At 42.9% G+C, this 72,089-nt stretch overlaps 1 protein-coding gene across 2 annotated transcripts; it reads left to right on the top strand.

Annotated features, from left to right (window-relative positions):
• The first annotated feature begins 46,678 nt into the window (after nt 1-46,678).
• SEH1L (SEH1 like nucleoporin) lies at nt 46,679-70,415 on the top strand. 2 transcript variants are annotated; one of them, XM_057699780.1, is made up of 9 exons: nt 46,679-46,928; nt 49,646-49,696; nt 52,460-52,606; nt 54,813-55,024; nt 62,686-62,784; nt 64,431-64,571; nt 65,507-65,664; nt 66,922-67,072; nt 69,754-70,415. In XM_057699780.1, exons 1-9 carry the CDS (start codon nt 46,818-46,820, stop codon nt 69,947-69,949), a joined length of 1,266 nt encoding a protein of 421 aa, XP_057555763.1. In that variant the 5' UTR covers nt 46,679-46,817; the 3' UTR covers nt 69,950-70,415. The 2 variants fall into 2 exon arrangements, with proteins under 2 accessions (XP_057555763.1, XP_057555764.1); XM_057699781.1 differs by having other exon boundaries at nt 68,169-70,415.
• Nucleotides 70,416-72,089: the final 1,674 nt, after the last annotated feature.

The raw sequence follows: 72,089 nt of genomic DNA, 5'->3' as shown, positions 1-72,089 counted from the left end.
AGAGAATCTGGATTGACCTGAAATACCGTTATGTTCCTGCAGTTAGAGTTGGGCTTATTGAAGGCAGGTGATAATTGAGTTCCAATCCAAAACACCCTGCAGCAGGTCCACGGGGTCTTTGGCCTGCCTGGTGTTATTTCCCACTTCCCATGTATATAGGTGGGATGATACAGAATAGTTGGCGGAACCCTTACAAGGATCTCCCAATATGTAGAATAATAGCCATGGGGAGAAGTCAGTGAGACTGCCCCTACCCGATCAAGGTAAAAATTAGGAGCAGTCCTAGGAGGAATTGCTGAGAGCAGCAACCAGAAGGGACGTCAGGATAGAGGGTGGTGGTCTTCATCAAAAACCAGAAGGATCATGGCAGGTAAGGGTGGACTAGTGTAAACTGAACTAAGTAGTAACCCAATCATAGGTGCCTGGCCCAACACAGTGTGGACTGAGCAATTAGTATTTTCCAGCACTTGTTACTGGCCATTCTCCTCAACATCTGTCAATAAAAGGGGTCAGAGCGAGCTTTCACTCTTTCCCAGGACCTTGACTTCCCGTCACAGTGTGGTCCTCTGGGATTGCGACCTCCTTGGCATCTGCACTAGCTCACTGTTTGAGCTGCTCCTCCCCAGTGAATCCACTTTTGATGCTCTTTGTGGACCCTCCTCATTTGCTTAGATGTCTGATTCACGATGTGAAAATCATTTGTATGTATATATTTTCTTGGGGCCCCACTTGAAATTAAGACTTCTGTATCACTTTTTAAATTGGTAATATTTTATTCTTAAAACTTAGATTGAGTAAAATATGACACAGTGTTAATATTTGTTCATCCCAGGTGGTAGCTACATGGGTATTTGTCTTATTACTGGGTTTGTGGGGGGTTTTTGTTTTGGGTTTGTTTTTTTTTTACTGTGGTAAAATACACACAACATAAAATTTACCATTTTAATGTGTATAATTCAATGACATAAAGTACATTCACAATGTCTGTCACCACTACCATTTCTAGACTTTTTCATCACCCTGGATGAAAACCTCATACCTTAAATTGTTTTTAAAAATAAACAAATTATAAAGGTTAATAAATTTTAAATTTTTATTTATTTTTGTATTTTTATTGAAGTATAGTTGGATAGCAATGTCATGTTAATTACTGCTGTACAGCAAAGTGACTTGGCTATACATATATACATTGTTTTTCATATTCTTTTCCATTATAGTTTATCACAGGATATTGAAGATAGTTCCCAGTGCTATACAGTAGGACCTTGCTGTTAAATAATTTTAAAAAATGGAAACCGGAGCAGAGGTTTTCTTGGACGATGTCAACCAGCAGCTCAGCTCAGCACAGCATGGGGTGCCGCTCACAGGCCGCAGCGTGGTACCCAGAGGCCTTCACCATCTGAGTCACAGAGACCAGGCCATGAGCTCCGTCATCCCGTCATCTGCTGCTCCCTCACCTCAGGTCTCTCGTTTCTCTGGGAAGCCGGTCCTGTGCCCTAGTGTGCCGAGAGCACCAGAGCGCTGCCACAGCACCTGCTACCATTTCCCGCTGGTCTCGCTCCAGGGCGGGGGCAGCTCCCGGGGAAGCGGCTGCAGGACTCCATCCTCCCGCAGCCACCAGCACCAGCGCAGCCCCGAAAACGCGCCTCCTCCCCACCCCACCTCCCCTACCCCTGCCCATTCCGGTGGAGCGGTTCTGCCCCGCTCTGCCTGTGCACCTCTGCTCAGGCAGCATGGACCCCCGCGGACGACCACCTACTGGACCATGACTCAGCTGCCTTGTGCTGACTCTCATGAAAAGAAAGTGAACTCCCTTCATTTAAATTTAGAAATGCAACAGCTGACCTTCAGGCTTCGGTTTCATTTTCAGAGTTCCATTGAAATGTCCCACTACAATTTATTGAATCAATCCTCTACTGTTGGGCATTTAGATTGTTTCCAGCTTTTCACTATTATAAATAACAGTAAAACAATGTGCGTTGCCACCGTTCCTTCTAGAGACACCGTCTTAATTCCCTTCCCTTGTGTGACTAAAGCCCGACACCCAGGAGCCTAGACATATGAATTGACCGTAAAAATCCAGGACCAGCAGGGCCCCCTGCGCAAATGGATACAACTTGTTTTAAAACAAGTGTATGGAGGGAGAAAGAATCAAGATGGCAGAGTAGAAGGATGTGCGCTCACTCCCTCCTGCAAGAGAACCAGAATTACAACTAACTGCTGAACAACCATCGACAGAAAGACACTGGAACTCACCAAAAAACACCCACCCCACATCCAGAGACAAAGGAAAAGCCACAATGAGACGGTAGGAGGGGCGCAACTGCGTTAAAATCAAATCCCATAAATGCTGGGTGGGTGACTCACAAGCTGGAGAACAGTTATACTGCAGAAGTCCTGAGGGTTCTGAGCCCTCAGGACTGGGGAAAACGGAGACTCCACTCTTGGAGGGCACAGAAAAAAGTGTGCTCACCAGGACCCAGAGGGAAGGAGCAGTGATCCCATAGGAGACTGAACCAGACCTACCTGCTGGTGTTGGAGGGTTGCCTGCAGAGGTGGGGGGCAGCTGAGGCTCACCGAGGAGACAGGGGCACTGGCAGCAGGGGTTCTGAGAAGTGCTCATTGGCGTGAGCCCTTCCAGAGCCCACCATTAGCTCCACCAAAGAGCCTGTAAGCTCCAGTGCTGGGTCGCCTCAGGCCAAATGACCACCAGGGTGGGAACACAGCCCCACCCATTGGCAGACAAACAGATTAAAGTGTCACTGAGCTCCATGCACCAAATTGGATTAAAGTTTTACTGAGCTCCACCCACCCAGCCCAACCCACCATCAGTCCCTCCCATCAGGAAGCACCCACCAACCTCCTAGACAGCTTCCTCCACAAGAGGGCAGACAGCAGAATCAGGCAGTATCAGCAGTATTTCATCCTGTGGAACTCAAAATCACAGCCACAGAAAGACAGAGAAAATGAAAAGGAAAAAGCCTGTACCAGATGAAGGGACAAGATAAAACACCAGAAAAACAACTAAATGAAGAGGAGATAGGCACTCTTCCAGAAAAAGAATTCAGAATAATGATGGTGAAGATGATCCAGGACTTTGAAAAAAGATTGGATGCAAAGATCGAAAAGTTGCAAGAAGCGTTTACCAAAGACCTAGAAGAATTAAAGAACAAACAGAGATATGCAACACAATAACTGAAATGAAAAATACACTAGAAGGAACCAATAGCAGATTGAGGCAGAAGGGCGAATAAGTGACCTGGAAGACAGAATAGTGATAATCACTGATGCAGAAAAGGATAAAGAAAAAAGAATGAAAAGAACTGAAGACAGCCTAAGAGACCTCTGGGACAACGTTAAATGCACCAACATTCCCATTATAGGGGTCCCAGAAGGAGAAGAGAGAGAGAAAGGACCTGAGAAAATACTGGAAGAGATTATAGTTGAAAACTTCCCTAACATGGGAAAGGAAACAGCTACCCAAGTCCAGGAAGCGCAGAGAGTCCCAGGCAGGATAAACCCAAGGAGAAACATGCCAAGACATATAGTAGTCAAATTGACAAAAATGAAAGACAGAGAAAAGTTATTAAAAGCAGCAAGGGGAAAATGACAAATAACATACAAGGGAACTCCCATCAGGTTAACAGCTGATTGCTCAGCAGAAACTCTGTGAGCCAGAAGGGAGTGGCACAATATATGTAAAGTGATGACAGGGAAGAAACTACAACCAAGAATGCTCTACCCAGCAAGGAACTCATTCAGATTCGACAGAGAAATCAAACGCTTTACAGACAAGCAACAGCTAAGAGAATTCAGCACCACCAAACTAGCCTTACAACAAATGCTAAAGGAACTTCTCTAAGTGGGAAACATAAGAGAAGAAAAGGACCTACAGAAACAAAAACAAAACAATTAAGAAAATGGTACTAGGAACATACATATCGATAATTACCTGGAATGTAAATGGACTAAATGCACCAATCAAAAGACACAGACTGGCTGAATGGACACAAAAACAAGACCCATATATATGCTGTCTACAAGAGACCCACTTCAGACCTAGGGATACATATAGACTGAAAGTAAAGGGATGGAAAAAGATATTCCATGCAAATGGAAGTCAGAAGAAAGCTGGAGTAGCAATACTCATATCAGACAAAATAGACTTTAAAGTAAAGACTATTACGAGACAAAGAAGGACACTACAGAATGATCAAGGGATCAATCCAAGAAGAAGAGATAACAATTATACATATATATGCACTCAATATAGGAACACCTCAATACATAAGGCAAATGCTAACGACTATGAAAGAGGAAATTGACAGTAACACAGTCATAATGGGGGACTTTAACACCCCACTTACACCAATGGACAGATCATCCAGACAGAAAATTAATAAGGAAACGTATGAATTTTAGAATTAGTTTGTTACTTTCTATAAAAAAAATTTTTTTAAACCCTGCTAGAATTCTGATTGGGATTTCATTGAATCTATAGAGCAATTTGGAAATAGTTGACATCCAGTAATAATAATTATTGTCTTTCAATGCATAAAGATAGTATAGCTCTCCATTTATTTACGTGTTCTTTAATTTCTTTCAGCAACGTTTTGTAGTTTTTAGTGTACATATCTTTTACCAGGTGTATTTCTAAGTATTTCATGTTTTTGATGTTATTGTAAATAATATTTTAAATTTTAATTCTAATTATTCATTGCTAACATATAGAAACACATGATTTTTTTTTTTATATTTTAAAATTCTATTTATTTTTTTATTGAAATGCAGTAGATGTACAATACCGTGTTAGTTTCAGGTGTACTACACAGTGATTTGACATTTGCATACATTGTGAAATGATCACCATAATAAGTCTAATAACAATCTGCCCCCACACAAATTTATTAAAATATTATTTACCATCGGACTTCCTAGGTGGCGCAGTGGTAAAGAATCCACCTGCCAATGCAGGGGACACGGGTTCGAGCCCTGCCCTGGGAAGATTCCACATGCCATGGAGCAACTAAGCCCGTGTGCTACAACTGTTGAGCCTGTACTCTAGAGCCCATGAGCCACAACTACTGAGCCCATGTGCCGCAACTACTGAAGGCCACACACCTAGGGCCTGTGCTCCACAACAGGAGAAGAAACACATGATTTTTGTGTATTGAACTTGCATCCTACAGCTTTGCTGAACTCATTTATTAGTTCTAGCAACTTCTTTGTAGTTTACATGGATTTTTTACATAGATATTATGTCATCAGTAAATAAAGGCAATGAGATTTTTTCTTTCTAAAAAAAGAAAAATAAAATAAAACAAGTGTATGCATAGCTTGTTTTAAGAATATATGATAGGGGACTTCCCTGGTGACCTAGTGGTTAAGAATCTGCCTTCTAATGCAGGGGACATAGGTTGGGCAACTAAGATCCCACGTGCCCCAGGACAACTAAGCTGGAGTGCCTGAACTATTGAGCATGTGGGCCACAACTAGAGAGCCTGCCTGCCACAACTACAGAGCCCACGTGCCACAACTACAGAGCCTGCATGATGCAGTGGAGGATCCCACATGCCACAAGGAAGATCCCACGTGCTGCAACTAAGACCCAATGCAGCCAAAATAAAACAAATATTTTTAAAAAGAATATATTACAAAATTCATAGGCCTGTGTGATGTATATGGATTTACCCATTAAAGATTTAGAATAGGACCAGAGAAGACCCGTGTCCACGCCTGTTCGCCCTCCATCAAGCGCCTGTGAAGGTTCTCTGGGGTGTCCCCGTGCTCATTTGAGACAAAGCAGCCACATGGTGGCCGCTAGCAGTGCGAGGTCCTGGCGCCATCTTCCTGGGGACTGCGGCATGGGGTCCTCGCGGGGGTCTGCGCCTGGGCTTCCGCGGGGTCCCTGCGCTTGACCGATGCGCCCGCTGCCGCAGTTACCCACATCATGCAGGAGGATGCCGGCGAATGTTCTTTCTTGGGGGGTGAAGGTACTGTTTGGAACCTTAAGGCACAAAGTAGGACAACCTCCCAACCAGGTATTTTCTTGCCCCCTTTAAGCTATAATCACTGCACTCTTAGAATGTGATCCCCTCCAGGGTCGACCCCACCCTGGCGTCCCCACCTACCACCAGCTGGGAGGGCTTGGGCTCAACACGGAGAGGTTCATCCTGGAGGACTTGAAACTGGCCAGGTAAAGCAAGAGGTCATCACAGTGATCGGAGGGAAGAGGCGGTCAGTGGAGGTCCTGACGGGGTTGAAGAGCAGAGGCCACACCGGCTCACGGAGGAGGTGCACTGTGGCGCGGAGCCTGCAGCGGGGCCGAGGTCACACTTTGGGTGCCAGCCCTCTGCCCTCAGGGGCTATGGCCAGACCATCATCCAACCCCAATGGGCTACGTGGAGCCTCACACATTGACCAAGGTGATGGAGAGCCACCCATACCAGCTGTTAGCACCACTGTGGACCCCAGCTCTGGAGCCTCCGGGAAAGAAGCACTGTACCAGCAAGGTGCTGTGATCCCCTCCCGCGTCCCTGGAACTACCCTTTGGACAGAGTCCTGGGTCTCTCTCTCCCTCCTCCCCTCCACGCCACAACCCCCCTCCTACCTCCCCCACCCCCCTCACACCCCTGCCAGCTGGTTGGGACAAGAGCAGAGAGTCTGAGTGTGCCAGGAAGGAGGGGGCTGGGCTGTGAGATCCTGAGGGAACTGACCTGGGACCAGGACACCACACAGATGGCCCAGTCTCAGAGGGAGGCAGATGTTGAGAAAGGCAGGGCGAATTGAACTTCTGGCCCCAGATCCCCCATCCCAAGCAGAGCCCAGACCACCAGCCACGGCAATAACTGAATGATGGCTTTTGCTGTATATTCACTGAGAGAGAGGATTATTTTTATTGCCACTTTCAGTGGTGAGTCTAATACCAGCCAAGCAAATGTGGAAAGTCTCAGGCCCTCCAGTCAGGGGCACCCCGTTCTCTGTTTAGCCAGATTGTTGGAAAATGTACAGGAATGGCTTATGAAGGAAAGGAGGCAAGTATGGGACACATAATTCTCATCAACTAAAGATAACTTCATGCTGATGTTTTTAGTAATCCTCTTTCAGCTACAAATCTGTTTCATAGGCTGTTGGACCCCTTACTCTCTTTAGCTAGGCTCCCAGCTAACTTTGTTCAAGTGTTGCTGCAAGGAAGGCTGATGTTTTCACAGAGCCTGCCAAAACAGATAGGAATGACTTTAAAAGAAAAACAGTTCCGGGAAGCAAGTAATGACCTTTTTAAAACAAAGATTCAGAATCTCGCTTTGTGGAAAATGCTGTATCAATCCTCCCTATAATATTCTGGGGATTATTTTAAAGCAAAAGTAATGGTTTAATTAACAAAAATATGTGGTTTAAAAGACTGTGGGGGTTTTGGGAATTTTTTTTTTAATTTTTAAAAACTAATTTGTATTATTTTATGGGCTGGTAAGAACTTTTCCTTATATCGTAAGAGTCAATGATAATTGTTTCTTCACTGCATAGATTTTAAACTTGGTGAAAGTTTTGGCCTTTAACCATCCTGCATTCTCCAGCTAATGAAAGCATTAGCTTTCAAATGAAAACTTTACATAAGCAGTTCTGCCTTTTTGATTCTCTTCCAGGATAGAAAGAATAGAAGAAAAGGGAGGGAGACTAGAAGGAAAGGAAAGAAGGAAGTGGGGGAAAGAGAGAGAGAAAAAAAGGAAGGGAGGGAGGAAGAAAGGGAGAAGGAGGGGTGGAGAAGATAGAAACTTCTGGGTTCACAGTTAATGGGCCATCCATCTAATGACATCCATTAGTATGTGTGTTTGAAGGTCATTACTGGTAGATGGTCCCTTCCCCCTGAATTTTCAGCAGTGTCCTCTTGCAAAGCCTGCCTGTTGTATTTGTCTCTGGTCTACATGACTAGGTTGTTTGGGGGCAGGAGTTGATGAGAATCGTTTTGGAAAACTGACTTCTCTCATTCAGACATAGCTTTTCCGGAGCAGAGTATTTTCAGAACACTTACTGGCAGCCTAACATAGATGATATCACAGAAGTAATTCCCGCACTGCTGAGCTGCTCAATTCCCCAGTTAAACACAGCTCTGATGTCACCAGCCTCCCGCCAGAAGGGCTGCCAAAGTCGTGTGCACTTAAAAAGCCTTCTCACCACCCCAGGAAAGCTGCTAGTATTAATTCCAAATAGCAAGTAATTCTTTTTTCTAATCAATACTTTATTTTAAGCATACAGATTTAGACATACTTAATTTGTTGTAGAGATTTGCAAATTTTAACCAAAATTTAAAAATTTCAAGTGATTGAGTCTGATCCTCACAGTACACCAGCAACATAGAGTCAGGGATATGAAACGATGTGAAGTTACGATTTCTGCATGTTTGCTACACCTTTGGTCCCAGGCAATACGTTCAATACGTTGCATAAAAATACTGAAAAATCAAGAATATTGGCATTGTGCAGGAATGCATATTCCCTGTTCACAGAAAGACAAAAGATGTCAAATCCTCTTATGTTCCTGGTCCCAAGTCTGGATGTACAATGGCATTGGTGTGATGACCTCTCTGTGTCCGTGTAGCTCTGTTATTCTCAGAACCCATCACCCCAACAACGCCAAGAGGAATTCCTGCTTCTGCAAAGGAGGGAGTTGAGTGGCCAGGAAAGCCCTCGCGCCCTCAACAGTCCAGCTGCTGTCTCACTGTCACCCCCACAGGGATTGGTGCGTGGCGGGGCCGCGGGGGCTCTGGGTCACCAGGTTGAAGAGGACCAGCCCCAGCTCAGTTAACCAACCCCAGCAAGCATCATAGTCACATCCTTATGAATCACAAAACAGAGGGCACCATGGCTGGAGTCCCAAAGAGGCCCTCCAGGTATGCTACAGGCCCAGGACTCGTAATAGCAGGGAGCCATGCTGCCTGAAGCTGTGTGTGTCGGGCTGACCCCAGCCCTGGCCCCAGGCCAGATCACACTGCCCACCAGGGGAGTCAGGCCACCAGTTCAGCTAAGGCAGCTGGACCTTCCTTCTCAAGAAATGGGACTTTGTGGCCAGAGACCAAGCCAGTCATACAGAGGGTGACCTTATATCTCCAAGACCCTGTGGAGCTGCAACCAGTTGAGGGCAGAAGCCCAGCACATCACAGAGGAATCTGGTCTGGAGAGAGTGATCTCAGGTGGCCTTGGCCCGTAGCAGCTTAAAGCAGAGTTTCAGCTCCTGGCCGGTGATTGAGGTCAGGTTGAGGTAGTGAGAGCACCGAATTCTAGTCACTAGACCAGTGGTCAGTGACAAGGCCCTGGCCCTATGGCTTTGCAGAAAAGAATTCTCACAAAGACAGAAAGTAGTGAAACAAGTAAAGTATTTATTAGGAAAAAAAAAAAGAGCAGACACAGGGGTGGGTTGTGACTTCGTGGCAGTTTAAATCACTTTTATGGGGCATTTCTTCTATATTTCCTTTGACCAATCATTTTGATTTGCCTGGTTCAGAGTCCATATATGGTGTATCTCAGGATTTTCCCATGTGTGCCCGTGCATCTCTTAGCCAAGATGGATTCCATCAAAAAGGCCTAATGAGTAGGTTTGGCTACTTGGGGTCACTTCCCTTGTGACCTCCAAGGATCCTTTCTGTGCATGTGTAGTCGGGGGAGGTCTCCTGACTTCAAGAATGAGGAGTATGTGGTCTCTTATCTTCTACGTAGGCAGAGCCCAGCCTTCTCTCCCAATTGTCTTGTTATTTCTGTCTCAGAGTATCATCCAAAGGCAATGAACTAGACCATTTGCCCTGGGGGCCCATCTGTCTCCTGCCTCAAGAGGAGGTTCCATCCTCAAGAGGCCATGGAAAGTGAAGACCTCATAGCCCCAGAAACACAGAGAGAGGGGGCCTCTCGGATGGCTCTGCATCCGCCATCCCAGCCCAGTGGCCCATCTGAGTTCTTTCCAGTCCTCAGTCATCAGGAACTTAGGGCACTTACGCCATCTGGTTATACTCACTTAGAGTGACCAAAAGTTTCCTGAGACACCACTAAATAGTCAGCTAGCTTGTAAAGGCTGCAACATGCTTCATCTTTTGAAGTAAACCAAGCGTCGCTTATTTATAAATCCCCCACTGTTTCTAATATTTTGCATTATAAGCATCCTAGTAGTTGAAACTCTGAATACATCCCCAACATTTTTCTAGAGCTGAATTCCAAGAAGCGGAGTTGGTGGACTGTGTGGGTATTTTAATGTGTATTGTTTACTGCCTTCAACTAACTTATATTTGGACAAGCCCCTGTTTAAATCTACCCTCCAAAAGCTTATTATTTTTTGTTATTCTTATTTTTTGTCCATGTCAATATATTAGGTTGAAAATGTCTTTCATTTAAAATTTTCATTTTATCGATTGAACTTTTCCTCAGCTATTGACGGGCATACATGCATGTGTGCACGTGCATGTGTGCAAGCACGCCCTGAGTTCATGACCTTTGCTTATTTTCCATTGCTGTGGTCAACTTTTCTTATTGATCTGTAAGAGATTTTCAAGTTAACCCATTATCTGTCACCATGGCTTAAACACTTTTCTGGTTTATTGTTTGATTTAAAAATTTTGTTTGTGTTTTTCAACACGGAGTTTTGCAATGATTTCCCTTATTCTATTTAAAATTAGGAAAATAATATCTGATAATTAGAAAAAACAAACAACAAAAATATGTAAAGTAAAAATGTGAATCTCCCCTGCTTGTTCACCTGCCAAACCCTAATCCTAGCCCTGTGGACGGGGGGCCGTTTGGGGCCCTCTCTTTTCTCTGTCTACAGTTAACCCCTTAGTGATTCATTTGAATGCCTGGCTTTAGATACTATTTATACTGCTAACATGCAAATTTCTGTCTCCTACAACTGCCCTCTCCTCTGAACTCAAGCATCCAACTGCTTGGTCAACACCTCTACTCAGATACCAAAAAGGCATCTCAAACCTGACATGTCTAGGGGATTCCCTGGAGGTCCTATGGTTAGGACTCCACGTTTTCACTGCTGAGGGTCCAGCTTCAACCCCTGGTTGAGGAACTAAAAAGAAAAAAGAAAGAAAGAAAAGAAAAAAAAACACTTGTCATGTCTATATCCTAGGTGGAATGCTCCGGGCTACCTGTAATATAACTTGAACTCCAAGGTTTGTTGGGGAAGTCCTGAGGTAGGCGGTAGGTCAGCAGTAGTTCAGTGAGCAATGTGCCAGCTCTGAGCTCTGCCCTCCTGTGAGGCTGCCAGGCCCTCAAGCTGGATGGAGCTACTTGCCATGGTAGCATCCTCACTGCTATGTATTACAGTGTCCAGGGGAAGAAGGGACACTGTGTTTTGGTGGATCTTTCTTAGGGAAAAATAAACTTTGTTCTCATAAGCCCCCAGAAAACTTCTGAACCCATTCCTAAACCTTCCCTCTGGCCAATGAAATGCCCTGCACTGATTGCCTGAGGCCAGGATTCCTGATTTAGCCATTAACCGGGAGAGATGCAATGACTCATAGATCCATTAGGCCAACTCTGGAGAAGAAGGTGAAGCCAGCTTTTTCTGAATCACTGGAGTAGATGAAAACTGGTAAACCACTGGAAGAAATCAGAATGCTATCAGGCAGGGTAAAACGGGTGCTGACTAGGAAGTCAACAGTGTCCAAATGAGATGTGTTTTTACTTCCTTCCCTCCCAGTCTATTCCCCCTTACTTCTCCCAACCTTAGTAAACAGCATGGCCATAATCACAATCATAAAACAAAACTTCCTGGAGTTGCATTTGATTCTTCTGGTCACCCACCCCTCTCATCCCCTGTGCTATTGTTGACATTCATTTTATTTTCTATACATCAAATAGAGGCCTTGATATATTATTTTTTTCCTTAAGCAGTAAATTAACCTTACATAAATTAAGAAAAGAGAAATATGTATATTTTACAATGACCCATTTCTTTACCTTTTTCTAGCACTTTGGATCTTTGTTTAGATCCATGTTTTGATCTGGTATAATTTCCCTTCAGCTTTTGTTTCACTGAAAACACCTTTATTTTACCTTTTTGAAGGATATTCTCACTGTGTTATAGAATTCTAAGTTGACAGTTTTTTTTTTCTCCTGTACTTTAAAAATGTCATTTCATTGCCTTTTGGCTTAAATTGTTTCTTTTTTCTTCTTTTTTCATTTTCCTCATCGAGCATCCTGAGGGATCTTTTTCCCCGACGAGGGATTGAACTCCAGACCTCAGCAGTGGAAGTGCAAAGTCCTAACCACTGAACCACCAGCCAGTGAAGTCCTTAGCTTACATTATTTCTAATGACAAGTCAGTTATCATTCTTATTAGTGTTCTCATGTAATCTTTTTTCCTTTGGCTCTGCTTAAGCTTTTTTCTTTATCTTTGGCTTTCAGCAATTGGAGTATGATGTTTCAGGGTGTGGTTTTATGTACATTTTTCCTTCTGGGGCTTGTTGAATTTATGGTTAATGTTTCTCATCAAAATTGAGAGATATATCACCATTATTTCTCCAAAAATTTTTCTACCCAATTTTTTTTCTCTTTCTTTTTGGGACACTAATCCCACATATGCTGGGCTTGATATTATCCCAGAGGTCACTGATGCTCTTTTTGTTTGTTTCTTGTTTTGTTCTGTTTCTATTTTATTCTCTCTTGCTTCAGACTTGATAATTTCTAATGAATTCTTTTCAAGTTCACTGAATCTTTCTTTCGTGGTGTCCAACCTGATGTTAAATCTATCCATTGAATTTAAAATTTTTATGTTATATTTTTTCAGTTCTGGAAGTCCCATTTTGGTTTTTTTTTTTTTTTTTTTACAAAGTCTCTATTTCTATATATTTTTAAAAATTCTTTAACATTTTTTAAATAGTTTTTTTTTCATTCTTGATTGCTAATTCCAATAATTCTCTATGAATCTCCTTCTATTGACTGTGATTTCTCTTGATTATGGGTCTTACTTTCCTTCTTCTTCTTCCATCATAATTTTTGTAACATTCTTTACATAGTGCAAGAAAGAGTAGTGGGGACTGAAGTATAGATTTTGTGGGTGTGTTTTGTTTATCTCCCAAAAAGAGTAAGTCCTTCCCTTTGTCTGATGATTAGGGTGGGGGCTGATCATTTCTAATCCTCACAGAGCTGCACTGAGCTGGTGCTGGGCTACAACCTCAGTTAGACTGAGTCGGTGTGTGATCAGCTCACCCCAATACCCTTGCAGTAGCTACCTTTTGATCTTGCCAGAGCTTGATATGGAAGGGAGCTGGAGTACAATTTTAGGTGGTTTTTTTTTTGGTTTTTTTTTTTGTTTTGGCTGGGCCACAAGGCTTGTGGGATCCCGACCAGGCATTGAACCCGGGCCCTAGCAGTGAAAGCACTGAGTCCTAACCACTGGACTGCCAGGGAATTCCCCAATTTTAGGTATTTTTGATTCATCTTTGGATTCAATTGCATCAAGATTCCAGACTCCAAAGTCTGTGAGATGCACGGGACTACATGACTAAATCCTCTTACCAGCTCCTCCTCCACTACCCTCTGCTTCTGTGATGAGGAGGCAGGGTGGGGATTATTCAGCCAAGTGGTTTGTCCTTGAGTTTGGGGCTCCTCCAGATTCTAATTAACCCTGCTGGTGCTCACTGTCCTCTAAGGCTTAGCCAGCTTGTCACCTTCAAGACCCCTCCATGGCAGGCTTATTGCTCCTGCCTGTATGCCAACTAGGTGTCTGCCTCCAGATGTCAGAGCTGGTGCAACTCTCTCATCACCTATGAAGGTCTTCTTTCTCTCTAAATTCAGTTCATTGGGGCTCATTTCCACCACTGATTATTGGGTCCGTAGAAAATATGATTACTACTTTATTCAGATTTTTCTTGTTGATACTATGAGAGGGAAGGCTTTTCATGTCGGTCTATGTCCTAACTGGAATCAGACTTCGGAATAGCTTAGATGTCCTTGCTTATTTTCTTTCCTTTCCTTCACCCTCACACCCGATTTCTCCCCAAGTCCTGGCAGCTACAGCTACAGCAACAGTGAAAATCCTGAGTCCCTCCACTGCTGTCCATCTCCAGTGATTCTGCCTGGGCTGGGAGCATCACTCACTAGGTCACTGAGGTAGCCTCCTAACTCATCTCTGTATTCTGGTCTCTACAGAGGAGGCAGACGTCTTATTTAAATAAAAAATCAGATTCCCTCTCTTAGGATCAACAGTTGTTTCCCATTGTATCTGGACTAAGATCTAAGTTCCTCATCACAGACCACAGTGCTCTACATTATCCAGTTCTTCTGTAGTAGGAGTTATTGTACCCATTTTACAGATGAGAAAACTGAGGCACAGAGAGTAAGGATTTCTCCAAGGTCACACATTTCTATTCTGTTTTTTTTTAATGTGATGTTTCATTTATTCTTTTAAAATAAATTTATTTATTTATTGGCTGGATTGGGTCTTTGTTGATGTATGCGGGCTTTCTCTAGTTGTAGCCAGCTGGTGCTACACTTTGTTGTGGTCTGCGGCCTTCTCTTTGTGACGGCTTCTCTTGTTGCAGAGCATGGGCTCTAGGTGCATGGGCTTCCGTTGTTATGGCACATGGGCTTCAGTAGTTGTGGCACGTGGGCTCTAGAGTGCAGGCTCAGTATTTGTGGTGCATGGGCTTAGTTGCTCCATGGCATGTGGGATCTTCCTGGACCAGAGATAAAATCCATGTCCCCTGCATTGGCAGGCGGACTCTTAACCACTGTACCAGCAAGGAAGTCTCTGAAGGTGGCTTCTGTTTCCATGAGTTTATGAATGTTTTGATTCTCAAAAAACACTAATTAATTTTTCAGTGTGGTGAGAAGAATATCTCCAAAGAACATCATAAGGACCACTGCCCAGCATCATGTGGACCACTTCCCAGCCCTGAAATTATTTACCTTTACTTTTAAAGTCTTTGTTAACCTGTATGAAGGCTTTATTTCAAGCTGTCTCATAAACCTACCTTTCTCATTTTGTAAAAAAAAAATTTTGCTTGCTCAACTTGAATTAACTCACTAAAGCAATTAGCAATGCTACTATTAAGTTCTTCCATTCTCTCAAACCTGCCAGCACCCAGGCAGAAATTATGACAATGTTGTGAGGTTGTACCATTTCTGGTACATAAAGCTTCTGTGTTTCTTTCTCTCTCATCTAGTCCAATACTATTAAATATTTTATCATTTCTTTCTTGCCTGTAAGGGAATATTTAACTTCCAATTTTCATAGCATGCCAGGTGTGTAACCAGAAAAAAAAAAAGGTGCTTTTTCCCTTCTGCTTGGAAATTATGATCTTTAACAAAACTCTGTCTCACAGGATTATCTTTATGAATTACATACTTTTATGATAGCCTCAACTCAAAGTTACCCTTCAAAAGAAATAGAAATATCACTAATTGTTAGCAAAATAAACAAATCAAAACTACAATGAGATACCACCTTACACCCAATAGGATGGTTACTATCCAAAAAACAGAAAATAACAATGGTTGGTGAGGATGTGGAGAAATTTGAACCCTTTTGCACTGTTGGTGGAATGTAAAATGGTGCAGCCACTGTGGAAAACAGTGTGGAATTTCCTCAAAAATTTAAAAATAGAAGTATCACATGACCCAGGAATTCCACTTCTGGGTACATAACCAAAAGAATTGAAAGCAGGATCTTGAATAGATATTTGTACGCCCTTGTTCATGGCAGGATTTTCACAATACTAAAACATGGAAGCAACCCAAGTGTTCATTGACTGATGAATGGATAAACAAAATGTGGTATATTCACACAACTGAATACTATTCAGTCTTTTTTAAATTAATTAATTACATTATTTATTATTTATTTTATTGGCTGCCTTGGGTCTTTGTTGCTGAACGTGGGCTTTCTCTAGCTGCAGCGAGCTGGGGCCACTCTTCGTTGTGATGCACAGGCTTCTCACTGCCGTGACTTCTTGTTGTGGAGCACGGGCTCTAGGCACATGGGCTTCAGTAGTTGCGGCATGTGGGCTCAGCAGTTGTGGCACATGGGCTTAGTTGCTCTGAGGCATGTGGGATCTTCCCGGGCCAGGGATCGAACCCATGTCCCCTGTATTGGTAGGCGGACTCTCAACCACAGCGCCACCAGGGAAGTCCCATATTTAGTCTTAAAAAGGAAGGAAGTTCTGCAATATATCACAACATGGATGAACCTTGGGGACTTAAGTGAAATAAGCCAGTCACAAAAAAGACAAATACTATATGATTCCACTTTTATGAAATACTTAAGTGGTCAAAATCATAAAAAGACAGAAGGTATAACAGTGGTCGCCAGGGGCTAGGGGAAGGGGAGAATGAGGAATTAATGCTTAATAGGTATAGAGTTTTGGATTTACAGGGTGAAAAGTGTTATGGGAACAGGTGGGAGTGATTGCTACACAACAATGTGAATACCACTGAACTGCACACTTAGAAACGGTTAATAAGATGGTAAACTTTGTTATGTGCATTTTAATACAGTACAAAAATTAGAATTAAAAATTTTTAAAAAGAATGAGTCTGCCAGTCAAATAAGTTATTTTACTTCACATAGACACATCGGGAAGGTTGATCTGAGTTAAGACAGATCATTCTGTGTGGATAGAAAGCCCAGAGGTAGCCAATGGTATTTCCAGTCTACCTCTGTTGAGAATAACTTAACAGCCTTCAGCTTAGTATACGCTTGTAAAGTTTGTTAAATTTAGATGAAGGAATTTAACTCTTTGGTTTTGGAAATTCATATACACACACAGCAAATGTAGAGAAACGAGCAATGGTCTATGATAATATAAAATGTTATGGTAAAGAATCATTCTTTTGTAAATTTAATGGCTTCCAGTAAAATCTCCTGAGATCACTCAGATTCCTTCATAATGAAAGAGGTGATGTGTCTCTTGTGCCCGTTTGTGAGCTTTATGCCAAACTAAACGTTAACAAGAACCATAAAGAAAAGTTTTGCTGCCAAACCACAAACTGTGCTCTGAAAATGCAAAACAGCAAAGAAGTAAAAAGTTAAGAACAAACCAGCGTAGGGTTTGTGAGGCTACAATAAACCATGTGCCACATAAAAGCCCTTTCCCTCAATGGCCTTAGCATGGGCTTAGGCGGGGATGTCGAGGGAGGGACTCTCAGGTCTCAGTCTCAGGGGAGCCATCCCCCAACACCTCTCGTGGCACCCAGAGTCTCCCTGCTTCTGCTGTGGCCTCTGCATCATCGAGGAAGAGTGTCCAAGTAACTGATTCCTCAAGCACCTTTGCCAAATCACATTCATGAGGCACTGGATGCATACAGGTTTATTATTTCCCAGCTGGGTAGCACTGATTAGGAAAGGAGGGAAAGACTCCATTTGAACCACCAAGCAGCCCCTTCTAGAACAATCTTTAAACATTTTAACAGCAAATAGCTTGGTATTTACAAAAAAGGTCTTGTATGCTCGTGAAATTCTGCATTTTAGCTGCTTAAGAGAAAGATTCTTAACTAAGGGACACATTCATGAACCATAAATAGAGTATTTTGTTTTAATGGCTGGTTTTCATCATTCAGAGGAATGAAGTTTAGCATTAAACAGCTCAGGATCAGATTTTTTTAAATCTACACTTAAATAAATTCTACTCATGAAAAACATGATGTCAATACGCTTAGTAAAGAAGCATGCATTCAAAAAACCCTCAAGAGAGTGGGCTGTTTAGTGCACACCCCCTGCCCAGGGCAGGGAAGTAACACAGGTAACCACTGCACAGCAATGGGTCACTGCTGTGGTGTTTGCATGTGAGTGCAGTATTGTCAGCAAAAGATCGCTGAATTGCTAGCATTCTACCAAAGTGTTCCAGCTTTGGCCCTGGGAGCTCTTTCATTTGGTGCCTGTGTCCTTTGGGGATGATACTAGAAACCAAGATCTGGGTGTGGCTGCCTCCAGACCCGCTCAACTGATAGAGCATGGAAACGTGTGTTTACTAACGTCTAGAAATATTTTGAAACGTAACAGTCTGTATCTGTATTAAGCTAAAGTGCAGTTCATACTGACATTTCCAAATGTATTTATTTGGCTGCACCAGCTCTTTGTTGCGGCACACGGGATCTTTAGTTGCAGCATACAGGCTCTAAGTTGCGGCATGCATGTGGGATCTAGTTTCCAGACCAGGGATCAAACCCAGGCCCCCCGCATTGGGAGCGCAGAGTCTTAGTCACTGGACCACCAGGGAAGTGTCCCCACCCACCTTTTCTTATCTGTGACCTCCTACTTCAACATTGAGGAACCTGGTTCCCACCAAATGTCTTTCATCTACTAAATTGTTCAATATATGTGCAGGGTTTCACAATTATTGACCTGCATCCCTCAAAAGGAATTTTGAGGCAGAGTAGAACAATTAGAGAAAAAAGAGAAGGTCGGGGAGGACCAACAATCAGATAGGACTTGGGTGTAAGGGGCCCAGGAAAACGTTTCTGGTGATAGAGTTATAAGAGTTACAAGAACAAAGAAGTCTCCAGCAAATGTGGAGAGATGTACATCCTCACTTATAAAGAGAGAAATGCAGGGTTAAGCAGTAAGTCTACTGTTATCTACCACACAGGGAAAAATGAAAAAGCACCATGATACCCCAGGACTTCCAAAGGGTGTGGGGATGCTGCTGGTGAGACTGTGACTGAGGCGATATTGCAAAGGGTCACCGCCCCCCCACCATTCGATCAGTGCACCTGCTCTGCCACCAGCAGCTCCACAAGGATGTTCATTAGTGCACTGTGTGTAAAGCAACAAAATGGACCCAAATGTCCATCAGTGGGAGACTGGTCACAATGCCTGGCACATATAAACATCGCTACATGTTTATTGAATGAATGAATGCACATGTACGTGCATAAATGAAACATTTATAGCAGTTTAAATATATATACATATACACACACACACACATACCTATAAAGAGGGCCAAGATATAATGTTGAGTGAAAAAAGCAAATCACAAAATAATCTTGTTTATAACAGGATCTAATTTTTGAAAAATTGTATATGTGTAATAAATTTCTGAAAGGAAACATTAAAAAAACATAATTCTGGTAATTTCTGGAGAGTAGAAATGGAAGTCAGGAGAGAAAACACTAAAGGGATTTTTTCCTTCATTTTTTCAATTTTAAAATCATGAGCATTTATTACTCTTTTTTTAAATTTTATTTATTTATTTATTTATTTATTATTTTGGGGGGGGGTACACCAAGTTCAATCATCTGTTTTTTTTGTTTTTTTGTTTTTTTTCTTTTTAATTTTATTTATTTATTATTTTTGGGGGGGTACACCAGGTTCAATCATCTGTTTTTATACACATATCCCTGTATTCCCTCCCTCCCTTGACTCCCCCCCCACCCTCTCTCAAGTCCCCCCCACCCTCCCCGTCCCAGTCCTCTAAGGCATCTTCCATCCTCGAGTTGAACTCCCTTTGTTATACAGCAACTTCCCACTGGCTATCTATTTTACAGTTGGTAGTATATATATGTCTGTGCTACTCTCTCACTTCGTCTCAGCTTCCCCTTCATTTATTACTCTTTTATAATAAAAAGAGTAAACAATCTTATTTCACATCACTTCCTTTGTGTTTATATAGCTTTTTGTCTGTGTTGCTATTTAGAGTAAACTGTTTATATGAAGGTTAAACAAAACCAAAGGAGAAACATGTCTGGTATTCAATTTTTTAATGTAAATTTATTTATTTATTTAATTTATTTATTGGCTGTGTTGGGTCTTCGTTGCTGCACACAGGCTTTCTCTAGCTGCGGTGAGCGGGGGCTACTCTTCATCATGGTGCATATGGGCTCCTCATTGCGGTGGCTTCTCTTGTTGTGGAGCACAGGCTCTAGGTGCGTGGGCTTCAGTAGTTGCAGCACACAGGCTCAATAGTTGTGGTTCACGGGCTCTAGAGCACAGGCTCAATAGTTGTGGCACATGGGCTTAGTTGCTCTGCAGCATGTGGGATTTTCCCAGAGCAAGGCTTGACCCCATGTCCCTGCACTGGCAGGCAGATTCTTAACCACTGCACCACCTAGGAAGTCCCCTGGTATTCAATTTTAAGTGGTATTTCTGTGATGTAAATGCCCTCCATAACCCCAATGCTTCACTGAACTTTGCCACTCACTTAAATGCTTTGTGTGCATTTATTTTAGGGAACTTAATCAGTGAAGCAAAGGAACCTGGTGGCGGGGGAGGTTGAGGATTCACGGCAGCCAAACTTGGAAACAAGGCGACTGGGAGGAATGTCAGGCCCCGATGAACACCGAGACTTTTCAGGGGATGGGGGCCCCAGGGTACCTGTGTCAGCCGTCCTACAGGGATCTTGGTTTGAGCCGTATTTTGTCTACCTTTGAAAGAAAGGCTGACCCACTGAGATGTAGGTTGCAAGTTAAAGACCATGGGCTGTGAACAACGGCTTCTGGGAACACTGAGGAGCAAGTGGCTGTCATCTGTGTCCATGTAGCTGGGACACTTCACAAAGGACCCGATGCTTAGACTGCACTGTGAAGTGAGTAGGAAGGTTTGCTAGGAGGAGGGTAGGCAGAAGGGCGTTTCAGGAACAGGACAAACTGTCCTCCTGTCAGCATTGCAGTTAGCCGGTGACCAGTTCCGTCTGCTGAGGAAAAATTCATCAATAGTCAATCTAAGAAAGAAATGGAGAAATTTATTCAGCCAACCTGAGGATTACAACCTGGAAGACAGTCTTTCAGAAACTTCCTAGGACTGTTCTGCTCATTAGAGGTCAAAGCACAATTATATATGTTTTGAGACAAAGGGTTGTACAATATGTCAATGACGTATTGACAATTTACATAGTCCCACTCTGCACATTCAAAGTGAGTAGTGGGTCAACGCGATCCCTTAAAGAATTAAAAAGGAAGGTCATCTCCTGAGGAGGACTGGTCAGTGCAGATACACAGCACACACTATGGAGAGGGAGAGGCATGAAAAGGCAGAGAAAATTTTATGTTTAAATTTTTCTTGTCTTGCCATAAAATATATATTTTACTTCATCATCTGATGGGTTATGAGAGAAAATGATGTGTGTCAGTTGCATATTGAGGCAGTGAGGCATCCTTCCAGCCCTTGAGCTCTCTCTGAGCCTCACTAGTGTAGCCTCGGAGCTGCAGAAGGCAAGTGGACTGGCACCCCGAGTGCCTATGTGGACAGGAGCTCTCCTGGGGAGTGCCGGCCTGAGGACAACCAAGGAGACAAGAAATATATCCTGCTGAGCTAGGTCCCTGATATTCCAGGTCAAACTGTGCCTGCAGCATCACCAAGCCCACCCTGATCAATCGACACATACCATCTTCTTGGTGTGTAACACTCAGCCACCTTGTGTGCACTAAACCTTTCCTATGGCCTCAGTTTTCCTACAGTTTCTGTTGCCTCCAAAGCTCTGCTGGTCACACCTAGTTCCTAGGTCAGATCTTCCAGCCTCCTGTTGGTTCTGTGAGCCCCAATATCTCTCCAATAAGTATTGCCTGTGTTTAAGATGGGAACCAAGAAACTCAATGGATATACACTAAATGGGGTAAAAAACCAAATTTACCTTATACCAAATTCCATTTACAGCAAACAGTACAATATTTCAGCTCCAGCATAATTATAAAGGTACAGCTTTTGAATTAGTTTGATCATTTGCTGATATACCAAATCTCATGTCAGCCCATAAGGGATTTGGAAATAAAATGAGATCCCATCACTTGACATGGATGTCAGAATGCAGCACAGGAAATTGGAAGTCTTCTGGGAACTTTCCACATGAACAAAGGTGCACGTTGAAAACAGGTAAGATGCACAAAGCTGGGTGCAATGAGTGGGTCAGCCAAGCAGGACAGAGAGAAACTGCAGAAACACAGGGGTCAAGGTGAGTAAACAAGCACTCTTTACTGTGGGGCTCAGAAAGCCTTGGGGAGGAGGGAGATCCCCAACTGTACTGAGGGGAGAACAGGCACAGCAGGGACATGACACAGTACAAAATGCTGTCATCTAAATAACCTGTATTGACACTTCAAAGAACCCTCTGAGGCAGTATTACCCCATTTTTAAAATGGGGAAACTAAGCCTCAGTCAAGGAATGTACCCATTTTTGCTTGGAAGGTCCAGAAGGCAGAGCCTGGGGCAAGGGTCAAGTGCTCTGTTTTTCAGGGGCATAGCTGCAGGGAGCAGAGGTCAAGGCTGGGGAATCAAACGGGAAAGAAGAAGAGCTGGCTGGAGACAGTGGTTTGGAGTCAGCACTGCTGAGTGCAGCTGACTGTCCCTGGGACAGTCCTGCAAGTAGCTGAATAAGAGGATGTCAGAACAGCTGCAAGCTCCTGCATCCTGCACAGGGGAGTTAATGCCCCCGTAGTGCATGGGCCCTGATGGTGAGTCCACTCATCCCATGCCTCTGTGTCAACTGAGAGCCTGGGCAGGAGGACAGAGGGGCAGACAGAGGCCAAGTGCTGTGAGGCGGCACCTGCCTGAGGTGTCTGGCGGCTGTTGGGCTGCACCTGGAATTTGTTCCAGGCCTTCTTTTACAGCGAGTGAGTGTGCACAGGTAAGTGAGTTGGGACCTAAGTTACATCCCAGACTGTAGACAGTCCGAGACCCTAGGGGCTTATTTAGGTTATGAGAATCCCAGGAATATTTTTAGTATGATGTAGGACTTTCCATTTGTCTTATAGGCAGAAACAGTGAAAAATTTTCATGGATAAGAGTAAGATTTAAGAGAGATGGTTCAAGATGGCGAAATAGAAGGACCTGTGCTCACTCTCTCCTGCGAGAGCACCGGAATTACAACTAACTGCTGAACAATCATCAACAGGAAGACACTGGAACTCACTAAAAAAGACACCCCACATCCAGAGACAAAGGAGAAGCTGCAATAGGACAGTAGGAAGGGCACAATTGCAATAAAATCAAATTCCATAACCACTGGCTGGGAAGCTCACAAGCTGGAGAACAGTTATACCACAGAAGTCCACCCACTGGAGTGAGGGTTATGAGCCCCACATAAGGCCTCACAACCTGAGGGTCCAGCAGTGGGAGAAGGAATCTGCAGAAAATCAGACTTTGAAGGGCAGTGGGATTTGACTGCAGGATTTCCACAGGACTGGGGGAAACAGAGACTCCACTCTTAGAGGGCACACAAAAAGTAGTATGCCCACTAGGACCTAGGGGGAAGGAGCAATGACCCCATAGGTAACTGAACCAGACCTACCTGCTAGTGTTGGAGGGTCTCCTGCAGAGTCAGGGGGCAGCTGTAGTTCACCGCAAGGACAAGGACACTGGCAGCAGAAGTTCTGGGAAGTGCTCATGGCGTGAGCCCTCCTGGAGTCCACCATTAGCCCTGCCAAAGAGCCTGTAAGCTCCAGTGCTGGGTCACATCAGGCCAAACAACCAACAGAGAGGGAACTAAGCCCCACCCATCAGCAGACAAGTGGATTAACGTTTTACTGAGCTCTGCCCACGAGAGCAACACCGAGCCTTACCCACCATCAGTCCCTCCCATCAGGAAATGTGCACAAGCCTCTTAGATAGCCTCATTCACCAGAGGGCAGACAGCAGTAGCAAAAATTACTATAATCCTGCAGCCTGCAGAACAAAAGCCACAGCCACAGAAAGACAGACAAAATGAAAAGGCAGAGGAATTGGAACAAGAGGAAGGAACAAGATAAAACACCAGAAAAACAACTAAATGAAATGAAGATAGGCAACCTTCCAGGAAAAGAATTCAGAATAATGATAGTGAAGATGATCCAGGACCTTGGAAAAAGACTAGAGGCAAAGATCGAAAAGATGCAAGAAAAGTTTTAAAAAGACCTAGAGTAATTAAAGAACAAACAAAGAGAGATAAGCAATACAATAACTGAAATGAAAAATACACCAGAAGGAATGAATAGCAGAATAACTGAGGCAGAAGAACAGATAAGTGACCTGGAAGACAGGATGGTGGAAATCACTGATGCAGAAAAGAATAAAGAAAAAAGAATGAAAAGAAATGAAGACAGCCTAAGAGACCTCTTGGACAACATTAAATGAATCAACATTTGCATTATTTCCTTCTGGGGTCCCAGAAGGAAAAGAGAGAGAGAAAGGAGCCAAGAAAATATTTGAAGAGATTATACTCGAAAACCTCCCTAAAATGGGAAAGAAAATAGCCACCCAAGTCCATGAAGTGCAGAGAGTCCCAGGCAGGATAAACCCAAGGAGAAACACACCAAGTCACATAGTAATCATATTGACAAAAATTAAAGCAAAGAAAAATTATTAAAAGCAACAAGGGAAAACCAACAAATAACATACAAGGAAACTTCCATAAGGTTAACAGCTGATTTCTCAGCAGAAATTCTGCAAGCCAGAAGGGAGTGGCACAATATATGTAAAGTGATGAAAGGGAAGAACCTACAACCAAGAATACTCTACCCAGCAAGGATCTCATTCAGATTTGATGGAGAAATCAAAAGCTTTACAGATAAGCAAAAGCTAAGAGAATTCAGCACCACCAAACCAGCCCTACAACAAATGCTAAAGGATAGTCTCTAAATGGGAAACACAGGAGAAGAAAAGGACCTACAGAAACAGAAACAAAACAATTAAGAAAATGGTAATAGGAACATACATATCAATAATTACCTTGAATGTAAATGGATTAAATGCTGCAACCAAAAGACAAAGACTGGCTGAATGGATACAAAAACAAGACCCATACACACACACACAAGCTGTCTACAAGAGACCTACTTCAGACCTAGGGACACATACAGACTAAAAGGGAGGGGATGGAAAAATATTCCATGCAAATGGAAATCAAAAGAAGGCTGGAATAGCAATACTCATATCAGGTAAAATACACTTTAAAATAAAAAATGTTGCAAGAGACAAGGAAGGACACTACAGAATGATCACGGGATCAATCCAAGAAGAGGAGATAACAATTATAAGTATATATGCCCCCAATATAGGAGCACCTCAATACATAAGGCAAATGCTAACAACTATAAAAGAAGAAATCAAGAGTAACACAATACTAGTGGGGGACTTTAACACCCCACTTACACCAATGGACAGGTCATCCAGACAGAAAATTAATAAGGAAACACAAGCTTTAAATGACACAACAGACCAGATAGATTTAATTGATATTTACAGGACATTCCATCCAAAAACAGCAGATTACACTTTCTTCTCAAGTGCACATGAAACATTCCCCAGGATAGATCACATTTTGGGTCACAAATCAAGCCTTGGTAAGTCTAAGAAAACTGAAATCATATCAAGCATCTTTTCCAACTGCAACTCTACGAGATTAGAAATAAATTACAGGGAAAAAATCATAAAAACCATAAACACATGGGGGCTAAACAATATGCTGCTAAATATACAGGGAAAAAACCATAAAAAAGACAAACACATGGAGGCTAAGCAATACACTACTAAGTAACCAAGAGATCACTGAAAAAATCAAAGAGGAAATCAAAAAACACCTAGAGACAAATCACAATGAGAACATGATCCAAAACATATGGGATACAGCAAAAGTGGTTCTAATAGGCAAGTTTATAGCAATATAATCCTACCTCAAGAAACAACAATCCCAAATAAACAACCTAACCTTACACCTAAAGGAAATAGAGAAAGAAGAACAAACAAAACCCAAAGTTAGTAGAAGGAGAGAAATCATAAAGATCACAGCAGAAATAAATGAAATAGAAACAAAGAAAACAATAGCAGAGATCAATAAAACTAAAAGCTGATTCTTTGAGAAGATAAACAAAATTGATAAAGCTCTAGTGAGACTCGTCAAGTAAAAGAGGACTCAACTCAATAAAATTAGAAATTAAACAGGAGAAGCTACAACGGACACCACACAAATAGAAAGCATCATAAGAGACTACTACAAGCAACTATTTGCCAATAAAATGGACAACCTGGAAGAAATGGACAAATTCTTAGAAACGTATAACCTTCCGAGACTGAATCAGGAAGAAATCGAAAATATGAACAGGCCAATCGCAAGTAATGAAATTGAACCTGTGATTAAAACTCTTCCAACAAACAAAAGTCCAGCACCAGATGGCTTCACCAGTGAATTCTATCAAACATTTGGAGAAGAGCTAACACCCATCCTTCTCAAACTCTTCCAAAAAGTTGCAGAGGAAGGAACACTCCCAAACTCATGCTACGAGGCCACCATTACTCTGATACCAAAACCAGACAAAGATATTACAAAAAAAGAAAATTACAGACCAATATCACGATGGATTTAGATGCAAAAATTCTCAACAAAATACTAGCAAACAGAATCCAACAACACATTAAAAGGATCATACACCATAATCAAGTGGGATTTATCTCAGGGAGGAAAGCATTCTTCAATATATGCAAATCAATCAATGTGATACACCATAGTAACAAATTGAAGAATAAAAACCATGTGATCATCTCCATAGATGTGGAAAAAGCTTTTGACAAAATTCAACACCCATTTATGATAAACCCTCTCCAGAAAGTGGGCACAGAGGGAACCTACCTCAACATAATAAAGCCCATATATGACAAACCCACAACAAACATCATTCTCAATGGTGAATTACTGAAAGCATTTCCTCTAAGATCAGGAGCAAGACAAGGATATCCACTCTCGCCACTACTATTCAACATAGTTTTGAAAGTTTTAGCCACAGCAATCAGAGAAGGAAAAGAAGCAAAAGGAATCCAAATTGGAAAAGAAGTAAAACTGTCACCATTTGCAGATGACATGATACTATACATAGGAAATTCTAAAGATGCCACCAGAAAACTACTTGAGCTAATCAATGACTTTGGTAAAGTTGCAGGATACAAAATTAACGCACAGAAATCTCTTGCATTTCTATACACTAACAAGGAAAGATCAGAAAGAGAAATTAAGGAAACAATCCCATTCCCCATTGCAACAAAAAGAATAAAATACCTAGGAATAAACCTAAGGAGGTAAAAGACCTGTATTCCAAAAACTATAAGACACTAATGAAAGAAATCAAAGATGACACAAACAGATGGAGAGATATACCATGTTCTTGGATTGGAAGAATCAACATTGTGAAAATGACTATACTACCCAAAGCAATCTATAGATTCAATGCAACCCCTATCAAATTACCAATGGCCTTTTTTTACAGAACTAGAACAAGAAATCCTAAAATTTGTATAGAGATGCAAAAGAGGAACAGCCAAAGCAACCCTGAGGGAAGAAAGAGGAGCTGGAGGAATCAGACTCCCTGACTTCAGACTATATTACAAAGCTGCAGTGATCAAGACGATATGGTACTGGCACAAAAACAAATGGAACAGGAAAGAAAGCCCAGAGATAACCTATGGTCAACTAATCTATAACAAAGGAGGCAAGGATATACAATGGAGAAAAGACAGCCTCTTCAGTAAGTGGTGCTGGGAAAACTGGCCAGCTACATGTAAAAGAATGACATTAGAACACTCCCTAACATTACACACAAAAATAAAGTTAAAATGGCTTAAAGACCTAAATGTAAGGCCAGACAGTATAAAACTCCAAGAGGAAAACATAGGAAGGACACTCTTTGACATGAATCAAAGCAAGATCTTTTTTGACCCACCTCCTAGAGTAATGGAAATAAAAACAAAAATAAATAAGTGGGACCTAATGAAACTTGAAAGCTTTTCCGCAGAAAAGGAAACTATAAGCAAGATGAAAAGACAACCCTCAGAAAGGGAGAAAATATTTGCAAATGAATCAACAGACAAATGATTAATTTCCAAAATATATAAAAATTTTATGCAGCTCAATATCAAAAATAGCAAACATCCCAATCAAAAAATGGGCAGAACACAAACACATGGAGGCTAAGCAATATGCCACTAAATAACCAAGAAATCACTGAAGAAATCAAAGAGGAAATCAAAAAACACCTAGAGACAAATGACAGCAGAAATGCAACGATCCAAAACCTATGGGACACAGCAAAAGCAGTTCTAAGAGGGAAGTTTATAGCAATACAAGAAACAAGAAAAATCCCAAATAAACAATCTAACCTTACACTTAAAGAAACTAGGGAAAGAAGAACAAACAAAAAATGGGCAGAAGACCTTAATAGGCATTTCTCCAAAGAAGACATACGGATGGCCAAGAGGCACATGAAAAGCTGCTCAACATCACTAATTATTAGAGAAATGCAAATCAAAACTACAATGAGGTATCACCTCACACAGGTTAGAATAAGCATCATCAAAAAATCTACAAAGAGTAAATGCTGGAGTGGGTGTGGAGAAAGGGGAATGCTCTTGCACTGTTGGTGGTAAATTGATACAGCCACTATGGAAAACAATATAGAGGTTCCTTGAAAAATTAAAAATAGAATTCCCATATGACCCAGCAATCCCACTCCTGGGCATATACCCAGAGAAAATCATAATTCAAAAAGACACATGCACCCCAATGTTCATTGCAGCAGTATTTACAATAGCCAGGTCATGAAAGCAAACTAAATGTCCTTTGACTGACAAATGGATAAAGATATGGTACATATATACAATAGAATATTACTCATCCATAAAAAGGAACAAAATTGGGACATTTGTAGAGACATGGATGGACCTAGAGACTGTCATACAGAGTGAAGCAAGTCAGAAAGAGAAAAACAAATATCATATGTTAACGCATATATGCGGCATCTAGAAAAATGGTACAGATCAACCAGTTTGCAAGGCAGAAATAGAGAGACAGATATGGGGGGGGCAGGGGGGTTAGGTTAGTGTGGGATGAAATGGGAGATTGGGATTGCCATATATACATTAATATGTATAAAATACATTACTAATAATAAATATCAAATTGTACACTTTAAATATATGCAGTTTATTATATGTCAATTATATTTCAATAAAATTCTTTTTAAAAGAAAAAAATACAATTTAAAATTTTAACATGAGAGAATATATGAAGCTAATTTTCATTCATTTAAAATTTGCACAAATACACTTGCATCTGCCAATGTATTAATCATTTATTCCAGGTGGATGAAACTATGATCTAGGTACAGCAAGTGATGAAATACCTTGCAGTTAGTGTTTCTTGTTTCCCAGAGATGGGAAAACTGTTTCTAGGTGAGAGTTCCTTATTCCAAACTTCTCACCAGGAAGTAAACTTCAGTAGGTATAAAATCTCCCATTTCACCCCTGTCTTCCAGCTGAAGTATAAATAGTGTTCCCACATGAAAAAAACCTGTGGATGTAACGTGAGAAACAGAATTGATATGATGATGGCCGCACCACAAACATTTATGTAGCCTGAGGTTTTTTTCTGAATTGAATTTCATTGTTACTGCAGATTATTCAATGGATACTGAGTTATTATTAGCAAGTTCTATCAGTTGCCTGGAAAGCATCCATCACCAGGCGGTGCAGCCACCGATCAGCAGGAATAGATGCAGAAGAACCATGACGACGTCCTCCAGTGTCTGCAGAGAAAAATGACCATCTGCTAATTCACTGCAAAGGCCTGCACTCTACAAGGACTTTATAAATAACAATGTCAGCATATCCATTCATCACATATAGTGGCTAATACATGTTTCTCATGCAACTTTCTAAGAATTAGAATTTACTCAGAACACTGTCATTTATTCTTGTTGAAGTTCTAATTTATAATCATAAAAATCAATAATTTAATTTGAATTTACTTGCTCTTCTTACCATCATCTAAATCATTATTAAATGAAACCAAATGATAAGCTTTTCCTCTCTAAGTGGAAATGCACATTCAATTTATTTTAAAACATTTTGCAAAGCAACATCACTTTCCAGAAGCAGTAACTGCCTGGCAAATTACCCTCTGATGGCCCAGTGCTGTTCTTGTCACATTCAGGAGCTTCTTGATGCAGGAAAACCTCAGAGGACGGAACAAGCAATGTCCTCACTGTGCTAAAAATAGGCCAAAGCAAGAGGCCCAAAACCCTTACTCTCCAAACTGAGGGGTTAAATGAGCTCAGTTCCCGGCTCTCCAAGCACACATGTGGCTCAGACACAGACACAAGAGGCCAATGGCAGCAGGAGCTCACAGGCAGGTTCGGTTCTGCCTGCAAAGCCTGTGCTCAGCTCACCCTCCCTGGTCCCTCTCGCCAGCTGCTTGCACTTCTTCACCCCCAGGCCCAGAGGATGCATCAGAAATGTGGAAGGGCAGGACAGACGCCCATCCGCAGGCTGAAAGGGGGCTTCCCAGCTAATGGTCCAGCCTGCTCAAACCCCTGATCTTCTCTTGGCCCTTCAGCCACCCGACCCCTTGATGTTTCCAGGTGCAAAAGAGTAGCCAGAGCACTCCAGGACACTTGGCCTCGGGACAGAGATGTGGAGGCCATGTTCTGATCTGGACCAAACCAGGGTCAGAGTGCTATTGAACCCACACACCGTGAAGCCAGACAAACCAAACATTGGACTTTGGAGCAAAGAAACGTTCATTGCAGAGCCAAGCAGGGAGAATGCGCAGCTCGTGCACAAAAGGCCTGACCTCCCAGATGGTTTTCTGGGAGGAGTTTCTATTGGCAAAATTTGGGGGGAGGGCTGCAGTGTATGTGGCCTTCCTACAATTGGTTGGTGTGATGCTCCAGGAATCTCAATCATCAGCTTTCTGGTTCTAGCTGGTGTGGGGTCTGTGTGCTTGTGCTCAGCCTGAGGTGACCGTCCTCCACCTGGGTGGGGGCCTTAGTTCCTGTAGAAAGTCTCAGAGATCTGTTATGTGATGGTTATAAGCATTCCGTGAGGAGGAAGCAGGACACTGCCCCATCCTGCATTAGGTTCCCTGACTGCGCCACCTTTGTTTCTGCCTCCCCTCACTCCCCTAGTTAGTAACTGAAGCTGCCCCTCAGAACTCAGAGAAGATCTAGGAGGCTGAAGCTTTTTTCCCACGAGTAAGAAACAGGGGACTCAGAAAGGCTGGGAGAAACTGGGAGGCCTCACAGGGTCCTGCTCGGTTTCAGTCCCGCTTTTCTTGGCAACCCCCCAGTCTTGAGGGGAACAGGTGTTGGGATCATAAACTCAGCAGAGGAACTCAGTTTTAGGGGGACTGGGTTTCAGGCTCACAGAAAATGGCAGGAGGAGAGAGAAGGGCCAAAGAAAGGGGAATAAAAAAGGGACAGACAGACACACACACGGGCACCACCTGCTGGTGAGATGGGTATCAGAGACCCATCGGATCTGGCCTGTATCCTGCCAGGCGGCAGGGAGGGGTCTCTGCCTCCTGGGCAGCAGCGGCCAGGCAGGAAGGGAGCTGGGCTTCCAGGAAACGTCAGGAGGGTTCAGAGGGTGCACAGCCTCCTCAGCACTTCCAAAGGGTCTTCCCATGCCTAACATGTCCTCTTCTGTGAGCAAGTATTAGTGGCAGCTGCACGTCCAGGGAGGACTCAGGAGCCTGGGGACCTGCACGTCCAGCCAGGGGTACAGGGGGCGGAGGCCACATTATTTCCTCCTCTGTGTCATCTTCTTGGTGTGGAAAAGTCTCTGTGTCCTTTGCTTTTAGAGAAAACTATGCCTTTTTACTATGTTTACATCTTTTTATTAATCCCTTCCTGTTTTGACATCAACTTACGTCCTCACACATGTGCACGAAGATTCCAGAATGAGAATGGTAACCTTCATCCACTTCCAGCTACAGTTCACATCTTCTGTTCCATTTCCTGTTTCCTCCCAGACAGAGCTCCTGTGAGGAGTGAGGCCCTCTCCTGCCCCCTCTCCAGGTAAGCTCTTGGCGAAGGTTAGGGTAAGACGTTTGCGGCACAAGGAGCTTTTCATCACCTGGCTGCATCCTCCTGCTCTCTTCCCCTAGTTCATCCCAGGAAAGGAAGAGCACGGCTGAGGGAAAACTACAGTGGTTTGGTGATTAGCAAGGCTACCCCTTGGATGGTGGTCCTGGCTGTAAGCCAACCTCCACGAGACTCTGCTTAGAGGGCAGCAGTGCAGGATGACGGCTCCCAGATACAGAGACCTCCGGCCAGCTGACTCCTTGAAAGGAGGGTGATGTCATGCCTGCCACTCTAATATGGTCCAGGGGTGAGTGTTACCATCACCTGCGAGTTTATCAGAGATTAAGAACCTGGCTCCACACAGGTCCCCTTAGCCAGAATCTGCAGTTCTCAGACCTCCAGATGATGCAACTTAGAGTTTGGGAAACCCTGGTGTCGGGGGTGGGGCCCTGGGTTTGGAGCTGAGTTTTATCAACTGCATGACCTCCTATCCCAGCTCCTTGTGTGCCAGCTGCAGGCAGCATGCCATTCCCTCCATCCCTTTCACAAGAGTATCACACACTCAGTTAACCTAAAATAAAAACATCAGAGCATTCTGTAAAGTGTACACATTGACTACAGCTGCCTTGTCTGTGTGTCATCAAAGCTCACGCAGTGCAGTGTAGACACAAGAGTGAGAGTGACCTGGTTCAGTGCCACGAATGGCTGATGTGCCCAGTGCCACCTTCAGTCTTGGAGTTTTGCATTTAGAAAAAATCTGAAAAGCCAGACTGTGTGTGACTATCAGCCGCCGCTGCCTCCTTTCCTGTCCACGTCAACTGGAGAATCTGACGCACTGGCATTTGGAAACCAAATACACAATGGAGATGTAATTTTCAAGGTTTTTTTCTTATGTATCTAAAGCATTACAACCGTCCCCTCCTCCTACACCAGGCTTTCAAGCAGGGCAAATATTTGTGACCTGGAAATTTTTCCTAACATAGAAGATTCTGAATAAATATGAGAAATTCTGATCAGAAGCCCTGATACTGCCCCGATACTGCCCCAAGAGCCAGTTAGCAGGGTTCTGCATTCGGTCACCTTTAATTATGGCCACCCTCTTCCTAGTGCTATTATTAACTTCGTCGTAAGGGTGAGAAGAGGAGGTACAGAGCTATTAACTGACTGGTAAGGTAATTAAACACGGAGGCCAGCAGACCAGGTGGCTGCGATGCCTTGGCAGCCTGCATGAACAAACCCACACCAAAGTCAGGGTCAGAGCATCGAATCCCATGGGGTGAAGCATCAGGACGACCACAGACAGCTCGACTCTCCGAACAGAGCCCCTGCAGAAGCTGCAGACAAGCCAACCATTCCCTCGCGTTGCTTCTGCGTCGTCTCTGTAAAAACCTCCCCTCGCTCCCGCTGTGGAGTGCTCCTAAACATATTTCCACTCATGTGCACTCAAATAAACCTGAAATGTTTAATGTGCCTCGTTTTGTCATGTAACAGGATTTGCTGAAGTTCTCGAGGCAGACCGGGGTTGAAGCCACATCAACACCAAGCCGTCTGACTCCAAGCCCTGCCCGGTAGACCCCAATCTCGTCCTCCAGGAAACCCAGGAAACCAAGGTCTCAACTTTGGCATCACCTGGGCATCACCTAGGGAGATTTAAAAGTACTAATGTCACATAGACCAGGGAAAAACATCCCCAGTTCATTTGTCTGACAAAAGCCTTGCATTCGGAATATGTAAGGACTCCTCACAAATGAAGAACAAAAAAGACAAACAATCCTGTGTTTAAAAATAAACAAAAGACTTGAACAGATGCTTCACGAAAGTAGTAACTTGAATGGCCAATAAGCACATGAAAGGGGGCTCAACACCATCAGTAACAAAAAACTGAAAACCAAGGGATAGGGAGCATCCTTTCACACCCAATGGGGAGGGGGGAGGGGGGGTGGGGGCTAATAGCAGAGTAACAGCACCAAACATTGGCAAGAATGTGAAGCAACCTTGTGCGTCGCTGTTCGATGTGTAAGTAGCACAACTGCATTGGACAATGTTAGCAGATTCGTATGAACTCACAAACTCATCTAATCTTCAATGCAGCAATTCTGCCCTGACATACTTAATGGAGAGAAGTGACGGTTGACTAGTTTCCCCAAAAGAGACTTCTCCAAGAATGCACACAGCAGCTTTGTTCCAGTTATCCAGTGTGACTGGAAAGCCACTTCAAAGCCAGCAGCGTACAACCACCATTGCTCAGGCTTACGGATTCCGTGCTCAGGAGTTGAGAGGAACACAGCTCCCCCTGCTCGTCTCCCCACTGCTGGGGCTGGCAAGGCCACCCACACGGCTCCTTGCTCTTGCCTGGCCTTAGGGCGGGGCTGGCTGAAGTCTGGGCTCAGTCAGTGTCCATGGTAGCCTTTCGGGCAGCCGGGGCACAGCATAGCCCGATTGCTTCCACGGCAGCCCAAGGCTCAGAGGTCAATGTTCCCGGAGAACATCCCAGCTTTGCAAAGCTGCATGGCCTCGTATTTACAGCCTCAGACATAATGTAATGTCTATGACAGTCTGCTGTGGCTGTCAGAACAAAATACTGCAGGCTGGATGGCTTAAACAATAGACATTTATTTTCTCACAGTTCTGGAGGCTGAAAAGTCCCAAGATCAAAGATTGGTATTCGGCGAGGGCTCTCTTCCTGGCTTGCAGATGACCACCTTCTCACTGTGTCCTCACGAGGCCTTTCTTCTGTGCAATGAGAGAGAACTCTGGTCGCTCTCCTTCACTGTTTAAGGACACCAGCCCTCTCGGATCAGGGTCCCACCCTTACGACCTCATTTGACCTTAATCACTCCCTACAGGCTCTGTCTCCAAATACAGTCACATGGTGGGGGGGGTGCAGGCGGGGAGGGGTAGGGTTAGGGTTTCAACATATGATTTTAGGGACACAATTCAGTCTAGAACAATCTCACTTCCATTGTCTTTATTAGTTGAAGCAGCTCCAGCAGGAGGGGATGTGAAGACCATTTTGTGACCATCCTTTAAAATCACTATGTAGGGATGTCCCTGGTGGTGCAGTGGTCAAGAATCTGCCTGCCAATTCAAGGGACACAGGTTCGATCCCTAGTCCGGGAAGATCCCACATGCCACAGAGCAACTAAGCCCGTGTGCCACAACTGCTGAGCCCACGTGCAACAACTATTGAAGGCCGAGTGCCTAGAGCCCATGCTGTGCAACAAGAGAAGCCACCGCAATGAGAAGCCACCGCAATGAGAAGCCACCGCAATGAGAAGCCTGTGCACTGCAGTGAAGAGTAGCTCCCGCTCGCCATGACTAGAGAAAGCCCTCACACAGCAACGAAAACCCAACGCAGCAGAGAAATTAATTGATTAATTGATTAATTTAAAAAATCACTATGTAGCCTTGTTCATAATAACTCCAAACTGTAAATAACCCCCAAATCCATCAATATCAACATCAAAAGGGATAAACTGCAGATATTCACATAATCAAATACAATTTAGCAGTAAAAAGTAACGTACAACCACACAGATGAAACTCAAAAATATTTTTTTGAACAAAAGAAGCCATATCCACCAAAAAATACACACTGTGATTCCACCCTCATGAAGTCCAAGAACAGGCAAAACACATTATGGTGATAAAAGTCAGAAAGTGGTTGCCTTGGGGTGTGGGGGCAGGCAGAATTCACTGCAGAGGGGTGGTCTCACTTTCCATTGTGATAGGAATGTTCTGTATCTTGTCTTGGGTGGTCGTTATACGGGTGTGTACAATTGTGAAAACACTTTGAACACTTAAGATACAGATGTTTTGTTGTCATGCGAACTATTTCTCTATTTACAAAAAAAAAGTGATGCTGCTGCTGTCTAGGTACTGGTACTGCCAGAGACTGTGGCTCAGTTAATGTGGGGCTTCAAAGGTTCCTCACGTGATTCCAATGTAAAGCGAAGGTGGGGACACCTGCACCTGGCCTTGGGGGGGAAGGAGAGGCCTGTGCAATTCCCTCAGAATCCAGTGCTTGCTCTGTGTGTGAGTTTCCTGTGGCTGCGAAGCAAATTACCAGAAATCTCGTAGCTTAAAACAACCCAAACTCATTCTCTTACAATTCTGGAGGCCAGTAGTTCAAAATGAGTCTTAAGGGGCTAAAACCAAGGTGTTGAGGGGGCTCGTTCCTTCTGGAGGGTCCAGGAGAGCATCTGCTCCTGCCTCCTTCAGCTTCCAGAGGCATGCACACTCTCTGGCTCGCGGCCATTTCACACTAGTCTCTCTCTCATCATATCTCCTTTTCCTTTGATGCTAACCCTCTTGCACCCCCTTTATAAGGACGTCCTGGTCTTGATTTCATCAGACCCTCCTGGGGAATTGAGGGTAATCTCCCCATCTCAAGACTCTTAATCACATCTGCCTAGTTGCTTTACTGTGTAAGGCAACCTCTCCACAGGCCCTGGGAATCAGGATGTGGACACACCTGAGGGGCCTTTAACCGGCTGCTCAAAATGCAGTTTTTCAGGTGTCAGACTCCTAGCCCACAGTCTTGGAACACAAAGGGCTCAGGAAGTTTCCACAGCCACTCCCAGTGATTCTGAAAAGTGACCTGCAAAAGATTTCCCCATCTCCCTAGGCTCCACAGCACCATGCGTCAGTGTCCGGCGTAACCCACTGGGCTGTGATCGCATGAACAGAAAATTCCGTCTTCTTCCTCGGGTCCCAGGACAGCAAGACCCATGATGACAGGAGAACTTGAGGGCAGGAGCTGCCCTGCATCTAAGGGGAGAGGATGTGCCAGCGTTCGTGGAGAGAGTGATTGGCCTGAGGACGGCATGGAGACCAGCTGCTTCTTAGAATAGCGTGAGCCAGGATGTTGTGAGGTCCCCTCGGCTCTCTTTCCTCCTCACTCCACGCTCCCCACCTCCTACTTTGTTGCCTAAATTCCTGACAAGGAGCATCACAGAGTATCCTTCCTTCACATCACAGTTGAGGACTCTGAGGTCACCGGGTTCCACCCACACTGGCTCCATCCTCTGGCTCCATGCATCCACCTCCCACCTGGCCATGCCTGGCCATGCCTGGCCATGCCAACCTCCTCTCATGCAAACTCCCCAGACCCGTCTGTTCTGTTTGAACCCTGTCAAACAACACACATCCCTAGGGTCAGATGTGTCTGCTGGGAGGTCTGGGCCCCTGGAGCCCAGTCATGGACACCAGGTAGGAAACTACTGGACTGGGCCCTCTCTGAGGTTCTTTCCACCATGTCCTGCTAATATGTAATACAAATTAGAGTGGGAAGAACAGCTCCTGGGGGTGTGCTTTCCTTACACCCAGCAATGGCAGCCTGGTCCTGAAACACAGAGCCTACTTGGCAGTTCAGTCCAGTCCAAAGCTGCCCTCTGAACCCTGTGCAGGAAAGAGGCCGAGTCCTTCATCCCAGCCCCAAATGCTGTTGTTTCTACACCAAGAGAGAGGCTTGAATGGCAAAGATTTCCCCAGCCTGGCTGGTGTTCTGGAAACAGCTTCTGTTCTCACCACGCCTTGCCTGGGCCCTCCCGGCTCCTGCCATCTCCCTCTGCCCTGCTCAGTACGGCTGCTGCTCTCTTCTCCTTCTGCCCTGACCGAAAGGAAAGCTTGCCCTGGGCTCTCTGCACCTGGACTAGACAGGCTCCCCCTTCAGAGGGAAGAGAAGGAGAGGACGCCTGCCTGTGGGATGCTTTCTCCCTGAGGTGCTGCAGGGAGATGGAGGGAGGGGGCCATCGAGAGGAAGCTCAGGAGGGGATGCAAGGAAAGTCACACTCAGCCAGCCTCTCTCCCCAGACAGCAGTCTTTGGCCCCAGGACCGATGTCGTGCTCAGAAGCCACCTGTTGGTGCAGAGGTGCCCCTCTTTTTCCTTCACCCAGCCTCCTGCAGAAGAGGCCCTCTCTCGCCCCCACACCCCTTCTGTTGGAGCTGATTTTCTGGGTCTCACTTTTCTGTGTGTCTTGGAAGCAAGGCCCTGGCTTCCCTTTGTTCTGCTTTATCTTTTTGGGAACATTTGTAGAGCAAGCAGGCTTTCTTCAGAGAAAAAGCAGTGTGCCCACACCCTTGGAAGGTAGAGAGTAAGCAGAGTCCCTGCCTGTCATCAGATATTCAGGGTCCCCGGGCTCAGGGATCCTTCAGAATTGGGACTCCCCATGTGCCGGTGAACCCTGGCCCAGTGGTGTCAGGGCTCCAGGAGGTGGTACAGGAGAATGCAGGTGCTCTGGCTGCTGCTGTTGTTGTAATAATAGGTTCCTGCCAGCATGAGACCTGGGGCTGCAGGACCCTTCCCTATGGTGGCCCCTCCCTGGGGCTGGGCTCAGGGCAGCTGCCCCTCCCCCCCCCCCCCCCCCCCCACCACAAAGTGCTGGGCTCTTCAAGTGCATTGAGTCAACAAGTACTGAATTTAGAAATGTGAAGATTTCATTTCCAGTTTGGTGATGTGCTGTCTGCTCTGTTATAAACCTTGGACCATTTCAGAAGTCGCCCACAGCTAGGTATCTGCACGGTTGCTGTGCATTTCAAAGTTCTGCATGAGGTGTTTTAGTGCCACCTACAGGTCACTGTCTCAGGAGGCGCTGCAGACGGGCAGGTGGTGTACCCTGCAGCCCACCCGCGGTGGGCGGGGGGGGGGGGGGGGACCACGCAGAGCAGAGGCGAAACTCAGGAATGTAATGCAGAGTGAAAGAAGCTCGATTGAAAAAGTACATATAGTACAATTTGTGAAAGTACAAAACCAAGTGAAACTAATTGTATTAGTTTTGCAGAGAAACAGAACCAGTAGAATATTCTTTAAATCCCTTAAAATAAATCCCTTTTATATAAAATAATAATGTATAATAATTTACATAAAATAAGCCCCTATATATATGCAGGGAGAACGCCAATATGTATTTCTGTATGATTTATATTTAAAGGCATTTAAGGAATCTGCTCATGTGATTGTGGGTGCTGGTGGGTCTGAGGTCTGCAGGACCAGCTATCAGGCGGGAGACTCAGGCAGGATTTCTGTGCTACAGTCTTGCGGCAGAATTCCTGCTTCCCTGGGAAACCTCTGTCTTTGCTCTTGAGGTTTTCAATGCAATGGATGAGGCCCATCCACATTCTCTGGAACCTGCCTAGCATGACGCAACTCTCTTGCGTACAACCAAAACGCACTGACCCTTTCCCCAGGAGAGGATGAAAGTCCTTGAGTGATGTTCACTCTTCTGGATAACCCATAGTTAATACTGTACACCTTATGTCATATCATAAGGGAATAAAACGGGAAGAAGACAAAGATATTTACCAGATATACATATACACACATACATATATTTATTTATTTATTTACATATGAGCAAATAAGAAAAAAATATACTCATGTAGCCACTAACATCCTCATTTCTGCAGCTGATCACTGGTGGTTGTAGCACACCTCCCTCTACCCATCCTGTATTCCCTTTGCCTTTAGTAAGCATCTCAGCCGGTCGTGATTCATTACTTGATGGGGTGACCCAAACCTCCATTCCTGCCATTGGTAGTCCTGCTTGGACTGGGCTGTGGGTCTCCCCTGACTGTAATCACAGGGCATGGTAATTCTAAGAGCCACCATAAGGGCTTTCCTGTATTCCAGACACACTCTTCCTTAGCTCCACTGAGGAGGAGCAGCCCCATCTCCCCTTGGGAATCAGGGCCAGTCACCCCAGACAGCACGGTAACTCCTTCTTTGCCTCGTGATTCACAGGAATGAGGAACCCCAAGTGGATGAGAAGCAGTCTCCACTTCCAATTCAATGGACTCATTGTTGTGTCTCCTGATGAAATGAAGACCTTCAGGCTGGCTGAGCAGAGGCAGAGCGGGAACAGGAAGCAAAAAGGTCACTGTGGGTCACCAGAGGCAATGGTGAGTGGTGCCTCTCCCATTTCTACCCTTTGATTCTGGCTTTGGGACAAACAGCACCATATACTGGAGAACTCTGTCCCAGCCCTGCAAAGGATTGCCACCTAGCTGTCACTGTAACGGAGTCCTTGAAAAGGCCATTCCACCATTCTATCACGACTGCTGCTCCAGGACGGCGGGGAACAGAGTAAGGCCCGTGAATTCCACAGGCAGCAGCCCACTGCTATACTGCATTCACTCTGAAGCAAGTTCCTTGGTCAGAAGCAATGCTGTGTGGACTCTGGGATGGCAATCTGTAAGTCTATGGATGGGAGTTTTGGAAGAAGCACTGCCTGAGGGAAGGCAAGTCCATACCCAGAGTAAATGTCTCTTTCAGGAAGGACAGAATGCTGCCCCTTCTGTGATGGAAGTGGTCCAATATCATCAACCTGCTGCCAGGTCACCTGGGGAGTGGTGCCATGCTGGGACTCAGTGCTGGGCTCTGCTGCTTCAGACTGGGCGCTCAGGGGTGGCTGGAGCCAGGTTAGCCTTGGTGAGTGGACATCCACGTGTAACCTCCACCCCGCCCCTGAAGCCACATCATGGGCCCACTGGGTGATGGCAAGGGTGGCTGGGTGGTGTCCATACAACGGGTCATCCTGTCCACTGGAATATTAAAATCCTCCTCTGCTGAGGTCACTCTTTGGTGAGCATTCACATGGGACACACATATCTTCATGGTTTTTGCCCACTCAGGGAGGTCTCTCCACGTCTCTCCCCAAATTTCCTTGTCACCCACTTTCCAGTCATGTCCCTTCCAAGTCCCTGGCCATCAAGTCACAGCCCAGGGATCAGTGTACAGCTGTACTTCTGACCATTTCCCTTCCAAGGAACAACCAGGTGCCCTGCTGGAAGTTCTGTCCACTGGGAGGGCTTCCGCTCACCACTGTCCTTTGGGGGTGTCCCAGAGAGGGGCAGCAGTGCTGCAGCAGGTGCCTGCATGCCAGCAGAACTGTCTATCTGGCCTGAGTTTTCTCAGTCAGCTGATCGTGGGCAACGCCTCACGAGGCCACAGATAGGGACTGAAACCTAGAAGACAGTGTGTCAAGGGGCAAGGGCTCCACTCAAAACCAGCAGTTTTCTGGGTCACTCAGTAAATGGGACAGAGTAATACAACATATTTGGAGGAATATGTTGCCTTCAAAGTCCAAAGAGGCCACCAGACATTGTGCCTCTCTTTTGGTTGCAGTTCGGGCCTTGGAAGGGTATCTTGACATGCCCCACACCATGGGACCCCTAGAAATTTCACTGAGGCGGATGGCCCCTGAATTTTTGTCAGATTTATTTCCCACCCTCTTGACACACAAATGTCTTCCCAGTAAGTCTGGCATCATTGCTACTCCTTGCTCACAAGACCCAATCAGCATAATGTCATGAATGAAATGGGTGAGTGTGGTTTCTAGTGGAAGAGAAGGACCGGCAAGACCCCTGTGAACTAAATTATGACACAGGGCTGGAGAGTTGATACACCCCTGAGGTAGCTCAGTGAAGGTGCAGTGCTGGCCTTGCCAGATGAAAGCAAATTGCTTCTGGTGGTCTTTACTGACAGGTATGGCCAGAAGCAGCTTTTGGATCAATAGCTGCATACCACGTGCCAGGGGATGTGTAATTGCTCAAGCGATGCAGCCACATTAGTACAGCAGCTGCAGTCGGAGCCACCACCACACTGGGTGTTAGGGCTTCCATGGATGAATTTGGGGACCCAATGTGACTGTATTTGGAGACAGGGCCTGTAGGGAAGTGGTTAGGTTAAATGAGGTCAAAGGGTGGGATCTAATTTGGTAAGACTGCTGTCCGTATAAGAGGAAGAGACATCACAGATCTCTCTCCTGCACAAAGAGGAAAGGCCATGTGGGGACACAGTGAGAAGGTGGATGTCTGCCAGCCAGCAGGAGGGCTCCCACCAGAAATGAAATCTGCAGACACCTCGGTCCAGGACTTGCTTCCAGCCTCCAGGACTGTGAGAGAATACATTTCTGTTGTTTAAGCCACCCAGTCTTCGGTATTTTATTGTGACGCCCATGCAGACTGAGACAACTGTGAAAGTGCATTGCTGGCCAAGCCTGCTGAAAGCAAACTTTCTGGTGGAAATCTTAATTAGCAAGTATTGAGGAAACAGCATTTGTCACACCAACAGCTGCAAACCAGTTCCCATGGGATTTGTTAATTTGCTTGAGCAATGAAACTGCATCTGTAACAGCAACTGCAGCTGCAGTGACTGCCTGGGTAAATATTTGATACCCCACCATCATTCTCCAGGATCCACCTGCTTTCTGCAAGGGCCAAGTGGGTGAGCTGAATTGGCATGTGATGGGAATCACCACCACTGCACCCTCTGAGCCTTTGTTGGTGGTACTAATCTCTGCAGTAGTGTTTTTGGCTTACTACTTTCCTCGGCATAGGCAGTTCTAGTGGCTTCCACTTGGCATTTCCCACAAAAATAGTCCTCCTTCCACAGGTCAGGGAACCAATGTGAGGATTCTGCCAGCTGCCGAGGATGCCTACCCCAACCACATTCCAGAACTGGGGAAGTAACCACAAGGTGGGCTTGGGGACCCACTGTGAGACACCTGAGCTAAAACTCCTCTAGTCAGCTGACTTCCACAAGGCTTACTCTGACTAGTGATGTTTTGGGTCTCCTGGAATTAGGGTCAGTTCAGAGCTAGTGTTCAGTAATTCTTGAAAAGTCTAATTATTTCCTTTTCCCCAAAGCATCATCACTGTGGTAAAAGGTCCCAGGTCCCCAAGGGAAGGCCGGGAGGAAGACTGTGTCTACTTTTGGCAGCACAGCAGGGTCTTTCCTCAAGGGGACCTGGCCTCCCCCTTAAGGGTTTTTGGGTCTGTAAACTGGGTCAAGTCTGACGTCAATTGTAAGGCTGTGACTCTCTTTATGACACAAGTTTACACACTTGGCCTAGAACTCTTCCTTTGGCACACAACAAGCAAGAATTTAGTAGACTGCCCATCTCTTTTCTTCTAGGGATGTGATCAACTAGTCAGTGCCATAGGCCTCTGCCACTAAGACTATGCTAATTACTGCTTTGAATCTGCTGTCCTTTACGGTAACCAGCCTCATCTTGTCTTTGGCAATCATCCTGCTCTTCTCGGGTCCAATTGTTCACATTTAAGGATCCCAGATCGGTGGCAGCAGTTCCCACTGTAATTTCATGCCTACAGGATGGAGTGACCACAGGAGTTCTTCAAGGATGCTGGAGCTCCCTCACAAATGTTATTTCTCACAGTCATGGTGCAAGGTGTGTCCTCCGGGCCCTCCCGGAGTGGGTGAGCAGGTCCTACAGGATAAATCTACTCTCACACTCCAACCTCCCTAGGCCTTTGGGCCCCTTCCTTTACGAGAGACCAAGGCAGATCTGGCATGTCTTCATTTAGTGTGGGTCACCTTTTGGTCCATGTCTCAGCCCACCAAACAAATGGTTAGAGTCCTTTCTAACCTCTTGAGTTACAACACTGAATCCAGAATCTCTGCTTAATGGGTTCATATCAATAAACTCATCCTGATCCTACTTTACCTTCCACCATTATTCCACACGCTTTATTTGGCTGTTACTGGTCTTAGTTGCAGCACATGGGATCTTTATTATGGTATGCAAGATCTAGTTTCCTGACCAACGATGGAACTCGGGCCCCCTGAATTGGGAGCTCGAAGTCTTAACCACTGGACCACCAGGGAAGTCCCCGTCCCATAGATATTCCCCAGAATTATGTCTGGAAACATAACACTTCTGCTAGAGCATAGTACACCTCCTCATGGGTCAAACTTTGTGCCTCCCCCTTCAGGCTTACTGGGACGGTCTAGAAGTAAAGAGGAGCGCCCAGGGCCAGTCCTGAGGATAATCAGTGGTGTCTTGCAAGGCAACTGCCGCAGAAGAGGTTATTACAGGCTCCTCAAGAAAAGCAGGACCAATGTATTCAGATGGGAGTGGAAGGGTTGCTTTTACTGGTGGAGACTCACAGAATTTAGACCTCAGTGTCCCCATTCCAACTGCTTCTTTTCCCAATCTATGCCCTTCAATAGCAGAAGTTGCCTGTGAGGCTGGGGATTCAACTTGTGCTGTCATGTAACCACTTGTAGGATGCCATGAGCTCGGGCTCCTGCTGTTGCAGCAGGGGCTCCAGGAACCTCAGTCGTGCGGAGCTTGTGTCCCTTGCTCCTTTGTTGTGGCTACAGCTGGACACTGGCAGGGTCATCCAGGGTGCTGGCTCCCAGCCTCCTCCCAGTTGGTGGTGAACATTCCAGCATCACTGGCCTGAGGGTCGGTAATGGCAGCGCTGTCTTCTCCTTCACTCTTCCTGCCCTGCTAGCGGGGACTGTTTCCTGCAGTTATTAATCTCTGGGTAATGTCACACGTTCCCTTTTTGCTCTTAATTTTTGCTTCCAACATGTTTATAATCATAATTGTAATTAATTAATTAATTATAATTTCCTATGTTAAATTCCCTGTTTCAAATACCTGTAGTGGATACTGGTTTTGTGATCCAATGCTAACTAATAGAAAATATCTGTAACTCATTACTTGCAGATGGTATGATTTTTAACCCAAGAGAGTCATTGCAGAAGCTAAATGAATTGAGTTCATCTTACAAACAATATAGAGAAAGAGCCCTTTACAATAGTATAAAAAACTATTAGAAATTTTAATAAACCTAATACATGTAAAATTGTATGAAGAAAAACTTTAGAACTATAACGAAGCACATATAATAAACCCAAATGAATAAAGCATGCCTGTGGTGATCTTTACATATTAGAACATTAGCAGGAGAATGGTTAATAAACCACAATTTGTCCGTATTCAGGAATGCATAAATTAAAAAGTGAAAGAATGAAGTAGATCCATGTGGAAAGGTGTCTAAGACATATGAGATATTTTTTAAAGAGCAAAAACTAGTATAGTATTTGTAAATTTACTTGAAAAAACCCAAACAAACGTTCTGATACTAGGTACACGTGTATGTTTTGTATTCCACAAACTGGTAGAAAAACATGTGGAGGGGTACACAGTAACAATCATATTCTTTAGGTAGGGAGGTTAGATTGTGGAGTAAATGGGAACTTTAACTTTTTACTTTACATGTATCTGTATTGTAGGACATTTCTTATAGTAAACAGCTTATTAATTATATAATTTTAAGAAATGGTCAAGAGAATGAGAAGACATGTCACAGACTGGGAGAAAATATTTGCAAAAAACAACAACAAAAAACTTCTGATAAAGGACTGTTATCCAAAATATACAAAGAACTCTTAAAACACAACAGTAAGAAAATAAAACAATCTGGTTAAAAAATGTGTCAAAAACCTTAACAGATACCAAAGATATACAGATGGCAAATAAGTTTATGAAAAGATGTTCCACATCACATCATGAGGGAAATGAAAACTAAAACAACTATGATATACCACTACATGTCTTAGAATGGCCAAAATCTGGAACACCGATAACACCAAATGCTGATGAGGAACTCTCATTCATTGCTGGTGGGAATGCAAAATGATTCAGCCACTATGGAAGACAGTTTGGAGGTTTCTCACAAAACTACACGTACACTTACATGAGGAAGATATCATGGTGCTTGGTATTTACCTAAAGGAGTTGAAAATTTATGTCCATTCAAAAATCTGCACATGGATGTCTGTATCAGCTTTACTCATAATTGCCAAAACTTGGTAGCAAACAATGTGTCCTTCAGGGATTGAATGGATAAACTGTGATACATCCAGACAATGGAATATTAATCAGTGTCAAAAAGAAATAAGCTATCAAGCCATGAAAAGATGTGGAAGAACTTTAAACGCACATTACTAAGTAAAAGGAGCCAGTGTGAAAAGGCTACATACTGTATGATTCCAACTATAGGACATTCTGGAAAAGACACAACTATGGAGACAGTAAAAGATCAGTGATTGTCAGGGGTTGGAGGGATGACTAGGTGGAGCGCAGAGGATTTTTAGGGCTGTGAACCCATCCTATACACCACCACCATGGCAAGTACATGTCACTATGCACTTGTCAAAACCCACAGTATGTACAACACCAAGAGTAAACCCGGAGGCAAACTATGGACTTTGGGTGATAGTGATAAGCTATGTAACAAATGCCTGTGCTGCTAATATTGACAGTGCACAGGGTAGTTGCCTATATGAGAACTCTATGTACTTTCTGCTCAATTTTGCTATGAACTTAAAATTGCTCCAAAAAAATTGCCTCTTTTTAAAAAAATCCCTCCTATTCAACCTGCCACCGGGATAATCTCTGGCAACCACTGACATGTTTACTGTCGCTAAACTTCACTTATACAAAGTTTTTTAAGGTTTGGAACTTTTATAAATCTATCGGAGCTTCAAAGACAGAAAGTACTTTCTCTGAATATGAGTGCCTTTGACAGAGCAGTTAACAGTAGTTCTTAGCTATCACACCTGCAACTCACGGATTTGGGAGTCTGCCTCTTAAAGTACCAATAAAATCTTACCATTTTTGGTTAATGGTAAGGCGGGGGAGGAAGGCAAGTGAAGGAGCTTCCAGCAAGGCTAAGCCATTTCTGCACCTTCCGGGGTTGGGGTGGGGATGGACGCCCGGGCCCACCCGCGCCGTCTGGGAGCCCGCGCTCTGGCCTCCCGGCCGAGCCCCGGACACACTCCGGTCCGAACGGCCCACACTCCGCGCCCACTCCCGCCCAGCCCGGCCCTTCTCTCGGAGACACACGCCCAAACGCGGACGAGACTGACTTAGGGCCGAAGCCTGCAGACGACAATTTTAACCTTCGCATTCTCCCGTTTCCACATTTGGACAGTGAGTTCTTTAACTTTCCGAAGGGTACAGGCGGCGCCCCAGGAAGTGCAGTGGCCACGGCACCACGAGGATTGACGGACCCGAGTCGGGGTCTCTCGGAGTAAGACGGGGCGGGGGCGGGGCCTTGCGGAGCATGACGGGAAGAGGGCGGAGCCTCGCGGGGTATGACGGGCCGGGGGGCGGGGCGTCGCGCGGCGCAGCCGGGGGCGCGCAAGCAGCACGCGGGAAGCACCGCTGTGCGCGCCCCGGCGCCGGGTCCGGGTGGGCTGCGGTCCGCGCGCCGCCGCGCCGCCCTTTCGGAGGCGGGAGGGGCCCGGCGAAGCCATGTTTGTGGCGCGCAGCATCGCGGCGGACCACAAGGATCTCATCCACGATGTGTCTTTCGACTTCCACGGGCGGCGGATGGCCACCTGCTCCAGCGACCAGAGCGTCAAGGTGCGCGCGGGGCTGAGCCCGGAAGGGGGCGGGAGCCTGCGCGGCCCGCTTTCCGAGCGGAGGGGCGCGTGGATAGGGGTCTACTCCCGACTTGAGGCGCGCTGTCGGCACGCGGCCCGGAGCCCCGGCCGGCCAGCGGGCGTCCTCCTCCCGGGTATTGTGGGGTCACCGCCGCCCGGGCCGCCTCTGCGCGGCTGCGGGGGGCGTGCGTGCGTCACGGCGGCGTGCGCGCTCCCGCCGCGGGGGATGCCGGGCGCACGGGTTGGGCAGGCTGGGCCTGGGGCGTAGTGGCCCCGCGGCGGTAGCCGGGACCGGGGCCGCGAGGGCGCCGGCACGGTGGTCCGGGTGAGCGGCCCCCGCGCACCTCGGCCCCTCCATCCGGAGCGGGGCCCCGGGATTCGTGCTCCTCTCCGCCTCTCCTCAGGGACTGGCCGCTCTGACCGAGCCATCCTAGCAGGCGGTCGGAACGCACTTTCCCGGCTGCACGTGTTGCGAGGCCGCGTTGCCTCACGCAACTCTCCGCGCGCCGCGGATGTGGACTGTCGCGATTATCAGCGGCCGTTAACCTAGGAGGTTTCCTTATCCGCGTGGAGCACATCTCCTAGTGGGTCGTTCTTCGCGGAGCTTAGTGGATTGTCTATCGTGGTGTGGCAGTGAAAATCTTCATTAATCCGGCTTTTTATGTTTTCTGGATGATGCTTAGGCTCATTCCAGTAGATAAATTAGTGAATATTTTTAAAGCTTTTGGGAGCCTTTTTTTGCAGGTTGTACTGTTTTACAACTGCTGGTGAAGAGTATCAGTGTGATAGTTGTCTGTGTCGGGCATTATCATTGCAGCTTTTTTTCTTTAATTTTTTTTTTAATTGTGGTAAAGTACACGTAACAGAAGTTACCACCTTAACCGTTTTTGAGTGCACAGCGCAGTGGTGTTAAGCCCGTTCATATCTTTGCATCTGGTTTCGCACTGCCGGGTTACACGGAGCTCGGCGGTACCCCCAGCCCCGGCACCCACCCTTTACGTCTCTGAATTTGGCTACTCTAGCCGGCCCCATATAAGAGGGATCATACAGGATTTGTCTTTTTTGTGACTGGCTGATTTCACTTAGCATGTTTTGAAGTTCGTACGTGTAGTATATGTCATAATTTCCTTCCTGAAAAAGAAAATGTTTAAACTTTAAAACTTTTTTGAAAGGCTAAAAATATATATTGCATATAGCACGTTTTACGTATCACTCATCTGTGGGTAGAGTTAGGTTTCTTCTACATTTTAGTTGTGAATGATGCTGCTATGAATGTGGGTGAACAGATATCTCTTTGAGCTCCTGCTTTCAACTCTTTTGGGTGCAGACCCAGAAGTGGAATTGCTGGATCACACGGCAATTCTATTTTTATTTGAAGTTTTTTGAGGAGCCACCATGCTGTTTACCATTACATTTTTTTAAAACAGGTTAAAATGTCATGTTGTTTTTGTAATCTATTTTTTGTTGGTAGTAAGGTTCAGTGTTTTGTTTTCGTTTGTTATATGTACAGTTGATCTTCATTATTTGCAGGTTTTGTATTTGTGAATTTGTTTTATAAAACGTATATGTAACCCCCAAATCAATGCTGAGGTTGTTTGTTGACATGTGCCGGGTGGGACGTGCGTTCCCGGCTGAGGTTGGATGGGTGACACTGCCTTATAATTCAGGCTTTCATAGTGTGGACAAGTGTCCCTCTCATTGTCTATTTAGTGCCACATTTTCCCCATTTTTGTTCTTTCTTTTTTTTTTTTTTTTTTTGGTGATTTACACTGTCTAAAGTGGTTCCCAAGCGTAGTGCTGCAGTGTTCCCACAAGCAGGAAGGCTGTGATGTGTCCTACGGAGACTGTGTTAGGGGAGCTTCATTCAGACATGAGTTATAGTTCTGTTGGCAGTGACTTCAGTGTTATTGAAACAGTAATTATGCAAATAAGTATACAGAATAAGATGCTTTTAAATATACACCCATAAAACAAGGTTAGGTGTCAATTGGTTGGCAAATATATTGTGACCAGCGGCTCCGTGACTCACCTCCTGTGGATATTTCCCATGGGAGGAGGGGTTTGGTGTTCACCAATTCCCTGCTCACAGCCACATTCTAGGACATTACTATAAGTAACCAGACTTGACTGTATCTGTTGTTGTCTCCATTAACTATTAGAGCGAAGTTTCCTATTTACTTACTTATTGGCTGTGTTGGGTCTTCGTTGTTGCGCTTGGACTTTTTCTAGTTGTGGTGAGCGGGCTTCTCATTGTAGTGGCTTCTCTTGTTGTGGAACACGGGCTCTAGGCTCACGGGCTTCAGTAGTTGCACTGTGTGAGCTCAGTCGTTGTGGCAGGCGGCCTCTAGGGCACACAGGCTCAGTAGTCGTGGTGCATGGGCTTAGTTTCTCTGCGGCATGTGGGATTTTTCTAGACCAGGGCTCAAACCTGTGTCCCTTGCATTGGCAAGCGGATTCTTAACCACTGTGCCACCAGGGAAGTCCCAGTGAAGGTTCCATGACCCCAGTGCTTAGCACAGTGCCTGAAGTATCCAAGCTTCTCAATAAATATTTGGTTGAATGAGTTAATGTTTATTTACTGGTTGTTTTCTTTTGTGAGTTTACTTTCCCCTCCTCTGCCCTAGTACTGACTCAGTGTTAATATTTTTCATGTTAATTTGTAGGAATGCTTGGTATAAACTATCTTTGTTCTTACAGGTCTGGGATAAAAGTGAAAGTGGGGATTGGCATTGCACTGCTAGCTGGAAGGTTAGTATTTTTATGATTTAAAAGAACTGAAATGTTTACTCTTTGGTAGCATTAGTGACTTGCTGTCTAGAGAATTATAAAATTTATACCTTTGAGAGAATTATAAATTATAGCTTTGAGAGAATTATAAAATTTATACCTTTCACTTACATTTTTTTCCACTATTAAAGTAACGAATATACTTCAGAAAATTTGAGAATAAGAAAATTTGAGAATAAGAAAATTTGAAATTCCATAGCATTCTAACCTAATTATTTTTAGCATCTTAGTATTTCTTACCTCTTTCCTTTACATATTTTTTAATAGTCGTGATGTTTCAAACATAGTCTTATTTCTTGCTTTTTAGAAAAAATGGCTTTCCTCAGGTAGATTTTTACATACATTGAGAATCATCAATTTTAATTGTGCAGTTCGAGTGTTAGTAAATTTACATAGTTGTGCAGCCATAATTACAATCTAGTTTTAGAACAATTCCGTCAACCCTGAAATTTCCCTTGTGCCTTTTGGGGTCAATCCTCATTCCCCTCTTAAGCCCCAAGCAACCACTGAACTGTTTTCTGTTTGTATAGTTTTACTTTTCTAGATGTTTCACGTAAATGATATCCTACAATATGTAGTTCTTTGTTTCTACCTACTTTCCTTAGCATATTGTTGAGGTTCGTCCACGTCATGCCCAGTGGTTTGATCCTTTGTAATGCCGAGTAGTGAATATTCCATCATATAGATAAAGCCACATTTTATTTATTCATTCACTGTTTGATAGACATTTGATTGTTTTTAGTTTTTGGCAATTATGAATAATGCTGTTATGAACATGCCATACAAGTCTTTGTGTGGACAAACATTTCCCGTTCTCTTAGATACCTAGGAATAGAATTGCTGGGCTGTGTATGTTTTAACTTTCTTACAGTGCCTGCACCATTTTAAATTTCCACCAGCAATGTATGAGGGTTCTAGTCTGTCTTTTTGATTATAGCCATCTTAATGGGTGTGAAGTGGTGTCTCATTAGGTTTCGACTTGTATGCGTTAATGACTTATGTTGTTGATAGTGTTATCATGTGCGTATTTGCCATTCATTTATCTTCTTTGGTGAAGTGTCTATTCTCTCCCCTTTTTTAAAATTGAGGTGAGAGTCACACAACATAGAATTAACCATTTCGAGTAAACAAATAAATGTGAATGCATTTATTACATTCACAGTGTTGTACAATTACTACCTCTGTCTAGTTCCAAAACTTATTTTTATCAGTTTTATCTCCAAAAGGAGACTCATATTTGTTTTTTAGTCTAACAACATGTTTTGTAAGTACTTTGGCATATTTTTAAATATAAATATAGCAATAAAACATAAATATAACAACAAATATGCCCTATTTAAAAAATATATTTGTATATTTATTTATTTATTTGGCTGTGCCAGGTCTTAGTTGCAGCACATGGAATCTTTGTTGCTGCGTGTGGCATCTTTAGTTGTGGCATGTGAACTCTTAGTTGAGACATGTGGGGCTTGAACCCGGGCCCCCTGCATTGGGAGCACAGAGTCTTAGCCACTGGACCACCAGAGAAGTCCCCAAATATACCCTGTTTTGCTTAGCTGATGGATATTGAAGTTGTTTCCTTTTTATTGTGATGAAGACCTTTGTGCCGTCCTTATTCTTTAGATTGTGCTATACTGGGACTCTAACATGTAGCAAAATCTTACTGCCCTAGTGCATCTTATACTTAATAACCTGTATCAATAAGAAAGGTGAGGCAGTTTCCCTGATGGCTCCCAGGAAGGCCCCACATGCCAAGGAGCAATAAGCCCGTGCACCACAGCTACTGAGCCTGTGCTCTACAGCCCATGAGCTACAACTGCTGAGCCCACATGCCACAACTACTGAAGCCTAGAGCCTGTGCTCTGAAACAAGAGAAACCACTTCAGTGAGAAGCCCGTGCACTACAATGAAGAGTAGCCCCCGCTTACTGCAACTAGAGAAAGCCCGTGTGCAGCAATGAAGACCCAACATAGCCAATAGATAAATAAATAAATATATGTATATATGTGTAAAGATAATGGTATTGCGCTTTAAATTATTTCTTCAGAATACAAAGATCTGGACTTCTCTGTTTACTCATTGCCTCTTTTCCTAGAATAGTCCATTGTCTCGCTAGACGTCAGAATTATTTAAGCATTTTGTTGTTATGGTTTCTTATACTGTCCGGCTTTTGAAACATATAATTTTGATTAATCTTATTTATTTTATTAGGTGGATGTTTCCTATAAATTTGCAAGTAAAAAAAAATAGTGGACCGATAGAATCTCTGTTTAAAAGCCTTGTTAGGCTAAACTCTGAACCAAGTCTCTATTATTAGCATTGGAAGAGGTCAACTTTATCCAGCTGGATTTTTCTTTATTAGTAAAATGTTAGAAGAACTTGACTCCGAAAGGGCTGCAATCCTAAATATAGAGTATCTTCTAAAAGTTAAAAGTTCTAGAATTGAACTTTTTGGGGGTGGGGGTAGCCATGCTGAGCAGCATGCCGGGTCTTAGTTCCCCAACTAGCGATTGAACCTGTGACCCCTGCAGTGGAAGCGTGGAGTCTAACCACTGGACCGCCAGGGAAGTCCCTAGAATTTAACTTTTTAAATGTTAAATTGAATAGCTTTCTCCTCTTGTTGAAGTAAAAATATCTGTATTCTGTTTCTTCAGGTGACACCTTATACGTGTGAAATATGAGTAAACTCAACTTCTTTCATTTTTTGCTTTTTTAATTCCTCAGACACACAGTGGATCTGTGTGGCGAGTGACATGGGCCCATCCTGAATTTGGACAGGTTTTGGCTTCCTGTTCTTTTGACCGAACAGCTGCTGTCTGGGAAGAAATAGTAGGAGAATCAAATGATAAACTGCGTGGACAGAGCCATTGGGTGAGATATTTGTTAGCGGTGGGTTGGCGGGTGGGGGGCATGAGCACCAGGGAGCAATGGTCTTTCCAAGAACACTTCAGGATGGTGAGACTCTCATTGCCACACCCCGACCTCCAGGGAGGAGACAGGGGCTGGGGATTGACGTGGTCACCAACAGCAGTGAGTTAGTCATTCACGCTTAGGTAACAATTCCGCCATAAGGCCCCCAAAGGATGGGGTTCGGAGGCTTCTGGGCTGGTGAACATGTGGAAATTTGGGGAGGGTGGCACCTGGAGGGGCGTGGAAGCTCCACACCTTTGCCCGACTGTCTCTTCCATGCATCTGTCCCTGAGTTACACCCGTCAATCACAAGCACAGGTAACAGCCTGGGTTTTTGACTGGCATCTGGAGAAAGGTGGTCTTGTGGGACTGAACTCTGAGCTTGCGGAATCTGACACCATCTCCAGGTAATTAGTGTCAAAATTGAGTTGAATTCTCCTTGGACACCCTGCTGGTGTCAGAATTGTATGCTGATGTGGTGAAGAGCCCCCATCCTCCACCCTCCAGAATTGCAATTGTTACCAGAACCTTTTTACTTCTTTAGGGAAATGTCTATTTAAGTGCTTTGCCCATTTTTTTGTTGTTGAGTTATAGGTAGGAGTTCTTTTTGTATTCTGGATATTAATTCCTTAACAGATCTATGATTTCCAGGTATTTTACCCCATTCTGTGGGTTGCCTTTTCACTCTCTTGATAAGTGTCCTTAGGTGCACAAAACTTTCATGAAGTCCAGTTTATTTTTTTCTTTTGTTTCCTTGTGGTTTTGGTCTCATAAATCATCACCAAAATTCATTGCCAAGGAAACTTTTCCCCAGTTTTCTTCTAAGAGTGTTGTAATTTTAGTTCTTACGTTTAGGTCTTTAATCCATACTGAGTTAATTTTTGTACGTGTGTGTAAGGTAAGTATCTAACTTCATTCTTTTGGATGTCAATATCCAGTTTTCTTAGCACCTTTCATTGAAAAGATTGTCTTTTCCTCAGTGAGTGGTCTTGGCATCCTTGTCGAAAATCAAGTGACCATATATGGAGAGTTTATTTCTGGACTCTATTCCATTTGTGTCTGTCTCTTCTTAGGCCATAACACACTGTTTTAATTGCTGTAGGTTTGTAGCTTGCATACTATTCATATTGTTTGACATTTAAAAAATTTTTATTTTAATGATGGCAAGCGTTGCTCTCATTGCCTTTGCACTGGGGCCTTCCTGAGGCAAACAGCTGCGTAAGGGAAGAAGAGCAGAGACGTTTATTGAGTAGAAGGGGTTTTCTGGCAGTCAGTCTGAGATGGATCAGTTAGCATACTATAGGTGGGTTTAGGAGTGGTGGCATAGAAAGGATTTTTCTTCAAGCTGAATTATTTGTATTTAGTTAAATCCGCTGTCATTAATACATTTACTGTTTCTACATTTGTGTGGTATTAATTATTCAGTGGTGTTTGTAGACAAAAGTTTGCAAAGATGCTGTTTTTGAAGTTTGATATTCTTTTGATATTCAGACACTTTAAGATGTATTTTAGTAACCATAGACAGCAAACTGTTGATTTCTAAATTGTATTGACATTTTCAGTCAAAAATCATCCCATCTAGGTGCCACTCAGTAACTGGTACCTGCTATGCTAGGATTCTCTAGTGACTAGGACACCAGCTTCATACCATTCGCCTGGTCTCTACTACGTGCCTTCTCTTAAGAGTGGACACTAGTGGCCCGAGCAGGGCGGACCAGCACTTACACTTGAGGGAAGAAGTTGCACATCCCCCATTTTGCAATTAAAGAATCTTAATTCTTTCACTTTGTTGCTTGTGACCTGCTTTGCATAACAAAACTGCCTGTATGAAAACTCTTAACATTTTCTGGTTTACTGACCTATCTGCTTAAGAAGAGAGTACTTATCTAATTTAATAAAGTTAGACTTCCCAAGGCATTCTCTCTTCTGCCATAAAGGGAGTAATTGGTTATAAGTCACTGATTTGTTACTGATTGCTAGCAGTGTATGTGGTAGTTTAACAAGTGCTTTGCAGGCAATTGAGGCCGACACAGGTTTTGAATATCTTATTCAAGGTTATGTACCTAGTAAGTGGCAGAGAAGATCTGCGTGATTTCAGAGCCCGTGTTCTTTCCACTCTGCCATCCTTTCTTTTTGTATGTAATTTAAATTGTTAATTTTTTTTCAGGTCAAGAGGACAACGCTAGTAGACAGCAGAACATCTGTTACTGACGTGAAATTTGCTCCTAAGCATATGGGTCTTATGTTAGCAACCTGTTCAGCAGATGGTATAGTCAGAATCTACGAGGCACCAGACGTCATGAATCTCAGCCAGTGGTCTCTGCAGCATGAGATCTCATGCAAGCTAAGCTGTAGTTGTATTTCTTGGAACCCTTCAAGGTGCGCTTACACAGCAAACCTCTGGTGATAGAAGCCTAGTAATTATTACACTTGGCATCATGTGGTTTATTTTTTTGCCACTACCTTTAAAAAAATTTATTTATTTATTTATTTATTTTGGCCACGCCGGGTCTTAGTTGTGACATGTAGGATCTTTAGTTGCGACTTGCATGTGGGATCTAGTTCCCACAGCAGGGATTGAACCTGGGCCCCCTGCACGGAGTCTTACCCTCTGGACCACCAGGGAAGTCCCTGAAAATGCTTTTCTTAAGTAGTCTTGTTCATTATCTTAAAAAATATACATTATGTAGAATAAAAATTCTCTCTTCTCCACCCTTTCATGTCTTTCCCCCCTATTTCTTTCTACTCCACAGAAGAAGCCAACCACTGTAAATATTCTGGTGCACCTTCCGGACTTTTTCCATGCATATACAAATAAATATTTACTGCCTTTATAAACACACAGATATGTGCAAATACACGCAGGTATGTGCTTATCATGTACAAGTGGTCACAAAACACACAGACCTGTATAGACATAACATTTTCCTTTCTTGCACTTTGCCCTTTTCACTTACAGATGCATTGTGGGCATTTTCCTGTGTACTAGTGTAACTAGTCCTGCCTTACTCCTTTAACTGCTATGTAGAGTGTGGTTCTAAGACTGCCATAGTTGATTTTTATTAAACTGTTTTTTAAAAATTAAAAGAGTAATGAATCATCTAATAAAAAAATTCAAATAATCTAGAAGAGTACTCCCTAAAAACAAATGCTGTTAGTAGTTCTGTTTTTAGATTTTAATTCTGGTAGTCATTATTTTATTTTTAAATGATTTACTTACACCTCTGGTTCTTGCCGTGTTATCTTCAAACAGTGTTTGTACTCACTCTGTGAAAGATGACTAACACATTTACAAAGCTTTCCACTTGTGAAGGTATGACAAGATATTCTATTTGTGGAAATGTTGATAGTTGTTTAGTTATATTGGTGATTATCTTAATTTCAAATATTTATTTCCCTACTTCGTGATTTATCAATTTTTAGGCTATGTATTGACTCACCTCTCTTTTAAAAAAGAGGAAATTAGGTTTTTTTTTTTTTTGCTTCTACAACACGTTCACCCTCCCATTCCCTAATATTTTGTTATATTGCTTATATAAGATTTACAGTATTTGTGTTTACATTTTGTAGACATTTAATACACATATAAGTACTTTGTCTCTTGACTACAAGTTGATTCTAAATACTAAGTAGCAACTAAATTTATGACTGGATTATATAAATACTCATTATAGACACAAATGTAATCTATTTCATGAAACTATTGTTCACACAGAATAATAAGGCATTAACTCCTAATGGGTGCTCTTTTCATTGATTCCTTTACTACTGAGTTATGCATGGCTGTCACAATTTTCATATTATGAGTTGTCTTTGGATTTTTTGTTTTCATTTTGGTCCCACATCTCTTAAAATAACTTTCTTCCCATATGGGATGAATGACAAACTTTCTGAATTCTAGCATACTTGAAAATGTCTTAATTTTACTCCATGCTTAATTGTAGTTTGACTAGTTTTAGAACTTCTGCTAAGTTCAAAACTTAAGAGTTTTGAAGGTACTGTTCTTGAATCTTTTAAACTTTTGGTGGTGAGAAGTCAGGTCAGTCTGATACTGGATCTTTTGTAGGTAGCCTAGTCTTTCTGGAGATTTTAGGATTTTGTCTTACTACTTTGAGTTGCAAGTATATTCTCCAAGTTTGTGGTTTGTCATTTGGACACTGTGGTGATTTTTGATAGTCTGCAGAAAGTTCTGAATTTTAATATAGCCACACTTAAGTCTTTCTGTATTTGTTATAGTGCTTTTTGTTTTTTTATTTGAGAAATTCTTCCCCACCTTGATGCTGTCAAGTGTATTCTGAAAGGTTTTTGGTTTCGCCTTTCACATTTAGGTCATCAAACCTCCTGGAATTGCTTTGTATGGTTTAAGGTAGTAGAATTATAAAATTTAACCAGGATGTTTCCAGGTATTTTTTTTCTTTTAAAACAGTTTTCTATAAGGGAAGATTTCAAGTATACTAAAAGTACAATAGACAGACCTTCACACATCCATCACCCAGATAAATAACTCAAAACTACTCTGGTTTCATCTGTGTATGCTTCCCCACCTTCAAAAAAACCAAAAACCAAAATTGGATTATTTTGAAGTAAATCCAGACATACATTATCAGGTGTTGGTCTTTCTTGATTCATCCTGCTCAATGCTTAGTGGTCCCTTTTAAAGTGATGATTCTTGGACTTCCTAGGTGGCGCAGTGGTAAAGAATCCGCCTGCCAATGCAGGGGATACGGGTTCGAGCCCTGCCCTGGGAAGATTCCACATGCCGTGGAGCAACTAAGACCATGTGCCACAACTATAAAAAAAATAAAATAAAAAAAAAATAAAGTGAAGATTCTTGTCTTAGATTGGGGTTATCTCAGGATTCTTTGATAATTTATCCTTCTGTTTTCTTGATTCTGTCTTTCTGGAATTCATCTTTGATTATTCTTGGATTTAACTCTATTTCTTTAAAATTGTTTCGAGATTTGCTACTGTGTCTTCCAGATCTCCAGCTTATTCTTCAGGTGCACATTTTATACTATCCATTGATTTTGGGGGCTGGAAGGGTGGCAATCATTCTTAATTGTTAAGAAGTCTTTTTCTCTAATTACTCCTTTTTCATACCAGTCAGCTTTTGTTACATGGATACAGTGTTTCTCTCAGGATCCTAATTAAAATTTTAAAAAACTGTACGTTGTTTGGTTTACGGTCAAGCCCCTTTATTTGCAGTAGTTGTGTTCTGCCAAGTTGCTGCCAATGCTGAGTTAGCTGACTCTGAGCCACCCTCCCAGGGGAAATAGGGAGTTAGGTGCCACAAGCTCTCATCACATTTTTTGTTAACTGATCAGTACTTAACCTTGTTTTCTGTGTATTTCTGTTTAAAGACACCTTATTTAGCATAATACCAATTAACATTGAACTCGGCCAGCAGCACTGATGCACGCCTGTATGAAGCTTTCATTTAACACAGGTCTTTTCTCCATAAGGCACATCATGACCTTCTTGCTTAACTTAGGAACACAAGGTAGCACTGCAGCACTACGCTTGGGGGCCCTTTTAAACAGCGAAATCATCAACACAAAGCAGAAAACAAAATGCAGAAAACATGATGATAGCGTGCAAAACAGACACTGGTTTTTTGGCATAAAGCTGAAACAAAGGCAGAGCCTTGCCTTGATCTCAGCGTGAAGTTGTCAGGTGACCAAAAGTGATTGCAGATCTGCTGTTCCAGGCATGTCCACAAATGACTGTGCAAGTATTGGATTTTTGGTTTTGTAAATAAATTTTAGCAAGTAGGTCAGTTTACAAATGTAAAATCTGCATATGATGAGGACTGTAGGCTGTTTTATTTTGATTTTATTTTTTAATTATATTTTACTATTTATTTATTGGCTGCATTGGGTCTTCATTGCTGCCTGTGGGCTTTCTCTAGTTGTGGAGAGTGGGGGCTCCTCATTGAGGTGCCTTGTTGTGGAGCACGGGCTCAATGGTTGTGGCTCACCAGCTCTAGAGCGCAGGCTCAGTAGTTGTGCTGCATGGGCTTAGTTGCTCTGCGGCACATGGGATCTTCTGGAGCAGGGATTGAAGCCATGTACCCTGCATTGGCAGGAGGATTCTTAACCACTTCGCCACCTAGAGAGTCCCCATGCTGTTTTATATTTTCTCAAAAATCTGTTTGTATGCCTTGGTCTTCAGCTTTCACGCTCCTTGTTTTTTTAAGTACATGTTAGTCTTTGCTCATGTATTTGTGTTTATGGACAGGAGACTATGATGGTTGCTAGAGAGAACCAGTGTTGGTATTTTTCTCTTGTTAGGTACTTTTTTTTTTTTTTTTTTTAAATGTTTTGCTTGTCTTGGGTCTTTGTTGCTGTGAGGGCTTTCTCTAGTTGCAGAGAGTGAGGCTACTCTTCGTTGCGGTGCGCAGGCTTCTCATTGTGGTGGCTTCTCTTGTTGCAGAGCACAGGCTCTAGGTACACAGGCTCAGTAGTTGTGGCGCACAGGGATTAGTTGCTCTTTGGCATGTGGGATCTTCCCAGACCAGGGCTTAAACCCGTGTTCCCTGTGTTGGCAGGTGGATTCTTAACCACAGTGCCACCAGGGAAGTCCTGATCCTCTGTTTTCTTAGCAGCTCATTCTCTTATTTAGGGTGTTGGCTGAGTTTTGACTAAGTAGGTGGAGTTTTGACTAAGCAGGGTTTCCTTGTAGGGCAACCGTGAGGGAGCTGACAGGTGGGCATTATACCCCCAAATTGCCAAAGTCAGGAGGTCTTGACTTGGGGGATAGAATGCTTTAATGTATTTTATTCTTGTTCCTCTCCCTGCTGGCTTTGGAGTTACTTTATTTCAAGTTATCTCTCCCCTTTTAAGCTGTAATTATCTCACCAAGATCCTTCCTCAGACTTTCTTCAGCCTAGAACGCAATCAGCTGCCAGCCATGGGGTCTTCTGATTGCAGGTCATTAAATGAATGGATTCATGTTTGCCCCATGACTCATGACTATGGGTTGATTGATTGCTTTGTTATTTATTTGCTTACTGATCAGAGGTTGGAGCTTCTAGAATTTCCTTGTTAATGATAGTGGTTGAGCTCTTTTTCCCTTAGCATTTTCACTGTCTGATCACCTTCTGCTTCCCAGGATTCCTCCAGATTTCTTGATTTCTTGTGGTGCATTCTGATTTCTACAGTTAACAGAGTTATTCTTTCATCGTTGCCACGGAGGCGTAGGAAGAAGATGTAGGTGATCCGTCTCTTGTATTCAGTCAGAGACTTGGGTGGTTTTGCTCACATGGATGGTTATGAGTCGTATTTGCAAAATGGTTTAAATGTGATCATCTTATTTCTGGATATACAAATGAGGTAATCCTCAATTTAGGTTGTTATCTGGATGTTTTATAATTGTTTAGAATACTTAAAAAATTTATATTTTCAGTAACTTTAGAATATATTACTGTAAATGTACTTGTCCTTGCTCAAATAAATACATTTGTGGAACACTGAAAAAATAAATTTTCTGAGATATAGGAACTACTATAATTTACATCCCTTAAGAATTATAATAAGTGACAAGAACAAGGACGCAGATGCAGAGAATGGACTGGAGAACTCGAGGTTTGGGGGGAGCGGGGGGTGAAGGGCAAGCTGATATGAAGCAAGAGAGTAGCACAGACATATATATACTACCAACTGTAAAATAGATAGCCAGCGGGAAGTTGTCATATAACAAAGGGAGTTCAACTCGAGGGTGGAAGATGCCTTAGAGGACTGGGACAGGGAGGGTGGGGGGGACTTGAGGGAGGGTGGGGGGGAGTCGAAGGAGGGAGGGAATATGTGTATAAAAACAGATGATTGAACTTGGTGTACCCCCCAAAAAATAATAAATTAAAAAAAAAGAATTATAATAAGTAACTTGTAGTTTTATTTTATTATTATAGCACTTGGCAGTTTACCTGGTATTTTTCTTTCTTTCTTTGTTAAAGTAAATTTATGTAATTTTTACTTTATTTTTATTTATTTTTGGCTGCGTTGGGTCTTTGTTGCTGTGTGCAGGCTGGCGAGCGGGGGTGACTCTTCCTTGCAGTGAGAGGGCTTCTCATTGCAGTGGCTTCTCTTGTTGCGGAGCACAGGCTTTAGGCTCGTGGGCTTCAGTAGTTGCAGCATGTGGGCTCAGTAGTTGTGGTTCACGGGCTCTAGAGCACAGGCTCACTAGTTGTGGCGCACAGGCCGAGTTGCTCCGTGGCTTGTAGAATCTTCCCGAACCAGGGATTGAACCCATGTCTTTTGCATTGGCAGGTGAATTCTTTTTTTTTTTTTTACGAATTTATATATTTATTTGTTTGTTTATTTTATTGGCTGTGTTGGGTCTTATTTTGCTGTGCACGGGCTTTCTTTAGTTGAGGTGAGTGGGGGCTACTCTTCGTTGTGGTGCGCGGGCTCCTCATTGCCATGGCTTCTCTTGTTGCGGAGCATGGGCTCTAGGTGCGTGGGCTTCAGTAGTTGCAGCACATGAGCTCAATAGTTGTGGCTCACGGGCTTTAAAGCGCAGGCTCAGTAGTTGTGGCGTATGGGCTTAGTTGCTCTGCAGCATGTGGGATCTTCCTGGAACAGGGATCGAACCTGTGTCCCCTGCATTGGCAGGCAGATTCTTAACCACTGCGCCACCTAGGAAGCCCCGGCTGGTGAATTCTTAACCACTGCACTACCAGGGGAGTCCCTGGTATTTTTCTTGTATTAGGTGATTTGATCTCTTTATCAGAAGCTTTAGTAATAAAGACCTAAACCTTTTTTTTTTTTAAAATATACATTTACTTATTTTGGCTGTTCCGAGTCTTAGTTGTGACACGTGGAATGTTTAGTTGCAGCATGCAGGGTCTTAGTTGTGGCATGTGGGATCTAGTTCCCCAACCAGGGGTCTAACCTGGGCCCCCGGCGTTGGGAGCATGGAGTCTTACCCACTGGACCACCAGAGAAGCCCCTAAACCTTTTTTTAAATAAATTTATTTTTATTTAGTGGCTGCGTTGGGTCTTCGTTACTGCGCGCGGGCTTTCTGTAGTTGTGGAGATCGGGGCTACTCTTGGTTGCGGTGCACAGGCTTCTCATTGTAGTGGCTTCTCTTGTTGTGGAGCACGGGCTCTAGGTGCATGGGCTTCAGTAATTGTGGAGCATGGGCTCATTAGTTGTGGCTTGTGGGCTCTAGAGCACAGGCTCAGTAGTTGTGGCACACGGGCTTTGTTGCTCTGCGGCATGTGGGAGCTTCCCTGCTCAGGGATCAAACCTGTGTCCCCTGCATTGGCAGGCGGATTCTTAACCACTGTGCTACCAGGGAAGCCCCCTAAACCTTTTTTTTAATTTCTGCATTTTGTTTTCAGCTTTATGAGACTGGCAGATCACAATATCAAGATCAAAGGTTAAATAATACCTCTCTGTATGTCATGTTCATAGAGGTATTAATCTGGATGTGGGAGGCAAAGGAAATCAATATCTAGGTAATTAGACATAGAAATGAAGAAAAAAAAAAGATTTAACCTGGAGCTCACCTCAGTAGACTTAGTTCTCTTATTACTTATCTTTTGCCTTTTTAAAAACACAGTTGACCACAAATGTGTCTGGAGACTAGAGAATGACAGGCATGCCTTCCTGAGATGGTCTTTTTCTATTTTTCCTCTTTCATCAGAGTGGGGTTCTTTTTGGACAAAGCACATAAAAATCTTTTTACTGTGAATTTTGTCATCATAAGATTACTTTTCATTCTATAGTTAATGACCAGATCTTTTAGGAAGAAAAATTCTGAGACCTCTCAGGTGTCTTTTTAAAAAAAAATCTATTGAATGCTTGAAGTCTTTTTTGGCAGAAGGATTACTTTCTATCTCAGTTATAAGAAAACATAGTAGAAAGGTGAAGGGTGTGTGTCCTTGGCCCCTAGGCTGAGGCCTCTCCTGGGGGTGTGGTGCTGGGCATTGACACGCCGACTGGTAGGTTGCAGAGTTGCTGGGCTCATTTTTAATTCTCTGAACTAAATGTTTATTAATTTTATAATTATGTAAATGTCTTTTACTCTTCCTTTCTAGCTCTCGTGCTCATGCCCCTATGATTGCTGTAGGAAGTGATGACAGTAGTCCAAATGCAATGGCCAAGGTTCAGATTTTCGAATATAATGAAAACACCAGGTCAGTACTGCTTTGGTTTAGTTATTGTTCTGAATTGCCTTGAATTTTTTAAAATGTTATTTCTTTATTTAGTTATGCATTATTTGTCACATATTTACTGATATCCTATGATATGCTAAGTTCTGTGCTCTGGTAGTATAAAATTGAATGATGCAGAGGAAAAGGTAATTGATCTCCCAATGTGTACCATCATGCAGGGAAAACAAAAAAAAGGGAAAAATGGTGATGAATTTTATAAACTGGGAGAATCAGGATGTTAAGAGATTATGCCTAGTGGGAGGGGGCCGGGAAGGTTCGTTCAGAAGAAGACCCATAGAATGAGTAGAAGTTATCCAGACAGACCGGGCAAAGCATTCCATTTGGAGAAAGCTGCATGTGATAAGAGAGAGCCAGTATGTTTTCACCGTGGTTGGAGCATATTAGGTAAAAAGGACTGTGGTGAGCAATCTGCGAGGCTTACATTTGCAAGCCCTGCTGTTCAGTGTTTAGTGTGGTTTTTGTTTTGTTTTTTAATAATAAATTTATTTGTTTATGTATTTATTTATTGGCTGCATTGGGTCTTTGTTGCTGCGCTGGCTTTCTCTAGTTGTGGCAAGCGGGGGCTGCTCTTCGTTGTGGTGCGCGGGTTTCTTATTGCGGTGGCTTCTGTTGTTGGGGAGCACGGGCTCTAGGCACGTGGGTTTCAGTAGTTGTGGCACTCATGTGCAATAGTTGTGACTCTTGGGCTCTAGAGTGCAGGCTCATTAGTTGTGCTACATGGGCTTAGTTGCTCCGTGGCATGTGGAATCTTCCCTGGAGCAGGGATCAAACCTGTGTTCCCTGCATTGGCAGGCGGATTCTTAACCACTGCGCCACCAGGGAAGTCCCAGAGTTTAGTTTTTATCTTAAGGATAATGTGAAGCCATTGAAAGACTTCTAAGTTGGAGAATAACAAGATCCGATGGTGGTTTAACTCTTCCTGAGCTGTGGAAATAGACTTTGGTATAGCTTCCTTTATGATCACTTAAAAAACTCAATTCTTGCTGTTGTCAGCTTAACTTTTTTCTTTACACTCAAATCTTAGGAAATTCAGGTACCCTTTTTCTTAAAAAAGATATTAATAGGTAACAAATCAAGATTTCATTCTAATTAAGTTTTAGTTACTCTGTTTTAAGCTGAACTTTAAAAATTAAAGGAAGAAATCTGGGAGGTTATATTACGTTCCTAGGGCTGCTGAAACAAATTACTACAAACTGGGGACTTAAAGCAGGCATTTATTCTCACAGTTGTGGAGGCCAGAAATCTGGAATCAAAATGTTGTCAGAGCTGTGCTGCTTTCAGACTCTTTCCTTGTCTCCTCCACTTTCTGGAGGCTCCAGGAGTTCCTTGGCTGAGGTGCCTCACTCCAGTCTCTGCCTGTGTCTTCATGTGCTTCTCCTCTAATGTCTGTTTCTCTCTAACCCTGAGATCCTTAATTATATCTACAAAGGCCCTTTTCCCTTAGGTCACAGTCACAGTTTCTGGGGGTTGGGGCTGGGCATACTACATACTGCAGAGGTAAACACTACTTCATTGTGAGCAAGATGGAGAAAATGGAGATACCTAGACACGTGGATTTTTAAAATTTTCATTTCTGATAATTTGAACATAAATTGTTTTTTCATTAGGAAATATGCGAAAGCTGAAACCCTCCTGACGGTCACAGATCCTGTTCACGATATCGCCTTTGCTCCAAACTTGGGACGGTCTTTCCACATTCTTGCCATAGCAACCAAAGACGTGAGAATTTTTACATTAAAGCCTGTGAGGTGAGTTGTTGAAACAATTACTAATTTGAAAGTTCTCTTACCTCTTGCTTATTTTCATTTGTGGAGGAGAGTTTAGAGGCATGAGTGGATTCTTTAATGAACATTTTATCTACAAATGGGAATGGGGAATGAGTAAAGAGGAGATATATGTTTTCTTAGTTGTGTTTTATTTAGGTAGATACTAAAAATAAATTGGATCCTCTGAATATAATTGGACTTTATAAATGTTTGAAGGAATGAGGAGGTGGCAGTCTACTTAGGGAAAATTAAATTAGTACTGAGGCATTCTTGTGAATAACCTATTTAGCTTTAATTTTGGAGTTGTGAGTTTCAGTTCTTTTTCTTTCCTTTTTTCCTTCTTCCTTCCCATGTCCTGTTCTTCCCTTCCTACTGTTTTTCCTTTTACAATTAACCATTTTTTAAAGCTTTTTATTTATTTATTTATTTTTTGGGGGGTTGGGCAGGCTTTCTCTAGCTGTGGCAAGTGGGGGGCTACTCTTTGTGGTGCATGGGCTTCTCATTGTGGCTTCTCTTGTTGTGGAGCACAGGCTCTAGGCTCATGGGCTTCAGTAGTTGTAGCACGTGGGCTCAGTAGTTGTGGCACATGGGCTTAGTTGCTCCGAGTTATGTGGGATCTTCTTCCCAGAACAGGGATTGGACCTGTGTCCCCTGCATTGGCAGGTGGATTCTTAACCACTGCACCACCAGGGAAGTCCTACAGTTAAGCATTATCATCTCTTTTATTCCTCAACCTTTTGGGGGGAATAAAATCCTCATTAGTCACTGAATATCTTTTATGTGGTAGGATCATGCCAGGTAGGATATGACATTGATATGGCATGTATGTGAGACCATTTGTATTTATTTAGAACAGTGAGCGTGTGTGTGTGTGTGTGTTTACTCAGAATTCCTCAGGAAAATTTTTTTGTTAACAGGAAAGAACTTACTTCCTCTGGTGGGTCAACAAAATTTGAAATCCATGTAGTGGCTCAGTTTGATAATCATAATTCTCAGGTCTGGCGAGTAAGTTGGAATATAACAGGAACAGTGCTGGCATCTTCAGGAGATGATGGCTGTGTCAGGTTGTGGAAAGGTAAGATTTCAGTGGAGGAATTGTTGCTTTATGTTGTTGCTACTTTAGAATTTTCACTTAGAAATGTAAACTGAAATATTTTGAAAAAAATTATCTTTCTACAGTTACTTTTAATGTCTCATATTGTTTTGAAACTTCGTTTTATCTAATTTATAGCAGTAATTGACTAATTGAATCGTTTAAGTTTCCATGTGGAATAAAGTAAAACTGATTATAACAGAATATACAGTACCTCCAAAGATACCATTTGCTAATGTGTGTAACTTATGTGACTTTTCTACAAACTCAGGATTCAGTCATCTCTTACTTGATTAAACAGTTGCTTTAGCCAACTAGCCCTTAAGAGGAGAAAAACCCAGTATCTTCCCACTTCTTCTCTATAGCTCCCAAAAGTTAGAGAATCTTGAGGCCACTGATTCTAAAAGTTTCCTACAAATGCCAAGTAGAGAGAAGGCAGTCTTAACAGTCAGCGCTGACTGTGGGTGCTCTGACATGGTCTGCACTTTCCCACGGATGTTTATCCACAGGGCAGAGGTGCCGTGGTTGTGCACCACTCCAGTCAGGGGTGTCCCATCCTTCAGATCCACAGTTACTAGCTTAGTTCATTTCCCCTGAGGAGTTACTGTTCCCAAAATGTAGTGTGGCTGAGTCTCCCGTAGAATCAGCCCAGGCATCCCTTTTCCTCAGTGTCTTTGCTGCCCTGTCCTCTGGGCTTTAGTCAGGACAACCCTGCTCCATCCCAGCAGGCTCCCTAACTTGGACTTCTGGGCTCACTGTCTGCAGTGACCAGTTTTGCATCCAAACAGGCTAAGATGGATAAGCCACTCAAACCCCAGCAGTTCTGTTACCTGCATCCATGAGGACATTAGGTACCCACATGACTTGTGCTTGCTTAACTGAGAAGGTGACTCTGTTACCCACACATCATAACTGAAATTTATTATAATGAAGACAATTTATTTTGATATTAACTTAATGTAATAATGTGGTAGCTTAGAGAATTGTCTCTGTTAATACTTATCTTGTAAGGAAAGGAAGTCAGTGGTGAAAGCTTTGTTTTTCAATTAGTAATTCTTTAAAAACTTCAAAAAGTAATTGTTACAATTGAGATATATGTGTTTCATTTAAAAAATGTCTTTACCATTTATCCCTGAGAGACGGGTAGCCTGTAGGTCTCTCTTTTTTCTTAATTTGTAGGTTTGTGCCCTGGAGCATAGGTGTTAGTCATGTTAATATGTTTGACAATTTTCCTTTCAGCTAATTATATGGACAATTGGAAGTGCACTGGTATTCTGAAAGGTAATGGGAGCCCTGTCAATGGGAGTTCTCAGCAGGGAAACTCAAATCCTTCCCTAGGTTCAAATATTCCAAATCTTCAGAATTCATTAAATGGATCTTCTGCTGGCAGGTAGGCTGTTTTGTGAGAAAACTAGAAATTATCTTCTTTTTAAATCATTCTGGTAGCCAGACTGAAGGTGTGTTATATCATAGATTTTAGGAGGCCAATGCCTTATCCATTAGGCCACTGGGGCTTCTTATATCATAGATTTTAAGATTGAATCAAGAAACTCACATGTAATTGTGACACTAGAAGAGAAGGCACTTTGGTAGCTCTGTAGTTAGCTTATTACTTGGTCATAACATTTACAGGTAGGTTCTGAGGCCGTTATACAAATAAATTATATTCTGAAATTTAGTGGTCTACCAGGAACATGTATAACTTTGAAGCAGTGAGATGAAGGGGAAGTTTGGGACGATACTGAGGATTGTAGTCCCAGATTAGTGTCAGTGTTGCTGTGCTGGTAAGGTGGCCTTTGAGTCAGGTTAAACTGAGATTTTAAGTAAAACACATGAACTAAGACTTTGTAGAACCGAATAAGTTAAATGTTTTGTGTTTGTGTGTTTAAAACATCCATGGAGATTTTAAGAGGAAACGGTAAATTCTGAGTTTCTGATTCTTAGAATTTTTAGTATATTTTAGATTCTCAAAGAAAGTTTGATGTCATCTTAAGAGTCATCCTTTTGTTTTCATATTCAAATTTCAAATGTGAATTTGTAAGGTAAAATTATTTTAATATGCCTTTGTGAATAATTTGGAATACTATTCAGGAAGCTTTGAAGCATAGCCTTAGCAAACTGTCCTTTGGTTGTCCTGTTGTCAACTTAAATAAGAGAATTGTATTTTAAATTACCTCAACTATTTTTATATTGTTATATTTTTATAAAGAAGTCCTGCTTTTTGATTTTTAAGTTGAAGTATTTGCATGAAAACAACTTCAGGTTACCATAGAAGATATCAGATTATAAAGATTATTTTGAAGCAAAGAATACTAGTGTTAATTCTTTAAAAACAAATATGGTTTTTGGTTGCTGCCTGTACTGCATATATTTCCTTTTGTAAAGAGCTTTGAAGTTTTGATCTGTGTTCTTATTGTTCCAATAACCATGTGTGTTAGATCTGTGATGCATCTTCCCTTCTCCATTTGTATTATGTCCTTTAACAGAAAGCACAGCTGAATACCAGCTAACTGGAGTAGCTTTGCTGTTTTGCTGCTTGTTGCATGCACACAGGAATGGGAAGCGAGCTCCTTTTCCCCTTCCCCAGCGCCGTCTGACCTCTCCCAAGATACACCAGCAGCCTGCTTACTACTAAACGCAGTCCAAAAGGCCTTTAAAAATACAGTGTATATCGGGTTTTTTTGTACTAGCCAGTTTATTGACACTATTTGAAACTTTTAAAATATAAATGGAGAGGCTTTTTGTTGAGACAGTGTCGCCAAAACAGTTTTTTGAAATGTTTGTGAAACTAATGTGGGTTTTAAAGTTAAAGGATTGTTACCATCCTCATTGGTAGTTCGGAGGAGGGAAAATATCACTTTGTTCATCTGGAGACTATATATAGACTTATGTCTTTTATTTTCTAAAATAGTAAGCTAAAATGAATTTTTATAATTTTAATTTGAAGATTAAATATTTTTCATAAAGATTGTTTTGAGTGCTCATTTGTTTACCTTTTGCAGAATTGGTTTATACATGATATTATTCAGTACAACTCTGTTATTTCTTTGCAATGTTTAAAAAAAGTATTAGTGGAGTGAGAGAAGTATAGTGAAAGTAACTTGACTGTACAGTTTGTAGCCAAACATTTGGTATTGATTCATTTATAATTTGGAAGTAAAATGAAAACACTGTAAGTTTTCAGTTCATATTCACTAAAGAGATAAATGTTTCTAATATGTGCTTGTATATTTTTATGGTGTGATTTCATGGCTTAAGGTTTTCTTCAAGTCAAAACTTGGAAACATACTATAAGAAACAGATAAAACTTTGCTAAAATTGTGCATGCATGTTAATCTCCACATTCCATGTCCCAGGATTTTGTTAATTTTGTTGGCTGCTTCATTTAGTTCATATCCTCTGATGACAAAGCTATAAATCATTTTTTGAGAAAATGCTAAAGTAATACGGGTAAGTTATAAAATGGCAGAATAACAATAGGACATATTTTTGAGCCCTTTTACTTAATAAAGTTTTGTCCTAATCTAAGGTTCTTGCAGAAAAACATCTTAAGTATATTCAGAGATTGTGTTTCTTCGAAAGTACGTTGCAACAGCTGGCCATGCTATGTAAAAGTCTATCTGAATTGGTCCTCAGTATCATGTATGCACTAAAAAATGTGCTGCTGCTACCAAGTGAAGTGTTGCTTAAAGAAAAAGCTTATTGGATTTGTGAATTACAGGATAGCATCAGTATGTTTCTGAGACATTAGAAAATGTTTTAAATGATAAAATGTCTTTTTTTGTAATATTCATACTGATAATTTTTTTTAACATTTTAAGTTTAACAGATTGTATTTCTTTTTTCAAGTTTCTATACTTAAGCAAGCCTGATTTGAGTAAGGGTCTTGATTTTGCTGTTATGTTCTGTTAGTTTTGGCATGAATATACTAAAGCTTTTTTTTCTAGCATGTGTTTTTTCCTCTTTGGTTCTTTGTATTTACTACTTTTCTCTTTTTCTTCTGTTTTTTTTTTTTTTTTTTTTCTCTGTTGTTTTTGTTTTGGTGTTTTGTTCCTGTCTTCATTGTTTCAGGTATTTCTTTCCCCCTCTGGACTCCCCACGGGCTGGATCGAGATGGTCCAGTTATGCCCAGCTCCTTCCTCCTCCTCCTCCTCCTCTGGTAGAGCACTCTTGCGATGCTGACACTGCCAGCCTCCAGTATCCTCACCCTCGCAGACGATCTCTCTCTCGGCCTCTTAATCCCTTACCTGAGAATGAAGGGGTTTAAAAAACTCTGATTTAACACTTAAAGGCCTTATTCAAGTGCTTGTAAATGCTTTCATGCCTAGCTTTTTTTCTTCATTTTCTTTCAGAAGATTTTTCTAATTTAGGGTCTGTCTTGCATGTATTACAACTAGAACATGGTGTTTGGAACCTAAATGTGCTTTTGCATCAAAGGAATATTTGCTTCATTGGTTGATAACCTTTGATGAAATATGAGACGTGTACACATAACATTAACTGTGAGAGTTACACACAGTAGCTGACTTCAAAGTGCCTGTTCTGTACATTTTATTTCGAACTGTTATGGTGTTAAGTTTCTCATAGTTTGTCATACTGGTTAATGTGAAAGCATATCATTATAAATTCACTTTGCCTTTGAGACATATTAAGAAATGTTCTTGATTTTACAGGCTAATGTTGCAACTGACTAGTTTGTAAAATAAATCATTCCTGTGTATAAAGCAGCAAAACATAATATGGACTGTTTGGTCTTTTTTTTTTTTTCTTCTTCTTTTAAAGGAAACTGCCTTTCACTACTTGGAATTACTGTTTAAAGCTTTTGTAATTATTCTCCAAGTAGATTATTTAATAAAATATATTTTTAAAGATATGAATCTGTTGCCTTATAAAAATAGAATGTAGTTTACTTAATGGTTGGTAAAGCTTGTATCTCAAAATATGTTGCTAAAAAAGAAATCCAGACAATTAGGGGGTTATTGCATTTATTTAGAAATTAGGGGGTTATTGCATTTATTTAGAAGGTAAAGAGTTAGTATGCAGACTGACATCTAGAACTAACAGATGTCTACTTGACATTTGAACTATTTGAACAGCATTTTACGTGTCTGTCAGGTAATCACACATAGACAGTATAGTTGTTATAAATGTATGTTATAATCTAATTTTCAAAGACACTCTTCTATCAATAGACACTCCTGTCAAACCCGTAGAGCTTCCTTTTTTTAAAAATTATTTATTTATTTATTGGCTGTGTTGGGTCTTCTTTGATGCACACAGGGTTTCTCTAGTTGCAGCGAGCAGGGGCTACTCTTCATTGTGGTGTGCAGGCTCCTCATTGTGGTGGCTTCTCTTGTGGAGCACAGGCTCTAGGTGCACTGGCTTCAGTAGTTGTGGCACACAGGCTCAATAGTTGTGGCACATGGGCTTAGTTGCTCTGAGGCATGTGGGATCTTCCTGGAGCAGGGATTGAACCTTTGTCCCCTGCATTGGCAGGTGGATTCTTAACCACCTAGGAAGTCTCCCCCTAGAGCTTCTTAACACGCGAAGGATAAAGAGCTTATAAGATACACTGTTTTAATTTAAGGCAAGGTCTTCCTTCTGTTAAAGGACTTATTTTAGACTAGTAGACTTGTCAAGTTTCAAAGCAAGAGGTCTCATTTTAAGTCTGGATGTAATGCAGAATTAAGAATTCAAGTCTTGTAGATTTCAGTCATAGAGCTACCTGGGGTAGGATGGGGTAATGAATTGAGACAGACCCTCCCATTTAGTGAGTATTGGGCATCTTTTGTGTGCAAGATACTGTGCTAAATAAACACTTTGGGATATGTAAAAAAATAGAAAGGTAGCTGCACACATTCATTCTACTGGGAGAAGGCATTTAGAGAATTTACAAAGGGTAATGAGGATTCAGTTTCATAATGAAGGTTGAACGGTACAGGAGGGATTAAAGAAAGTGATTTACGAGTCGGCAGGATTTGGAAGGGATGTGTAATTTTGACAGGTTGGAGTACTTAAAACAGAGGAGGGCGGCGGATCCAGGGTGATGGCCCAAATGTAGAAGAGGACGGGCATGTGCAGGCTGAGGATTAAGTGTTCGTCTGGTGAAAGAATAAGGCTCGTTTGGAGAGCCAGTGGGAGATTAATCTGGACTCATACCTCGTGGTCACACTGTAGAAGGTGCTGGTTATTGGTAGTTGGTAAAGGGGAGCCATGTGAGACGTCCACCTTTCCTAACTAGACGGGTGTCACTGCTAATTCCCTGGAAGTTACCCCTGGCCGTGGGGCTACTTAAAGCTGTACTTGGAACTGGAGATTTGGAATTCACTGGGAGGTCTACTCCTCCTTTTCAGTTGGTCAGATAATAGCTGATGTTGCTTATGCCTCCACATACCGGTGCTCTTCTA

This window comes from Hippopotamus amphibius, chromosome 11 (genome assembly GCF_030028045.1).
Source record: "Hippopotamus amphibius kiboko isolate mHipAmp2 chromosome 11, mHipAmp2.hap2, whole genome shotgun sequence".
Lineage (NCBI taxonomy): Eukaryota > Metazoa > Chordata > Mammalia > Artiodactyla > Hippopotamidae > Hippopotamus > Hippopotamus amphibius.
The sequence above is the reverse complement of the archived record's forward strand: the minus strand, read 5'-3'. Positions and strand labels throughout refer to the sequence as shown.

Coding starts and splice junctions, on each gene's coding strand:
- SEH1L (XM_057699780.1), top strand. CDS start 46,818: ATGTTTGTGGCGCGCAGCATCGCGGCGGACCACAAGGATCTCATCCAC. Junction 49,697..52,459: donor ATTGCACTGCTAGCTGGAAG/GTTAGTATTTTT, acceptor TTAATTCCTCAG/ACACACAGTGGATCTGTGTG. Junction 52,607..54,812: donor TGCGTGGACAGAGCCATTGG/GTGAGATATTTG, acceptor ATTTTTTTTCAG/GTCAAGAGGACAACGCTAGT.